The sequence below is a fragment of the Sorex araneus genome, chromosome X (assembly GCF_027595985.1).
Source record: "Sorex araneus isolate mSorAra2 chromosome X, mSorAra2.pri, whole genome shotgun sequence".
Lineage (NCBI taxonomy): Eukaryota > Metazoa > Chordata > Mammalia > Eulipotyphla > Soricidae > Sorex > Sorex araneus.
The window spans coordinates 123,259,947-123,316,121 of NC_073313.1; the positions used below are offsets into that span (position 1 = coordinate 123,259,947).

The 56,175-nt window shown below is 38.8% G+C and overlaps 1 protein-coding gene across 1 annotated transcript; it reads left to right on the top strand.

The window, feature by feature from the left end:
• Positions 1 to 21,042: 21,042 nt before the first annotated feature.
• Positions 21,043 to 50,260, top strand: SYTL4 (synaptotagmin like 4). The gene is made up of 16 exons (XM_055122443.1): positions 21,043 to 21,163; positions 21,414 to 21,629; positions 21,764 to 21,873; positions 22,098 to 22,200; positions 33,722 to 33,829; positions 34,294 to 34,375; positions 34,683 to 34,773; positions 34,877 to 34,980; positions 35,860 to 35,961; positions 37,270 to 37,448; positions 37,737 to 37,839; positions 38,391 to 38,552; positions 43,299 to 43,407; positions 45,568 to 45,667; positions 46,450 to 46,658; positions 49,508 to 50,260. Exons 1-16 carry the CDS (start codon positions 21,054 to 21,056, stop codon positions 49,654 to 49,656), a joined length of 2,037 nt encoding a protein of 678 aa, XP_054978418.1. The 5' UTR covers positions 21,043 to 21,053; the 3' UTR covers positions 49,657 to 50,260.
• The last annotated feature ends 5,915 nt before the right edge of the window (positions 50,261 to 56,175 follow it).

A 56,175-nucleotide genomic window follows, 5' to 3' on the forward strand; every position in this document is an offset into this window, starting at 1 on the left:
CTTGCCAGGTTCTCCCAGAGGGAGAACTAGGCTATAAGATGTTGCAGCCGCATGCTTCCGGGAGCTTGGTTTTATAGTTTCTGGATGTTGGCCGTTGGTGGGATTATATGGGATTATATGGTGGGTCATATGGAAGCTCAATTTCTAGGGTTTTTTTAAAAAATGAATACCTGTATTGCTTTCCAAAAAGGCTGGACAAGTCAGCATTCCCACCAACAATGAAAGAGAGTCCCTTTCTCCCTACATCAGTGTCAGCACTGGTTGTTTTTATACTTTTTGATGTGTGCCAGTCTCTGTGGTGTGAGATGATATCTCATTGTTGTTTTGATTTGCATCACCCTGATGATTAGCGATGTAGAGCATTTTTTCATGTGTGTTTTGGCCATTTGTATTTATTTTTTAAGGAAACTTCTGTTCATTTCTTCTCCCCATTTTTTGATGAGTTTGGAGGTTTTTTTCCTTGTACAATTCTACTAGTATCTTGTATATTCTGAATATTAACCCCTTATCATATGGGTATTAGGTAAATATTCTTTCCCATTCTGTGGGCTCTCTCTGTATTTAGGTCCCTGTTCTTTTGAGGTGCAGAAGCTTCTTAGTTTAATGTAGTCCCTTGTTTATGTTTGTTTCCACTTGATTGGTCAGTGGTGTTTCATCCTTAAAGAAGCTTTTAGCTTCAATGTCATGGGCATTCTGCCTACATTCTCCTCCATATACCTTATGGATTCATGTCTGATATTGAGGTCTTTAATCCACTTTGATGTCTTTTGTGTCTGGTGTTAGATGGAGGTCAGAGTTCATTTTTTGTAGATAGCTATCCAATTTTCCCAGCACCACTTGTTGAAGAGGCTTTTCATGTTCCACTTCACATTTCTTGCTCCTTTGTCAAAGATTAAGTGGTCATATATTTGAGAATCTGTGGCAGAATATTCAACCTCTCCTGCTTCTTTCAAATATTTTCTAACAATTTAATATCCCTCACTACAGCACTTGCTTATACCAAGTTACTTTCTGTCTTCATGCTTTTCTAAATTCTGTATACTCCGCCTTAACAAACTGGCATCTCTTATTTAAATCCACTCACATGCTAGGTCCATTTATCCTTTTTATTCCCTGTTCTCTAGACCAAGGTAGATGCCCTATCTTGGTTATTTGGTAATAACCCATTTGTATATTTCTTTGATTACCATGTACTCCTATGGTTATTGATTTGTAAGACTGTTCTTTGTGGAAAGGGATCTATTCCTTTATCCTTAGCCAACTAGCATAGCACAGCAAATAATTAGCCTTCTTAACTAGTGAGCATTCTGGAAATAGCATAAATTACAAAACTCCAGGCTGGAGAGATTCCACAAGAGTTAAGGTGCTTTTTTTATGTGGGTGACTCTGGTTCAGTCCCTGGCACTGCAAATGGTCTTCCAAGCAATGCCAGGAGTAAGCCCTGAACAGAGAGCCCAGAGTAGCCCATGAGTATTACTGGGTGTGAATCTCAAACCCCCCAAAGTAAAGAAGTGAAAACAATTTCAGGTCACAGAAAACAAGAATTTAGTGTCTAAAGTCAGATATTCAGGGAATCCTACCAGGAAAGCTGAGGGAATGACCACAGAAGAACCTTTGGACCAGATAACTTTGTCTTATATAATATCCAGGAACTAGAAAGAAATTGAGGGTGGGTGGGAGGTGTGGCATGCATTCAAAGAGGACTTCAAATAATCTGAAAAATCATATAGCATCTTGGCAATTTGTATCTACCTTACCAAGGTCTGAATGGCCTTGAATAGATATGTGAGAAAGATACATTTTGTTTCTTTATTTGTTTGTTTATATATTTATTAGTTTCAGGGCCACACCTGGTTGTGTTCAGAAGCTACTCCTGACTTTGCTCAGCCTTCATACTCAGTGATGTTCAGAGACCATGTCGTGCCAGCAGTTGAACTGGTATTGGCTGCATGCAAGGCAAGCACCTTGTGCTGTCTCCCTGATTCAGGCAGATACATTTTAATAAGCACATATACCATTGTTCTCTTCCAATAACATTACACAGAAATTGAAAGAGTTGATACAACAAGAAAATCCCAATGTTAACAATTTATTGATTGAGCAATATTACATACTCACACAATTGTTATCAACTGATATTATCAGTACCTCTGTAGTAGACGTCAGATTTAAAGGAATAGGGAAGGTCTGTTATCCCTAGAAACATGAGAGCTTTTATCAATATTATTTTTAAGTTGATGATAAATTGGTTTACAAGAGTATAAATGTTTATAGGTTTTAGGATCAATGTTACCACACCACACCTATCACTAAAGTGTCAGTATAACCTAACGCTGTGCATATTGCCCTTTCATTCCATTCCTACCCCTTTGATAATTTCAGTTCAATCATCAGAGTCAAAGGGTTTGTTTTTATTGGATACGATTTTCTTGCTTTATGTCTTTATGTGCCATATATAAATGAAATGGTCTGGTATTTGTTTTTATCCTTATGACTTATCATGTTTGTCATGACCCTGACAATTCCATACATTTTTGTAACAAAAGGCAGAATTTGATCTGTTCTTATAGCTAAGTGTTGCTCCATTGTGTATCAGTGCAACCAATTTTTAATCTACTCGTCTGTTAAAGACACTTGTGCTGGCTCAGGTCTTGGCCATAGTTAAGGCAATGTAATGTAGGGTTGCACATACTTTCTGAATTAGTGTTACTGTGTTCTTGGGATAGATTTCTAGGGGTGGAATTGCTAGACTAAATGGTAATTCTGTTTTAAATTTTATTTATTTATGTATTTAAGACCCCATGATTTGGGGCTGGAGCGATAGCACAGCGGGTAGGGCATTTGCCTTGCACGCAGCCGACCTGGGTTTGATTCCCAGCATCCCATATGGTCCCCTGAGCACCGCCAGAGATAATTCCTGAGTGCAGAGCCAGGAGTAACCCTTGGGCAGAGCCAGGTGTGACCCAAAAAGCAAAAAAAAAAAAAGACCCAAAGACCCCATAATTTACAAAGTTGTTCATAATAGTTGTTTCAGGCATACAGTGAACCAACACTAGTCCTACCATCAACGTCCCCAGGTTCCCTCCTACTCCCGGCCACCCCCCCTTGGAAGGCATATAACAAATTTATTTCATATTGCACCAACAAAATTTAAATGGCAAATGGAATTATCATAAAATAAATCAATAAAGGCCAGTTTGTGATTATTGATTGCTAAGTGATTATAACCAAAATAAATAAGATATTAATTCATTACTGAAAATGTATAAAAGCCCTTAGCAAGCTAGGAGTAAACATACCTTTCTTAATCTAGAAGAGGGCAACCATATAAACCATTAATGAGTGACATACTCACTTCCACATCCTGGGATGTTTATCCTTTAGAGAAGTTATTTTAATGCTTCTTGAAAAACTGGTTTCAAGGCTATGAATTCCTTAAGCTGTTACCTGTCTGTGAAGCTCTGTATTGTTCCTTCAAATCTGTACTCTAATCTTGCTGGATAGAGTACTCACAGTGAGATGTTCATTTTATTGAGTTTTTTTTTTTTTTTTTTTTTTTTTGCTTTTTGAGTCATACCCGGTGATGCTCAGGGGTTACTCCTGGCTCTGCACTCAGAAATTACTCCTGGCAGTGCTCAGGGGACCATATGGGATGCTGGGAATCGAACCCGGGTTGACCACGTGCAAGGCAAGTGCCCTACCCGCTGTGCTATCGCTCCAGCCCACATTTTGTTGAGTTTTTATACTATATCCCCCCATACTCTTTTTGCTCACAGAGTTTCATTTGATTTTCTGTACATCTTGTGGACTTTCCTTGTATGTAAGTTCCTTTTTGGTCTTGCTGCTTTCATTATTTCAAAATCCAAAGAAAGATTGTCTCTATCTTTGGATTTTGTCATTGGAGTACAGTGTGTCTTTTAGTTTTCCTAGGTGAGTCTGTTTTTGCAAGGACCCTTCAAGCCTCTTGTGTCATGGTACCTGTAATCATCAACTCTGGACAGTTCTTATCAGTTATTTCTTTGAATATTGTTTCTTCATCACATTTGCCTTTTTGTTCCCCAGAGACTCCAGTGATTCTTACAGCGTTCCTCTTAAGTTCTTCCCATAGTTCTCTGGTATGCTGTAGATTTCTTTCTAGACTCTTTCACCTTCTGCTGTTTCCTAGAAGTTTACTCCTCGTCTTGGAGCTCCTTCACTTTTTGCACAGCTTCTGTTATTCTGATATTCAAAGATTTTTCATTGACTTTTTAAAAAAATATTTTTAACTTAATGCAAAATCCATCATAGAAATTTCTTTCTTTTTTTAATGAATCACTGTGAGAACAGTTACAAAGCTTTCCAGTCTAAGTCTCGGTCATACAATGATCAAACAACCATCCCTCACCAGTGCACACCCTCCACCACCAAGAACCCCAGTATACCCCCATCCCACCCCTCCCACCGCCTATGTGGCAGATTATTTCCACCTTACTTTCTCTCTGCTTTGATCACATTCAATATTTCGACAAAAGATCCACCATTATTATTTGGAATTTTCCCCAACATTCAAACCTGCCAAAAAGGCATCATTAGATAATTTGTTTTCTATTGCTGATATGAAGAACATTTTGGATTTCTGATATTTTAGTAGTAAGTCTGGGGGATTTCTGTCAAAAGTTGCTTAGTTCCGAGATTGTTTTGTGTGCCTCTTGGATCATGGTCATTCAGGAGCCAGAAGCTGTTTGTGAGCGGCAATTTGGGGCCTCGTTGGGGTGGGGAAAGGGGCCGGTTTCACCCCCCTCATGTGAGGTCCTGCATGTCACATCACTGCAATCTCATAGCTGGCTCTGAAAAGGTGGCAGCCACCGCACCACCAGGGAGAAAAGGAGGAAGGGACAAACACCTTTCCCCACCCAGGGTGGCACAGCACTGTAGTGTAGTGCTCAGTCCAGATGCATTTCTGTCAGAAGCTTCTGGGTTCCGAGGTTAGTCTGTGTGCCTCTGGGATCATGGCAGTTCAGGAACCAGGAGCCGTTCATGGGCAGCAACTCGGGGCCTCTTCGGGGTGAGGAGAGGGACCAGTTCCACCCCCCATCATGTGAGGCCCCACATGTTGCTGACCTCTCTCTAATTTGGGGCAAAGGCAGACGCTACATCATTTGTTTTCCATTTCTCACTTTGTATATTAGGAAAGGTCTTATGTGGCCATGCTTTGGAGGAATAGTCCGGTCGTCACATACCGGAGCCATGCTGTAGAAGCCTTGGCCACTGGGATTCCATCCGGAGAAGGTGGGGAGACTGCACCTGCTCCATCTGGGGGTCCCAGAGATATTGGCTTGGTATGGAATCCGGAGAATTCTCCAGTGTTGTGGTGCCTGCCACATCTTTTCACTGCTGAGTGCAACAAGATGGCTTTCATTGACTTTTTGATGATACCCTCCATGTTCTTCATTTCTGTCATTTCTGATGGTGGTAATTTTTTTCATTTCCACTCATACCTTGTTATACTTTGCTGACAATCATTTCTTTGAACTCATTAAACAGCCTCATCATAGTGTTACTTCTCACCATTGCTTTATGATATTATATGTTTTTGCTGTTGTGGTTGAGTTTTGAGTGCTTTATGTATCCTGGATATTAGCTATTTGTCACATTCATGCTATATGAATATTTTCTCCCTTTCAATAGGATGTCTTTTGTGTATATTGATTTTGTAGTCTGCCTCGTCTTTATTCCTAATAATTATTTTTTCAGTTTTTATTTTCTCATGACTTAATAGTTATACAATAGCATCTTGTATAGTCTCCAGATGTTTTGATTTTCCCCAGATTTCTTTTTTTTTCTGGGAAATTTCTACCTCTATAGTATTTTTATCTGAAAAAATTTCTTTATATGGTTACAGTGTTCATGATTTTTGGCACCGTTTTGTGTCCTAGAATGATTATTACATGTACACTGGAGAAGAGTATGTATGTGGCTTTTTTAGTATTGAGAGCACTGTAAATGTCTTTGTCTTTGAATTATTCATTTAAGGCTTTTTTTTTCCTTATTGATTTTCTGTTAGATCTGTCCAGTTATGAGAGTGGGTTGTTAAAGTCTCCTACTGCTATTATACTGCTGTTGATAGGTCTCTTCATTAGCAGTTGCTTTATATTTTTTGAAGTTCTTTCATTTGACACATAAATGTTAATGATCATTATATCTTCTTGATGTATTGATTCCTTAATAATTATATCATGTCCATGCTGTCTCTTACTACCTTTTTTAGTTTGAAATATGTTTTCTCTGATAGAAATTTGGCTTTCTTGCCTTTTCTATGCTATAATTGTATGCTTTTTTTCAACTTTTTACTTTGAGTCTGTACTTATCATTGAAGTTCAAGTGGGTTTCCTGTAAGTAGCAGCAGGTTGAATTTTGTTTCCTGATCGGTCTGCTACTCTTTTTTCATCAGTAAATATAGGCCATTGAAATTAAATGAAATTATTGATATAAAGGAATATATTGTCATATTTCTATTTGAATTCTGAGTGTTTTGCAGTTTGTCTTTGCTTTTTCTTTTATTTTATCCCCTTATGCTTTAGTATCACCTTGTTTTATAATGATTAGGTTCTATTTGTACCATATTGTTTCTTCTAAGTATTTTAATTTTTATGTTCCCATAAAATTTACATCTAGAGTTCTGTGCTTTCATCATATTTAAAACTTTATGAAAATAAATTTCATTCATTCTAAGAGACTCCATGGTTATGATTCTTTCCAAAATTTTATTTTAAGTAATTTGTTATTTCCAAGAGTGGTTTCTTTGCCTTTTGTATGAGATCCTTTAGTAATTTTTACAGAGCTAGTGCAGTAGACTTACATGGTGTTTTACCAGAGTCTAATCTATCAGATTGGCATCTTTGACCTCTGTTCAGCAGGGTCATTCACAAAGAATGAGACAGGTAGACAGATAGATGCTATGACTTGTCCAAGTTGCAAGCTAGCTTTGGCATCAGTGAACAGAAACCCCACTAGGAAGCAACAAGCTAAAGTTCAGAAGAGAACTCTAAGATACACAACCTTCCCTGGGAAGTGCAGGTACATATATAGTGGTGAGGTTGAGTGTTGGAGTAGCAAGTGGCAGTTGAGACTAGACCTCAGCGGTTCCAAACACTCTCCTGGGAAGCATGGGGGTTCCAACGAACCACAGGCATGTAGTTCTGCCAGAGTGGGTACAACAGGTTATAAAATATATACAGGGAATAGAATGAGGACAGCCTTTACCTCTGTGGTCTCTTGAACATTTCTGAGATCTGAACCTTGCTGTATTTCTGATCTTTCTACTTAGAAACAGATCCCAACAGTGAATTCCTGAGATGCGTTCCACGCAACCTGTGCTAAGAGCAGAGCAACTAGGTACTCTTACTTGCTTTAAGAGAAGCTAAATAGACCCAGCCCCTTCAAGGCCACCACTGGCTACTAGCAAGGACACTCCTACAATTATAAAGCACCTCATAAGTCATGGTTAGTTATCAAGGGATCCCCATACCTCCTGTACTCCCATTCAGCAACAGAAAGTAAGCATGGAAAATAAGGCTCAGCTTCCTCTTAGGATAACCTATAGTCACACACAGGCTTTTGTTGTGATCAATTTTAGGGAAACCTGGAGATTAATAGGCAAGAATTTCAACACAGAGTGAAACTATGAAAGAGAGGTTGAGAGAGCACAGAGAATATCATGGACCTAAAGAACAGAGTAGCTAAACGTGAAGTAGAGAGCTTCTGTCCTATCAAGGGAGTCCCCCATCCCCCTCTTCACTTTGTGTAAGATCTCCCCTATGTCCTGTTTGATAGGGCTTTGAGAAAGATTCTTTTTAGGTATAGATTTTTCTGTGCTCATAGGATAATGCTATCACAGGTTCTATTTGGCCAGCATGATCCTGCCTCTGAATACTTAGCAATTAAACAATTCATTTACTTTCCTTTGCTGATGCTTGTTTAGGCTGCTTTTTCTGTTGGTTTTGACCTCCTAGAGTGACTAAAGCTTGACCGTCTCCTTCATTTTGTTAAAAGCTATATAAATTCACTATATAATCTGGATTAGGTGTTGTTTTGTTCTGTACTCTTTTTTTACATTATTTAATATTAATAATGTTAATTTTTTGATGTTAACTTTTTGTTTACTGTATTTTGTTTACTTTAGGGCGATGCTTCACCTAATTGTTGGAAATCCACATACACAATGGTGCTATATTTTGTTATTTATTTATTCATTTTTGCTGATGCCAAGTGTCGAACCCAGATCTTTCACATGCAAGGCATGCACTCTGCCATTGAAATCTCCCTCCCAACTCTCTGGCTCTTCTGATGATGCTTTAGATTGATCTGCTTCAAATATTATAACTGTTTTTCTGACAGTTAATAGAGATAACTTTGGAATGTACCTGTGGCAGCACACATTTGTATTCATTATGCTGCACTATTTTCCCAGGCACAGCCTCATTACAGCCATCAGAATGATTTATTCTTTCTTAGTTAGCATATCAGAACTTTGTGCAAGCAGAATCATGATAGCATATGGTGATTTGTAAGAATGGTTTTCTTTTACTTCCCTATAAGCTAAAGGGATTTCAATATTTTTGATCACTTTATACAAAAATATTTATATACCCTGTTGACATCTATATGTCTTGGAGAAGTGCCTGTTCATCTCTCTTCCCCATTGTTTGGTGGGGTTATTTGTCTTATTGTCAAGTTCTTTTTATGTACTATACATTACCTCAGATATTAGGCCTGTGCTGTGTAAAAGTGTGCTCCTATTTAGTGGGATATATTTTTGGTTTAGTTATAGATTTTTATCAAGAGCAGGAGCTTTTTAGTTTGATGGAGTCACATTGCTTTATTTTTGCTTTTATTTTCCTGCCAATGTAGTTGAATCACTGAATCTGCCTCAAAGCAAATGTCATGGGATGTTTTGCTATGTGTTTTTCAAATGCATTTTATGATTTCAGGTCTCATATCTAGATCTTTAATCCATTTTGTGTTTACTTTGTGTGTGATATGAAACAGTAGTTCAGTTTCATTGTTTTGCATGTGACTAGCTTTCCCAGTGCCATTTTTGAAAAGGTTTCCTTTCCTCCATTTTCTGTAACTAAATTACTGGGTTCCCTTGCTTCCATCTTCTCTCCTCCACTATAGCACCATGGTCAGGAAGCTTTCTCAAGACTGTTAAAGAATGTGGTTCTTAATTGCCTCATGATTAGTGTCATTAAAAAGCCCTTTGTTTCGGGGCTGGAGCGATAGCACAGCGGGTAGGGCGTTTGGCCGACCCGGGTTCTAATCCCAGCATCCCATATGGTCCCCTGAGCACCGCCAGGGGTAATTCCTGAGTGAAGAGCCAGGAGTAACCCCTGTGCATCACCAGGTGTGACCCAAAAACCCAAAAAATAAAGCCCCTTGTTTCATGTATTTTGTGTGTTTGGGGGGTGAGGGGATGCTGGTGTTTATGGAAGGTTTCTGAAAGGGTAGAATTCCATTCTTTGCTAATCTAAATTGTTCAGAAATTTACATAATTGTAAATTTTCATTAATAATTATAATCTGTAGCTCAATTTCAGTTCTAATCTTTCATGAATGTAGATGCCATAACATTTCTTAAGATAGCTGGGTCATATCTAAATATTTTATGTAGAATTTGATAAGCATCAGTATAAATTTCTCACATCACTAACGAGTTTCTGTGTATAACACAGCCTAAAAATGATGCATAGCAATACTAGTTTAATTCTGAGCTTCTTGGTTAAGCTAGTATCCTTTGAAAGACTCTGAACCAATTTAACATGTTCAGTGAAAGATATTCTTTACCAGTTTTTTTTAATCAAAAACCTTTGTCCTTGAGTCAAACAGGAATAGTGATATAATAGTTTTTAGAAAATAATTTTAATATCAGTTTAACCTTTGACACTTTAGTAGGAGTCAATTTTTCTAAAATTTTCTCTCAACTCTAAAGTTATCGTCATAGTTCATTATTCTTTAAAAGTCCCTTGTCAAATAAAATATTTTTGCACTTTGGATTAAAGAACTTTAATTATTCCAATTTTTCAGGGATTTGGGTGGCCCCAATGAAGAAATCAAGAGTGAAACTTTTTAGTTTTAGCGCAGATTTTTATATTTTTGACAAACAGGTTATCTTTAATAGAGAAGAAAATTACATTTGTAGTAAATTAAGAATAGAGACAGAACACAATGGCCACTCAATACCCCTATTGCAAACCACAACACCCAATTGGAGAGAGAGAGAGATCAAAACAGAATACCCTGCCAGAGAGGCAGGGTAGGGTGGGGAGGAGATGGGATTGGGGGGTGGGAGGGATACTGGGTTTATTGGTGATGGAGAACGGGCACTGGTGGAGGGATGTGTTTGTAAACATTGTATGAGGGAAAAACAAGTTCTATCATGTGTGAATCTGTATCTGTTACCCTCATGGTGATTCACTAATTAAAGAATAAAAAAAATAAAGAGATGCATACCATCACAATAGCTTAAAAAAAGAATAGATGAAGTGTCTCATGTCAGGTAATTCCAACATCCTGACTGATCAGAGACTGCATATGTATTTTGGGGGTTTGAGGTAGGATGTACCCTAGTTTTCACCAAAATGCAATCAATCCTTGAGAGAATTTTTCGTTTGTACTGAGAGAGTTAGTACAGTGGGTAAGTTGCTTGCCTTGCACAGTCAACCGTGTTACATCCCTGAGCTTAAGAGCCCTTGAACATTGGTTAGTGTAGCCCCTCCCCGCCAAGAAATATCTTTTACTTTCACAAATATATTAAGAAATGCCAGTTTTCAGGGTCTAGTTAAAGACCTTATTTATCAAAAGAGACTAGAATTGTAAATTAAAAGGGTTATTTAGCTCTTCCTTGCTCAGGGGAAAAGATTTCTCCTTGAAGAAAGCTTTTAGGAGAATTCACTCTTGGCCCTCAAAAGATGTTTTTCTCTTACACTTTAAGCTTTAAATGATGTCTAGATATAGCTTACTTACAATTAATCTATATTTAAAAGAAAATAAATGTCATTTTGAAAGACCCATTTGAATCCCTAAGGCAGTTTTTTATAAAACTGACAAAATAAAAATAGCTGGAAAGCATTGTCTTTGTTCATATTACTTTAAGTACTTTACATAATTTTACAGCTCATTTAATATTTCTACATGCCCAAGAGCATAAGTATAGTTAGTTATTGTATTCACTTTGAAAACGAGGATATTAAGGATGTGAGAGGTTTGGTAACTTGCCCAAGGTCACATAGTAAATGGTGAAGTTGGGATTCAAATATGAACAGTCCAGTTTCAGAGTCATTGCTCTTAATCAGGATTCTGTATTTGTCTCCGTATAAGAGAAAAAACTTTTCTCTTAGTTCCATTACTGTTTCAGTTTTTGTGAGCTCTAAGTGTTTTTTTTTATTAATTTGCTATTGGGTTAGTCCCAGAAGTGCTCTAGGATCACTCCTGGTAGGCTCAGTGGGGACCATATGGTGTGCTAGGAATCCAACCCCAGTGAGTTGGGTGTAAGACAAGGGCCTTACCTGCTGTACTATCTCTGGCTTCTATGGGGTTTAAGTTTAAACATATATACACAGATTTTAGGGTGGGGGCACTCAACAAACAGTTATTGAATTCATACTGTTTCAGACACTATGCTAAGTGATCTCCCTGTGGCATGAGATCCAGGTCCAGTGCTTCCCTCAAAGAGGTCACGTTGGCTATAAGTTTCCAATTTGAACCCAACTACCACTACATTCCTGTTTATATGTATGCTACATATTTGAGAGGGGATCAACATGCCGAGAAAATTGGATACAGCAAAACACTATTTTGTGATTTAGTGTAGGGATGGTACTTATTGTTTTTCTAATTCACATCAGTTTCTATTTTGAAAACACCAACAATGATTTTTCATATAAGTAGTGTATTACAAGGAAATATATATATATATATATACATATACATATGTGTGTGTATATCTACATATACATGGCCCTGCGTGGCCCATGGTACTGGTGACTACTATCTTGACTCTGTTTTAGGGCATTGCTCCTGTTAGCACAAATACAGACTTATTCCCAAGCTCAGGAATTTTTGAGAACTGTATGAAAGAAACCAGGTGTGAAGGACCCGGGGCTGAGATCTCCAAGCTGCTCAGATCAGGACTGGGCCTCCTCCACCCAGATCCCCCATTTTCCAGTAGCTTGGCAGTCACACCCACAAACTGCCCCGGGTGCCATATAATCCCATCAACAGCCAAGATCCAGAGACTATAAAAGCAAGCTCCTGGAAGCAACCTCTTATAGTTTAGTTCTCCCTCTTGGAGAACCTGGCAAGGTACCGAGAGCATCCTGACCACACGGCAGAGCCTGGCAAGCTCTCCGTGGCATATTCGATATGCCAAATACAGTAACAATGATGGATCTCATTCCCCTTGCCCTGAAAGAGCCTCCAATGTGGCACCGCTGGGAAGAACAAGTAAAGAGAGGCTGCTAAAATCTCAGGGATAGGATGAATGGAGACGTTACTGGTGCCCGCTCAAGCAAATCGATGATCAATGGGATGACAGTGATACAGTGATGAAAGATTTTCCTATAAAACTCAGATGCTTAAGAACTTGAAGTTTTTGGTAAAGTTTGAGTAGATCGGTCTGTGTTCCTGAACAATGTCCAGGCTTCTCCTTTTTCCTGTGTACAGTGTCAATCTGCTGTCCCTCCATGCCTGCTCCCAATTATTATGTCCATGTCCTATACCTCTCTCTGCTCAGCTCAACTCTATAATGGCCTGGTTTGTCCCTACCCCATTTTCTTTCCAGTTTATGAAGTCCTGGTCTGAAATGCCCAGCATGGACCTGGTGACTTATTTTCTTTCCCCTGCTGGTGTTTGCTGCTCTGTAACCTGTTACTGGGCCTCTCTAGAAATGTACTCTAGTGACTTCCTGTTCCCTTGAATTTCCTTAGACTATGGCCATGGCCACATGCACGTGGGTGAGAACCTCTGCTGTCTATCTGGGGGTAGGTGAAAGGGAAAAGACAGAGTTGCCTGACAGGGGGCTTCCTTTTATCTCCTGCTATATCCCATCTCCAGTAAGTACTTTGACCGGATACATTTTAAGCAGGTGAAATTTAAATGATTAAGTGATATAGTTCATCTCCTTTCTACTCCCACATAACACCCAAATTCCTGACAGTGCTTCCATTGTGTGGGCATTGAAGCAGAATCAGCTGCATGAAAAGTGTGCCTTAACCACTATACTCTCTGGATGAAATTTTACCTTTCTATTTTTATTTTAAACATATTCTAGACCCCTACCTAAGACCATATCACTAATAGTGGGGCTAAGATTTGAACTGAAGTCTATCTTATACAACTGTATTTATTTTTCTGTGCTCACTGTCAGTTTGACAGTTTTTCGTTTATAAAACCAGCAGTGTTAATAATCATTAATTATAATGTTTGTTATCAAATAATCATCAAAATTAATTAATTATTAACCCCAAACTACAATTATTAATTAGTATTAATTATCAATGATCATAAATCATATTAATTATTTATTACTGTTTATCATTAATAACATCCAACTACATCCAACTATGACAAAGAAGAAATTGAGAAGTTCTACATAGGGCTGGAGAAGTTCTATAAAGATTGTCAGTGATTTTAATACCAAGATAGGACTGAGAAGGTTGCTTGCAGAACTCCACATCAAGACCCATGGCCTAGAATGGAATTAACAGGGTAATAGACTGTCTGAGTTCATCAGGTCGACCAAGACCATCCATGGTTAACTCGCAGTTCCAGAAGGCCAAATCTAAAGGTTGAACATGTACAATTCCACAACGAACATGTACAATTCCACAACGAAATTGACCACATCATATTCAATAGATGGTTTTGCCTAACTGATGTTGCTGTTGTCCCAGAATTCCAAATGGGATCAGATCACCACCTCCTTCATGTGAAATTCTACTTCACAGAGTGGGGAGAAAGGGCTACAAAGTTTAAGAGGAGACCTCCCAGAATGACCACCAACTGGGAGCTCTTTGACACTATTGCAGCAACATGGGAAGATGCCATCGTTGACAACATTAGTGAGGAATATGATCAACTGGTTCAGCACCTCCATGATTTCGAGAAAAATTCCGAGAGTGGGAAAGACATAAACAGACTCCTGTCTTTGAAAACTCTCGAGCTCAAGCAACCACAAGCTAACGTCTGAGCTCTCAAAGCTATGCAGAGAAGTGATAAAGGAAGACCTCAAAGAGAGAAGAGCAGCAGTGATGGCCAATGCAGCAGAAGCAGGGAAAAGTATTCACACAAAGCTCACCTGTCCTTCGCCAACTAGAAGACCAAGATGATTGCCCTCTGACGACCTCATGGATCTATCACATCTTCCAGAAAGGCAATGGAGAGGATTATTCACGACTTCTACTCGGACCTCTTCAACAGCCACGTCCACCTGCCCACATACCAAATTCTGCAGGATGGATATGTCGTTCCCATTTTCCTCCCTTCCATTTTGTCAGTAAATACGCGTACAGCACTCGGTCCAGACAAGATCAAACCCAAACACCTGAAGAATCTGCCGCCAGTACTCGTTAATACACTGGCTCGGCTCTTCACACACTACCTGTCTGAATGCAAGATTCCATCTCAGTGGAAAACCAGTAGGGCTGTTCTGTTGTACAAGAAGGGAGACATCCACGACATTGGCAATTATCGCCCAATTTGCCTGTTATCCATCTGTTATCCATTGTCTACAAATTGTTCACTTGAGTCATCCTGAATAGAATAGGCAGAACACTAGACGAAGGACAACCGAGCGAACAAGCCAGGTTCCAAAAAGGATTCAGCAGGATCGACCATATCCACACCACCGTGACCATACTCATCGAAGTTTTGCGAGAGTTCAAGATGCCGCTCTGTCTAATGGTCATCGATTTAAAGAAGGCCTTTGATTCTGTTGAGACTGAATCGATCATCAAAGACATAGTAAACAGGGTGTTCAAACTCAGTACATCAAGATCCTCCGCGAGCTGTTTTATGGATTCATCACCAGGATCTCCCCATTCTACAAGGAAGTGATCGTTGTCGTAAAGAGAGGGGTTCAGCAGTGTGATACCATTTCATTGAAACTCTTCAGTACCACCCTTGAGAATGTCATGCAACGACTTGGAATGGGAAGGAATGGGAGTGAAGATAGACGGTCGGCAACTACACCACCTCTACTTCGCTGATGACATCGTTCTCATAACACCAAACATTAGCCAAGTGGCACAAATGCTGGCTGACTTCCACCGTGAGTGTGGAAAGGTCAGACTACAGCGGAAACTCACCAAAACAATGTTCATAAAAAATGAACTAGTACCTGATGTTCCGTTTGCTCTCAATGGAACGAACATCTCCAAATACAGCAGCTATGTGTACCTGGGTCGAGAACTCAACATGAGGAACGACTTGGCATCAGAACTGCACCGGAGGAAGAGAGCAGCGTGGAACGTCTTCAAGAGCATTGAAGAAGTGGTTAGGAAGAGGAAGAACCTCCGACTCTGGGCACATGTTTTCGACTCCACCATTCTTCCTGCACTAACATATGCCTCAGAGACCTGAGCCCTACGAAAACAGGATGACAACGCTATTTGGTTATCCCAAAGAGGAATCAAAAGAGCCATGCTAAGAGTATCACTTTTCACACAAGTGAGAGAAGGAATCTGGAGTTCCGACCTCCATTGATGGTCAAGATTCAGGGACGCTGTCTCATTTGCCACGGCGTAAAAAATCAGATGGGCTGGACATGTAATGCGATTCAGAGAAGACTGCTGGCTTAGAGCTGTTATTGACTGAATTTCACGGGAGGTCAAAAGACCGCGTGGCCGCCCACCAACGAGATGGTCAGACTTCTTCGTCAAAACCCTGAATGAATGATTTGTAGCTCTTCCTGTTCCCTGAGCGAGCAGATATCATTGAGCAACAGTAGCTCGCAACAGGGACAAATGGAGACATTACTGGTGCCCGCTCGAGCAAATCGAGGATCAACAAGATGACAAGTGATACAAGTGAATATTTGTAAGTGACAAAAAATGTCCAACTGAGACTGGATAGTAGGAATTATATAGTACCTGGATATAGGAGCAGACAAGGCAGGATATAGTATACGTAATGGGTTTGGAACTTTTTTCTTTTTGGGTCACACCCAGCAATGCACAAAGATCAGGGGTCACTCTGGCTCTGCACTCAGGAATTACCCTGGCAGTGCTCAGGGGACCATATGGGATGCTGAGAATCAAACCCAGGTTGGCCTTGTTCAAGGCAAACACCCTACCCGCTGTGCTATTGCTCCAGATTCCTGGGTTTGGAACTTGGATGGGCAGTTGTGGATGAAGGTACATGATATGGAAGATACTGAAGAGGACAGTGGTTCAGGAGTCCAGGATAGAGAGTAAGAAAGCAGATTAGCGGTAGGCAAGTAGGTCAAGAGGAAATGGAGGTCCCAAGAGACTCTAATCATGATGAGATTAAGAAAAGGTATGATGTCAGTGAGTTGTAGTTTGGAGAGTGGAGATGCAGGAATTTAAGGCTCACAGTTTCTGTTGGTTAGGATAACAAGTGAAAAATAAGTGGAAGATGTATAGTATAAACAGTTCTGTTTTATTAGGGTGCTGTTAGCTTCCCTCCATGATCTTATTTTCCTTTGTTTTAATATAATTTGATTTATTATTGTGTCCATATTATTGTGTCTTACAGAATTCTGGTATCTCACCACAAGTACCAGTTTTTTTTAATAACTTTGAATTAGCTCTCATTTACTCTGTGTGTGCATGCGTGTGCGTGTGTGTATTTTTGCTGTCTTTCATCTTTAGTTTTTTGGGAAATAGTGATATTATTTTTTTACAAGAATGACTGGTATATTGGCCAGTACTTCAACCATAATCACACATATGGGAATCTATTTCTAAATATTTTTGTTGCTCTGTTCAGTGTTATATATAATTCCTTTGGTCATGATTCTGCCTGGATGGAGCCTTTGTTTAGAATCAGATTGCCTAGGCTTTAATCCTAGCATTCACTTACTTGATGCTTACTTTTGAGCAAATTAATTTTCTGAATTCTCATTTATAAACTGGGTATACTATGTTACTCTCAGGATTGTCATATGGATAAACTTATTTAATATATGTAAAGTTTGGGTTGCCTGGCTGTATAGTGAGTTCTTAAGAAATACAGTTATTGGCAGAATCTGGAAAAAACCCGAGTGCCCTAGAACAGATGACTGGTTGAAGAAACTCTGGTACATCTATACAATGGAATACTATGCAGCTGTTAGAAAAAATGAGGTCATGACGTTTGCATATAAGTGGATCAACATGGAAAGTATCATGCTAAGTGAAATGAGTCAGAAAGAGAGAGACAGACATAGAAAGATTGCACTCATCTGTGGAATATAGAATAATAGACTATAAGACGAACACCCAAGAATAGTAGAAATAAGTACCAGGAGGTTGTCACCATGGCTTGGAGGCTGTTCTCTCATTCTGGGCAACTCAGAGAAGGGAACAGCAAGTAAAATGTGGTTGTTGGTCATGTGGGGGAAAGATGATGTGGGCCAAATATAGAGACTGAACACAATGGCCACTCAACACCTTTATTGCAAACCACAACACCTAATCAGAGAGAGAGAACAAAAGGGAATACCCTGCCATAGTGGCAGTGTGGGATGGGGGGAGACGGGACTGGGAAGGGGGGGTGGGATGTTGGGTTTACTGGTGGTGGAGAATGGGCACTGGTGAAGGGATGGGTTATCAAACTTTGTAAGGGAGAAACATGAGCACAAAAATGTATAAATCTGTAACTGTACCCTCACGTTGACTCACTAATTAAAAATAAACTATAAAAAAAATAAAAGAACACTAACATACAAAAAAAACAAAAAAAAAGAAATACAGTTATTGGAATGACAATGACAGGGATGATTCTTAATAATAGTGCTGGGGCATATGGAATATTGATAAATATTGTGTTAGAGGTTGGACTGAATACATAGAATATCTAAAACTTCTATGTTTCATTGGAGAGCATATATTAATATGATTCTTGGGATAAGAACTAAGACAACTTTGAAATGGACCTGTCAAAGAGTCTTAGCTATTATCTTCTAATAAATACCAAATAGCCAAATTGAGAACATTTTAAGGTTTAAGAAACCTTTATAAGTTTTTGTGTTATTTATTTTCATTAGTATTAGGTAGGTAATTAGTAAAAATGTGAATAGACTGGAAAAGGCCTATAGACTAATTTCAGAGGGAAGTGAGAAGGTAAGTATTCTTTCTCACTGTTTTGTACTCTTAGATTCCAATGGCTATCAAATCTTTGTTTTATATACAGTCATAGCTTCCTGAGGTCTAGCTCAGTGTCTCCAACTACTTCTTGAGCCTAATTACCTGGATATTCTACATGCAGCACAAACTCAATATGGATGAAATGAAACTTCCTAACTCATTTCCAAACCTGTTGTTTATCTTCTAATTTCTATTTTTGGCAGAATTGTCACTAGCTAGTTAGCTCTTTAACCTAGACATTTGAGTAGGTATCTTTGACTTTACCTTCTGCATTCTATCCACTTGGTTGGTCTTTCTAGTTTTAAATTGGGGTGACAGGAATAAAATGGATTTGCTTAGACTCAGTAAACCTAGGTTCTCATTTGTTTGTACAGTAACAATAATCCTCCTATATTCCCTTAAATTGTCTTTATTTTTTATATTTAATGGTAAGATATTTATGCACAAGACAAAAATACATAAATAAAAGAGTGAAAGTTGCTTTTGTAAATTCTACTCTGCAAAAGAAACAAATGATAGTGCTTTTAGTTCTAGACCTTTATTGTCTTTGCAAAAAATATATAAATACCTCACCAAGAGATCATTCATTATAGTTCTGCAGTCACTTTTGTTTTACAGTCAGGATTGTATTTCCATATGGATATGTAACATTTTTACATGGATACATAGTATTTCACTATATAAAAGTATGATTTAATTATTCCTCTGTTAAAGCACCCTTTTTGCACTTACAAATAATATTGCGATAACAATTGTGTATCTCTGTGAAATTTCTTGTAGCTGGTTCTTGTTTATTTATTTATTTATTTATTCATTCATTATTTTAATGAATCACTCTGAGATACAGTTACAGACTTACAAACTTTCATGATTGCATTTCAGTCAAACAATGTTCGAGTACCCATCCCTCCACCATGGCTGTTCTCTACCACCAGTGTTCCCAGTATCCCTCCCCCACCCCCACCCCTTCACATCCCCTTCCCTTGTGGCAGGCACATTCCCTCTTACTCTCTGTCCTTTCCGGTGTTATGGTTTGGACTACAGGTATCAAGCAGCCATCATGTTTGGTCCATAGTCTATTTTCAGCATGCATCTACTATCCGGAGTGACCTCTCCAACTCTAGTAGCTGGTTCTTAGAAGTGTTATTTCTTGGATAAGGAGAATGAATTTTTCACACTGTTAATTATATCAATTGCACTTCAATTTGTTGAACTAATTTTTTTATAGTGTAGAGTGATCTTTGTAAATGAACTTTGATCATGTGATGTCAAACATAAAAAACCAAGGCAAAATAAAAATATATGATTTGTTTCTACTCTCTGTGTAATACATTAAAAAATCTCTAAATTTTAAGGTGTTTGAGAGGTAGAACGATGACTTTGTTCTATATTTCTTACATGCTTCCCCACCAACAAATATATGTACATATATATAAGGAAAATCCACCTGTTCTCTAAAACCTTTTATATGTATAACTCTCTCTCATCTTATGTAAGGCAGAATTATTTTATTTCTTTCTTTCTAAGTTGCCATAATCCTTAATTTATTATTAATCTCTATCACTGTATTATACTATATTTATGTATATTTCTTTCCCCTATTACTCTTGAACTTAAAGATAGAAACTGTGTCATTCTTACTCATCTCTGTATCATCTTCAGCAATTTACACAATGCCTGGCAGAGTTAGTGCTTAACAGAACTGTGTAAAATGGCTGGAGATACTTTGGTTTCTTCTTGGGCCACACCTGGCAGTGCTCAGGACTTACTCCAGGCTTTGTGCTTGCTCATGGATAATTCCTGGCAGGGCTTGGGGGATCATATGTGGTTTCAGGGATCAAACCTTGTTTGGCAGCCTGTAAAGCAAGCACCTTACACATTGTACTATCTCTTGGTCCAAGTGAAGATAATATTGAAGTAGTCATAGTAATCAGAATTTTGGGAGATAAAGTAAGTAATGGAGAGTTTTAAGTGCATCAGTAATCTGATGAATTCTGAGAATGTGCAAACTGGTCAGGAAAGGAGAAACAGGCTTAAACTGACAGGAATTCCCATGTGGTCTGCTCCTATGTTACAAAGACCTCTGTCTAATTCTTTGACTTAATATCTTGACTTAGAAAGTGAAAAAACTTAGTCTTATTGAAAATTGGATGATTAAAAACCCACTTGGTGGGGAATAAAACACTCAGCTGTTCTGTAATTTATCCAGATTAAGATGTTTATCCTGAAAAACCCAACCTTCCCCCAGAGTTTTTTCTTTATATATATTTTTAAATCAAAATTTTAAATTTTTATAAAAATATAAAAAAGTTTTCTTTAAACTCAAATTTTCTTCAGGATTCAGATGGGAGTGGGAATTGGTCGGCTACCTATATTTGTCTCTTGGTTTACCAAAAGGCTCTAGGGAAGGAGTGGGGAAACTTTTTATTCCAAAGGTCACGTGGATATTTATAGCATCACTCTCCGTCTATATAACACAGGCAGATGGGCCAGAGAAGCTGACGGGAAGCATATTTGTCTGGCCCATCATGTTCTGAGGCTAATTCGTCCCCACCCTTGCTCTCAGGTGGTTCTGGAGTAAATGTTTTGTGCATCCTGTTCTGGAGTAGATTATTTGTGCAAATGAGATCTTGTTTTATTTCAGGTAGCACCAGTAGCTCCCCTGGTCTAGTAATTTGAAGAAAAAGTAGAAGAAAAATACATCCAGTCAGTCATGTCGGAGATACTTGACCTTTCTTTTCTGTCTGAGATGGAAAGGGATTTGATCCTCAGTGTTCTACAACGAGATGAAGAGCTCCGGAAAGCAGATGAGAAAAGGATTAGGTAAGCATCCCTGAAGAAATCATGAGCTCCTACACATTTTAACCACTGATGTCCAGACTTGTCATGATATCCAACACCTGGTTTTTAGAGCAGTTGATGCATGATGCTTATAAATTGTTGGGTCAGGTTTGGCTCTAAGATTGTTTCTATCGTAGAACCAATTAGTCTTACAGCGTCGGCCCCTCAACCACACGTCATTGACCTCTGCAAATTTTGATTCCATTTGTGCTTTTCTTTTGGGTCCTCTCAGGCGACTGAAGAATGAGTTACTGGAGATAAAAAGGAAAGGGGCCAAAAGAGGCAGCCAACACTATAGTGATCGCACCTGTGCCCGGTGCCAGGAGAGCCTGGGTCGGTTTATTCCGAAAACCAACACTTGCCGAGGTTGTAATCACTTTGTGTGTCGGGACTGCCGCATCCAGGAGAGCAATGGTACCTGGAGGTGCAAGGTGTGCGCCAAGGAAATGTGAGTGTCACCTGTGGTGATTGGAGAGAGGGGAATGAGGTTCTGGCTGTGTAGATTTCTCTCCTTAGCCTTTGCTGGTTGAATGACAAGAGCCATTCTTTATCCTTCTGATATCTTCTTTTATTCCTTCCTAGAGAATTGAAGATGGCGACTGGAGACTGGTTTTATGACCAGAAGGTGAATCGCTTCGCTTACCACACAGGAAGTGAGATCATCAGGATGTCCCTGCGCCGCAAACCCGCAGGTAGGGTAGACCTGTTTGGGGATAGTTCCCTGCAGTACATGATCTCAGTGATGTTTTCTAGTATGGAATTCTCTGTTCTTACTGGGTGTTCTTACTGCTTCGGGGGCTCAGCCTATCTGTGAGGAATATAGAAGATTATAGTACTAGAATTTCTATAGATGTGATGTGTTTCCCTTTTTTTTTTTCCTCATCACCATTCTGCCATGCTTTCGTTTTCCTTGAAGTGAGTAAAAGAGAGACCATGCCACAGTCTCTCCTTCACCAGTCACAAGTGGGCAGTATCTGGCCGGGGAGAAAGAGCATCCAGGAGCAACATAAAGATTCCAGGTAAGAACCAAGCTAATAATGCTATCCATCCTTTTTATTCTTTTATTTTACTTTCTTCTAGCTATAAAATAATAGATGTTCAAAATATAGGACTATTTAGAAAGAGAAAAAAGTTGCAGTTCTGCAACTCACATGTAAGCATTGACATTTTGCCATACTTTGTTTTTTAGAAGAATAATTTGGAGACATATAAAAATAATTCATTTTTAAATGAAAATTTAACCTGTATCACGATCATGAAATCCCGTTAATCATCGATTTCTCGAGCGGGCTCAGTATCCTCTCATTTCTTCCTTTCCCTGAGATCTTAGAAGTCTCTCTCGACTCTGCCCTCCTAATGATGTCTCACTGGGGGCTCTTTCAGGGTCAGAGGAATGAGATCCAGCTTGTTACTGGATTTAGCATATGAATACACCATGGGAAGCTTGCAAAGCTTGCCAGTTTCTCCCACAGGGAGAAGTAAACTACAGGATATCTTCTGAGAGCTTGCTTTTAAGTCTCTGGATGTTGGCCGTTGATGGGATTACACACACCTGGGTTCCTCTGCCGGTACCTTCATGCATGAGGCCTGTCTGAACGTGTGGAGAGGGGCCTCTAGCATGGCTGTAGCTAGGTTCCGGTGGTCTTTGGCCGCCAGGAGCTCTGCTCGGGGTGGGGAGGGAAGCTGGAACCCATCCCCTCTGAGGGACCCCGGGGAAGACAGCCAGGCATGCGGGCAAGAGACTCTCTTAAAGTTAAAGTTAAAGTTAAACTTTGAACTTTAACCTCTATAGGAAACAAAAAATAAAACAGTAGATCATCCAAATTGGACCGATACAGCATACACATAATGCAAAAATGATCTTTTATGTATATGTATATAGACTAAAAAGCTTTAGAATATATCAAATATTAAAAACTAAATATATAATATATTTAATACTGAATTTAAAGTGTTCTATTTAATTTACTGGAATTTAACAGAATAAAACTCAGATAAAATGGAAGAATAGCTATTCTTCAGACAAATGTTCTTGACCACAAAAGGTATTAGTCATTAACATCTTCTATTTTTAAGGGAAACAATATGAAAACCATAGAGTGGTCTTTTTTTTGTCAATGTCATTATGACTACACTTTTATCAGGATTTAATTCACATGCTATAAAACTCCCCCATATAGAGTGTACATTGAAATGGTTATTATATTCACAGAATTATGCCATCATCACCTCAAACAATTTGTTTTTTGGTTTGTCGATCACAGTGAGTTGTGCCTGGGGGTTGCTCTTGGAGTGCTCAGAGCACTGAACTGAGGCCAGTCACATGCACCTGTGCTATCTCTTTGGCTCCCTCAATCAAATTTTAGAACAGTTTTATCACCATAAAATGTACCTTTTACCTTTTCCTACCCTCAAGTCCTGTTATCCTTCTGTCCCTAAGCAATAGCTAATCTGTTTTCTGTCTCTGTGAATTTTATGCATTTTAATTAAATGGAATCATGCAATATGTAATTCTTTGGATTGCCTCTTGTCGGAGATCATGTTTTCAAGATTCATCTGTGTTGCAGCATGCATCAGTACATCTCTGTTTTTGTTGCAAAATAATATTCTTTTTTTTTCTTTTTGGGTCATACCTGGCAATGCACAGGGGTCACTCCTGGCTCTGCACTCAGGAATTACCCCTGGTGGTGCTCAGGGAACCATATGGGATGCTGGGAATCGAACCCAGGTTTGCTGCGTGCAAGAAAAATGCCCTACCTGCTATGCTGTCTTTCCAGCCCCTCTTATTTTTTACTTTGAGCACTATATTCTTAATGTTCTATGTATGTGCTTCAAATTATTTATCTCTTATCTGTTGATAAACATTTAAATTGTTTCTATTTTTCATTATTAAGAGTAATGATGCTTGGAACATTAATTGTAAGCTTTTATAAGGACATATACTTTTATAAGTTTTTATTTTTATTATAACACTTATTTACTGTTCATAATTTAATTGTTTATAATATGGTTGTTTTAGGCATTTAATGTTCCAATACCAATACCACACCAATATGACCTCTTCTCTACTAATGGACATACATTTTTAAATTTTTGTGGGGTATCACAATAGTGTTAGTGTTCATGGTTTTGGCGTGCAATGATTCTTCACCTCCACCAACATTGAAATGAGAGAGACACTCCGCTAATGTTCTGGCCCTTCTAGTTCATTTCTTTCTTCTTTACCTCATCCCTCCAAGTTGGTAACCTCAATTACATAATCGAGGACCAAGGGTTTGTTTTCACTGGATACTATCCATTCCTTTGCTTTGTTTCTTTATATGGCACATATAATGAAGATCATCTGACAGTTGTCCTCTGTCTTCCTTATTTCACTTCACATGACATCATTTAGTTCCATTCAAGTCGTAACAAAAAGCAAGATCTCATCTTTTCTTATAACTGAGTAGTTAGTATTCCACACATTCTTTATCCATTCACCTGTCTTTGTGCATTTTTGTTGTTTCTAGATGTTGGCTATTATAAATAATGTTGCAGTGAGCATAAGTGCATATATTTCTTAATGTTTTTATAATCTTGGGTGGAATTGCTTGGTAATATGGAAGTTCTGTTTTTAATCTTTTGAGAATTAATCTGTTTCTGTTAGTAGAAACTTAATAGTATTTGTTATATAAACCTTTAATCTCTGTTGTTAAACTTATTTCTAAATAGCTGACTTTTTTTCTTTGGGTACCTCATCTGGCGGTGCTCGGGGCTTACTCCTGGTGGTGCTCAGCGGACCATATGTGGTGCTGGGGGTCCATGATTAACCAGCGTCAGTTGTATGTAAGGCAAGGGCCTAACCGACTGTACTATAGCTCTGGGCCCAAGTATTTTTTGGGCAAAATGTTAAATGATTTTTAAAAAGTTTCTTTCTCTCCTGTTTTAATAGTTACATATAGAAATGCAAAAGATTCTTGGTTTTGGTTTCTGGTTTTTGGACCATACCCGGCCGTGCTAAGAGCTTACTCCTGAGTCTGAGCTCAGGTAAACTCAGGTATCACTCCTGGCTGACTTAGGGGATCATATATGGTGTTGGGGTTTGAACTGGAGTCAGCTGCGTGCAAAGCAAATACTTTACCTGCTGTACTTTCTCTCACACCCTTCAACTGGTTTTTGTGTGTTGATATTCATTTATTGTTTCTAACCTTGCCATGTTCATTTATTGTTTCTAACAGTTAATGGAATTTTTAGGATTTTCTATGTGTATCTTTATGTCTTATGCAAGTAATGATAGTGGTGTGCTGAGACAATGCCCAGAGGCAGATTGTGGGTGTGACAGCCAGGACCCCAAGCAGGTGTGGTGATGGGGAGGGACAACCCTATTCCTCTGCTGCTACTGTAAGGCCTGGAGTCTTAGTTCTGGAACCCGCATACCTGGGCCTTGCTTCTCAGAGCTCTTGGTCTCCAGGGTTTCATCTGGAGTGGGCGGAGAGGGCACACATGCTCCATCTGAGGTGCCCCAGTGAAATTGGTTGGATACAGGGTCCGGTGAGATCTCTGGCACTCTGCTGTCTTCCGGGACTCACTGCTGCTTCTCTCAATAGTGTAACTTCTTTTCCAGTTTGAACCCCTTTAGTTTTCTTAGCTAATCTTGAGTCTAGAATTTGTTAAGATAGAGTGTAGTGACTTGGTCAAGTTGTAAGTTATCCATTCTTTCTTCAGTGTTAAGCATTATCAGTAGACTCTGCACGAAATTAACTTTCACTATATGTATATATATGTTATATATGTATATATATACATGTACATGTATATATATTCATGTATATATGTATATGAGTGTATAAAAGCCATGATTCAAGGCTTGATTATAAGCATGCAATCTTTTAAAATATTAGCTCTAACTAAACAAAAATATGGTTGCGAAATAGAATATATAATTGTTATAAATCCTGACAAGGTAAAAAAATAATCTGAGCAATCTAAAAGTTATAATAGACAGAAATATACATTAATGGCCATCCTGTATCACTTCCTCCTGATATGTAGTGTACTTGTGTGTTCTTTTTGCATTTTTTATACAAAAGGAAATTTTTTTAATGAAAGGAAAATTTTTCATTATTGTGCCCTCCAAATTCTTTTCTTCATTTGATTACTTAAGTATTATATCTCATTGATATTGGGTCTCCTCATCCTTTCTTTTCTGTTCTTTTTTAAATTCTGGATTGTGATAGAAAAAAAGAGAAAGATTAAAACAATGAACCATGATTCTCTCAACTCTTTCCTCTATATTGTTACTTTGGCTTTCAATGATTTTCTCCCATTTTCTTCCTCCTTTTTCTTTCATTTTGTAGTGTCTAGTTTACTCGTTTGAATTATGGGTGGTTTGTTATTTCTTCTCAACCTTGTATTTAGTATTTAGTAATTTTGTTGTTTTTATCTTGTATTTGAGCTCTTGTGTTTTTTCAAATCTATATTCTATTAAGCTCCTCTGTAGTGTAAAGCACTCACTAAAATCCACTTCTGCCCCAGTTTTATATTCTGTTCCAGAATGGATTCTTCTTTTATCTCACAAGTTTCCCCTAACACCATGGCTTATTTATATATATTTCCAGACCATATATTTTCATTTTACTTAAGTTTAGTATGGGAAGCTTGACCTACATGTTTTGTTTATTCTGATAAGTGTGAGTGACTTCTTATAGGATCTCTCGCCTAAACTGAAATCTTTCCCCCATAACATCTTATACGTTCATTCAAGAATACATACATTATTGCTGTCTATATGCTTTATTCTTGTAACCATCCTATGTTTTAGTCTTTTGAAACTCTGTATGCTGGCAACAAGACTCACTCAATTCAGCCCTAAACTAAGTGGATCCTTTAGCTCATACTAGTTCCCTGGAAGATACAAACACTTGAAGTTTCATCTGCCTCTATTGTGGTGCCCTAGTGATTCCTGATATCTTGAGCTTTTTAATTTTTCTTGACTTATGCCAGAACTACCTAGTGTCTACTCATTTACTTATTATCCATATATCCACATTGGTAGTTTTGCTTCTATTTTCTTAGCTATGACTTTTATACTTTATGACTTTGCTTCTGACCTCATGTGATTGATGCTGGTGCATTGTTGGCTTTTTATGTTTCTAATTTTCCCTCAGCCAAAGAGACATGACTTTATTATATTTAATATGACTACTAAAAAGCATTATATAAAGCAAGTCCCCAGTAAAGCAATATATAAAGCCAGTCCTCACTGCCTGTGTCCCAGACAATTACTGTTAGTAATTAATAGTCTTGGTGCATGAACTACCATACTGTTTAATATACATACATGGTTTCTTACATTTTTATTTTCTTACATTTGAAAAGTAGTGTTACACCTCATACATGTTAAGTGAAAAAAATGAAAGAAAAAAGAACTTAAATGTCAGTAATATAAGCCAGGGATATAGTTGTGAAAATTTCATTGTTTATCTTTGTGGGGCTCTAAATTTGTCTCTGACACTTACACACATGTATTTTTATGCATACATATTGGCACACACAAAAAAACATAAATAATTCTCAGTGCTTCAGATAATACACTGTATGTTGGGACCAAATTTGAAAGGGCATCTCATAAAAGTCAATATACAGCATCACATAATTATATGAAAAGGTTCTTTACATCATTAGTCTTTAGGGATATACAGTTAAAATCATAATAAGAAACTAAGGTATACCCACATGTGACTAAAGTTAAAATGTCTGAATATAGAAATGATTAATGATGATGAAGAACAACTAGAATTCTCATAAACTCTTGAAGGAAATATACAGTGGTGCAGTCGTTTTGAGAACAGTTTACCAGTGCTTTTTCAAGTTCAGTTACACCTGTCTTGATTCCCATTCCATTCTTAGTATTTATTCAAGTGAAATTAAGTTAGGTTCATGCAAAAACTTGCATACGAATGTTTATAAAAGGCTTATTAGTCATAGTAAAAAGTGGAAGATGGCCCAAATGTTCATCAGCGGGTGAATGGATAAAGTTTGTTGATACAATAAAGTAGTACTCAGCAATGGAAAGGAATTAACTATTGATATATGCAAAACAAAGATGCATCTAAAAATAATCATGCCGGTAAAAGGAGTCAAAACAAAACCAAGGATATATTGTATGATTGTATTTATATAAAATTCTAAAAAATTTAAGATATATATTAGTGAAATAAAGCACATCAGTCTGTGCATATGGCAGGGATGGAGAGGAGATTTATGAAAGAACAAAAGGAAACTTTGGGGAGTAAATGATGTGTTGATTTACTTAAATGTGATATTTCCCGGGACGTATACATATGTTAAAACTTAAAATCATAGGCCCAGAGAGACTACAGCAAGTAAAGCTCTTTCCATGCACATAAGTGACCTGGGATTTTTACCCGGCACTGCATTCCCTAAACCCTACCAGGAACGACCCCTGAGCTCAGAGCCAAGAGTAAACCCTGAGAATAATCAAGTGTGGCCACAAACCTCCAATCAAGAAAAACCCTTTAAAATCTTATTACATACTCAAATATGTGCATTTTATGTCAGGGACTATGTCAAGATGCACAAGGGAAAAATATAACACTAACATTTTTCCATGTCAAAAGGTCTATCTCATTTTATTTGCCACCTCCACAGTATATAATTATATGTATATATGCACACATACATACATACTATAATTTTATTCACCCTGCTTTGCATAGGTGACTAATCTCTTCTAGGTGATGGGGCGCACTTTTTCCTTGTGGATAAGAATTAGAATGACTTTTATTTCCTGAGCCTGATTAACACATCTGACATCATTGACTAGAATGTATTTTATAAAACCTGCTTCTGTGCTTCTGGCTGCCTGTGACCTCTTGTCTCATTAGACCCAGAAGACTTTTATTTATCCTAAACATGGGAACAGATTAAGTGGCCATAAAATATCTTTTCCATAAAATGATGTGGCCCTCAGACATAATCTAATTCAACCCCTTTATTTTTTACAGAAAAGAAAGATAAGTGATTTACCTGAGATCATAAAGATCATTAGAGCCCAGAACTCCCATCTCTTAGTCTATTTTTCACTGCACAGATGTCAAATAATTGCCTGTTTGCCCTAGAGTGGTTTATATCAGTCCTGCATCAGTATATATTAATCTTTAGGGGAAAAATACAAGCAGAAAACACTTTCCATGGGTCCTTGTCAAACTACCTCTTTAGCGGAATGGTTCACTTTGGGCTCTTTATTCATTGGAGCAAAGGAGTAAAATAATTATTCTAAAATTTTTATTATATAAAAATGAAATACATTCATTGTTATGTCTTGAACTATAAAACTAAAAAGTCTTGAAAGAATAGACCTATTTTACCTCTCACACGCCCTAAGATTTCAACCCCCACTGTATTTTCTCATAGAACTATCTCCAACAGCATGTGATAACTTGAAAAGTTTACTCTTTACTGCCTAAGGAATTATAGGTTTTGATTACTTTGTTCTTTTTTAGTTTATTTATGAATATATATGCGTGCCAGTTATTTTATAGACATAGTTTTAGTGGTGGGATATACCACCAGTGGATACAATAAAGTCCCATGCTTGTTGAGTTTAGATTGGGGCATGAGGCATAGACAATAAATAGTCAAATATATATAAATATATGCCACTTGTTGACTTGATAAGTGTTTTGGAAAAAGTGAAGTAGACTGCAGAGATAGGGGGTTCCAGAAAAGCATGTGTATGCATTTATTGTTCTATTTAGGATAGCCAGGAAAAAGCCTAAATATTCAGGTGACATTTTAGTGAAGACAAATAAGGAGGAAAATCCTGAGAGTGCCTGAGGGAAAATTATTTTAGGCAGAGGAGCCAATAGGGATCGAGTCTCTATGTTGAGGAGTTTGTGCTTGACACAAAGTACTCTTTAACTGAGTGAGCTAAGAGGATGTGGCTCTGGAGTGGGAGGAAATAAGGACAGAGATGGAATACGGAGCAAATTACGTAAACTTTTTGGCACTTGTATGAACTTCAAGTAAGAAGGATTTGAATAACATTTTGAGAAATTCACTTAACATGGAAATTACTATCTATTTTGTTCTGAAGAGTATCATGCTGAGTAAAATTAGAAGGAGAAGGGCAGATATAGAATGTCCTGTCATATGTGGGATTATAAAGAAACAAAGGGAATAAATAACAAATGGCCAAAAGCCAATAAACCGAGAATTAAACAAAGAATTAAAACCCTAGAATTAAAATGATCACCCTATGTGCACGGACTGCCTCAGAGTTCACAGAACTGTCTTTCACCAGAGGCGCTGGAGTCTGTGCTCAAACACTTAGTGAGAAAGAAAATGAAAGCCTTAGAGAAGGCTATGTTGGTCATTAATTTTTACAGTATTTTTTGGGGGAAGGGTGGGGAGCTCCCAAGCAGTTTTAGGGGGCCCTGGGATCACTCCAGGAGAAGGGTCCAATGCTTAGAGCCCAGTGAAGACCCAGACTAAGGGTCCTGCAGTGGTAAAGACCAGCAGGACCAACCCCAAAACACTTAGGGGTGTGAGGGCCTCACACTGGGGAACCTCCAGAACTCTCAGTGGTATTTAAGGAACCTCACAGTCCCCAGGGTCAAACCAGGGTCTCATCCATGCAAAGCACATATCATTATTACTACATTATTGCCCAGGCTCCTTTAGACAGAATCTTAACTAAAATTTTAAGGTACAACATTGTAAACTTTAAAATATGATTTATTGAATGTGTATAATAAGATTCACCATTACATTATTACAAATATTTTACAATAAAAATTTTTTAAATAAAAAATAAATAGAATTATCACCCTAGAACTGGTTTGTATAATTGAGCATACCACAGCAGGAGGTGGCAATTGAATGGGGTAAGGAGACACTTTTGTGGTGTGTATGTTTTTGGAATATTGCATGCATGAAACCAAAAATTGTATGCATCATTAACAGTATTGTAAATTAAGGGACAGAAATTTTAAATATTAAAAATTTATCTTTCATAACAATTTTAAAGTGAACAATTTGTGAACTTTTAATGCTTTTAAAATGTATAACCATTACAATATTGAAGCATTTCAGCACTGTAAGAAGAACACCCATACCTAGTAAGCTATACTCACTTCTCCCAGTTTTTAATATGCTTTCTGTCTGTATGAATTTATCTATTATAAACAGTTACTATAAATGGAATTATACTGCTTATATGTGACTATTTGTTTCTGGCTTCTTTCCTTAATGTAATATTTTCAAGTTTCATTCATGTTGTATTATATAATATAACTTCATGCTTTTTTTATTTCATTGTATGAATATATCCCCTTTCATTCATTCAATCATCTGATGATACACATTTGGACTGTTTCCACATTTTGGCGTTGAATAATACTATGAATATTCAAGTTTTTATGTGGACTTTTTCATTCTTTTAGGCAGATAGTTAAGAATGAAATTACAGAATCACATGATAATTCTATGTGGAATTTGTATTTTGAAGACTCATTTTGACTGTTGTATTGAGGAAAGATTCTATGGGGATAAAGGTGTAAGCAATGAGATCAGCTAGGAGACTAATACAACCATCCAGGAGGTAGAGATGGTCGTGGTTAAGATCAAGTAATAGTAGTGGAGTGGAAAGAACTAGTCAGATTGTACATCTACATAGAAAACAGAGGCAAGAGGATTTTCAAATAGATTGGATTTGTACTATGAGAGAATAAGAGAAGTCAAGGGCGATTTTGTTTTGTCTTGTTTTGTTTTGGGACCATACCTGGCGATGCATACTCCTGGCTCAGCACTCAAGAATCACTCATTGGTGCTCAGAACATATGGGAGGCCAGGGATTGAACCCAGGTTGGCGCTATACAAGGCAAGCACCCAACCCACTGTACTATCTCTTGGTCAGTCAAGAGTGATTCTTAAGATTTTTTTTGCCTGATGGGCCAAAGATGGTACAGTAGGTAAGGTGCTTGACTGGTATGTAGCTAACCTGGGTTCAAAACCTGGCATCCCATATGGTCCCCCTATCCCATCCAGGAGTTATTCCAGAGCATAGAACCAGGAGTAAGCCCTGAGCATAGCCTGGTATGGCCCACCACCTCAAAGATGTTTGACCTGAGAAATGAAAATACAGATTTATCACTTCATAAAATGGAAAGAGGGGCAGGTTTGAGGAGGAAGGTCAGGACTTTCGACTTTCTGTGTGAGACATCCAAGTGGAGATGGCAAGTAGGCCATTGGTATTATAAATCTAGCATTTGAGTGACATAAACTTAGCAGTTTTTGTATTTCAGAGGATAGTTAAAGCTGTGATATTAGATTACATGATTTGGTAATAATCTTCTACAGAGATGAGAAGCTTTCCAGAGAATCAGTTTAGAGATTTGGAGATGAGGAGGGACCAGGAAAGAAGTATGAGAAAGAGCAGTCAGTGAAGTAAGAGGAGAAAGCCAAGAAAGTATGATACAGGTCTGGAACAATAGCATAGCAGGCAGGACATTTGCCTTGTATGTGGCCAACCCAGGTTCGATTCTCAGCATTCCATATGGTCCCCCGAGCACTGCCAGGAGTAATTCCTGAGTGCATGGGCCAGGAGTAACCCCTGAGCATTGCTGGGTGTGATCCAGAAAAAAAAAGTATGATATATTGTCAGTCAAGTGAAATCACTTCAAATATTTGAGGCAGACTTCATTTTCCATTTTGGCTTGCTCTCTCACAGTTTTGAGCTAAGGAACCCAAGCATCGTGTATATCCCTATAGGTTTTATAAAGCTGAAAAAGAATTTTTGTTGTCAGAATACATAATTCAAAACATACTGCTTATTTTATATATACCTTAGCCTCACTGAAGGCATTAAATCCAGAATTCAGTCAGCAAATATGTCGATGCCAACTATATGCTAATTTCTTTTCTAGTCATTGGGGATACTACAATGAACAAGATATATGGTCACGGATCTCAGGAAATTTAGTCTAATGGAGAAGAAGTACATTAAATCATGTATCCAAATTAGTGAATAAATTAGATTATTTGTTAAAAAGATATACATAATTAAATCTGTGATACTGCAACCAAAAAATTAGGGTTCTTTAGGAGCATATGGCAAAGTCACTAAACCACTCTGGATATGGTCACAGCATTTTGGAGGAATAGACATATAAGAAGAGATCAAAAAGAGCAGATTTAGGCAGGCAAGGAAAAGTAGTCGCTGTGAAAAGAACATCTCAGGAATAGAAAAGCGGGAATAGGTAGAAATCTGGTATAGTCAGAGAACCAAAAGAAGTTCATCATTCTGGAATATAAAGTGCAAGGAGAAATGGTGAGTATAGGATGAATTTCTTGCCATGCTAAGGAGTTTGAACTCAGCCCTAACAGCAGTAGAGACTGACAGTATTCTGAATTTGACCTTAGAATGATATAAATTTAAAACTGTACTCAGAATTTTATCTTAGGAAGATCACTAAGGCTTCTATGTTGAATGGGCTGGAAGGCTTCCCATTTTCTTGAAACTTTGGCTCTTGATTTTAGTTCCAGTGTGCCATTTGAAGTGCCTAAGCTAAAAAGTGGAAAGAGTGCACTGGAGGCTGAGAGTGAGAGTCTGGATAGCTACACTGCTGACTCCGATAGCACATCCAGGTGAGAACCCCGCATTGTTCTTGACACCCAATCAACCTGTGTTTGCATTTTGTTCCCCAGCATCGGAATACTGGTTCCCTTTCAGTCTTCCTTACTTCAGTGCTAAGGAATTTGAATACATTATTTTCTCTGAAATCCCTACAAGTCCTTCAGTAGAACTGCTACAGCTTTAACTCTGAGCACAGCCTTCGAGAGCATGCTAACTTCAACAGTCTGCTACCTTGGAAGAGTCTTCCTAGACCAGTAGCCACTATGCTATTTCCCTTAGGAATGGGGCTGTGAGTGACTGTGTAGTGTTGCTTATGTGATCATCTGCATTCTTCCAAGGTAAATCAGAAATCAGATTACTTTGTGGATTTGGTTCTTACAAGACCTTAGGTTAACTTTCATAGACCTTGGATCCCCAGATAGAAAGGGAAGGGAGGAAGTGCTTTTTAAAAAATAACTCCAGTATCTACCACCAGGAGAGACTCTCTGGATAAATCTGGCCTCTTTCCAGAGTGGAAGAAGATGTCTGCCCCCAAATCTCAAGTACCTTTGGTAATGGTAAGCTGTGGTTTATGGTCTACGCCCCCCCTCCTCTCCTCCTTTATTTTTTCTCTCCCTCCATTCTCTTTCTCTCCTTCATTCTCTCTCTTAGTCCCTCTGGTTTGTTTTCTCAGGAAGAACTTAAATAAATTTTCTCAACTTTGGAAGTTTTGTACTACCTAGGAATTGAATATTTGCTTAACTATGTCATACTTGAGCTTCCTTGAAAAAAATCTGAGCCCCCTTCTTAGTAAGGTCCCCTTCTTCACTCCATAGTTTTACCTAATCAAGTGTCCTTTTCCACTTCTTTTTCCTTCATTCCTAGGAAATTAATCCTGAGGGTCAAAATGTAGTATCTGTTGATGAGAGTGAAATGATTTTCAAGAAGAACACCAAAATGATCCTCAGACCTTCAGGTAGCTGGTTTCCTTTGAGATGAAAATTACTAGTATCCTAGGTAGGCTATTGGTATGGAAAAGGGTAGGTCTCTTTTGACTTGGGTTTTGGGTTTCTATTTAGAATATACTAAATCTGTGATTGATCTTCGCCTGGATGATATGGAACCTGAAAGTGCTTCTTTGGGAGACAGAAGCAAATCTGTCCCAGGCCTCAATGTGGATATGGTAAGTATCTTTGTATTTACCCTGTAGAGTATATGAAATTTTATGTATCTAAATATGGTTTATATTAAACCAACATGTTTAATTACTTAGGGTATGGCTACATGAGTCTTGATTCTCCATTTTTCTTTCTTTCTTTCTTTCTTTCTTTATTTTTCTTTTTGGGTCACACCCAGCGATGCACAGATGTTATTCCTGGCACTTAAGAATTACTCCTCGAGGTGCTCGGGGGACCATATGGGATGCTGGGAATAGAACCTGGGTCGGACGAGTGCAAGGCAAATGCCCTGCCCACTGTGCTATTGCTCCATCCCCTCTCCATTTTTCTAAACTAAGTCTGATTGTTGATTTGCTTAAAAGAAAAGAGTTGTCTTCATTGTCTCTTTGTCTTCTAACACATTGCTGAATATAAAGTTGAGGAGTCTGATAAATACATATTTTGATTAAAATGAAAAAAGATGGGTAGGTTGGAAGATTCTAATGTGAAAGAGATAACCTTATCTATTTCTTTTCACATTTGAGAAAGATGGTTGGAACATAAATTGGACGCCTAAAATAGGGAGATATTAAAATAAGGAAATGTGTGCTCAAGTGCTCTTTTTTTTTCTTTTTGGGTCACACCCGGCAATGCACAAGGGTCACTCCTGGCTCATGCACTCAGGAATTACTCCTGGTGGTGCTCAGGGGACCATATAGGATGCTGGTAATTGAACCCAGGTCGGCTGCATGCAAGGCAAATGCCCTACCCGCTGTGCTATCACTCCAGTCCCTCAAGTGCTCATCACACCTTGGAGCTTAGCAGCAATTGTGGTTTCTACAAAAGGGAAACTTTTGTTCCTTGAACTTATTATTTTTTATTAACTCTGAATAAATATTTCCCAGGAAGAGGAAGAAGAAGCAGAAGAAGAAGAGGATATTGACCACCTGGTGAAGTTGCATCGCCAGAAGCTAGCCAGAAGCAGCATGCGAAGTGGCTCTTCCATGGTAAATTCTATAAGTTCTATAGATATAAACATGTTGGGGTATCAGGAAGAAAGCAAGGGTCTCCATAGAGCAGAACAACAACTAGGGTGATTATCAGTTATTTTTTCCAGGTAAGTCAGATGTGTTATTGTTTCTATCTTCAATTTGGACCATAGTTGCTTAGTGCATATTTAGGTGAATTTCTTTGCCTCTCCCTTGGAAATTTTTCGTATCAGATAGTTATAACAGCTTGAAACAGTCTTCATCACAGGCTTATGAAAAGTAAGCCAGACCTCCTCTCTTAGGGGTACACATGCCGTGAAGTAAGATCAGATTTCTTTTATTTTTAATTTTATAAAGTAGTTGACAATATTTGATTACACTTAATATTCAAACACCAATCCCACCATCATTATACCTTCCCAACACCATATTTCAGATGTTTCCATCCTGAACCCCAGTCCCTGCGCCAAAGAAGAACCAAAATAATATATGTTTTGTTGTTTGTTATGAAAATCCACTGAAAATGCTACAAAAAGTATCCTTAGAGGAAGGAGTGTGAAGATTTCTTTATCTTTTTCTACAACCAATCTCATGTTAAGGGCCGTGAGTGTCTTAAGGGCTCTGGCCAGGATAGCTGACATCAGCCTATTATTCAAGAGCAACAATATGATCAGAAGCATAAATTTAAAGTGACATGTTACAATGAAGGTCTAGTTCTGTTGTAAGTTTGAAGATTAGATGGTTAGGGGAAATACAGAAGGAACCAGGGTGATTAGAGTTTTTCCCTGCTCATATACTGGAAAATAATGATGGTCTTGCAGAGTTAATTTCTACCCAAGGTGAAAATATATTCCCAGTTCAATCACTTCTATCTATAGGTCTTGATAAGGGTCAGGTAGGTTAAAGAAAACCCCAGATAGTTAAAGCACCTTTTTAAAATTAGCAATTTGACTCTTCTAGCCGACATTTTAGTATATAAAATATGCATAAGAAATGGACTTAGCTATGCTTGTACCTCTCGCTACCCCTTGCCAACTTTCTGAACCAGGCAAAAGTCAACAGTAAAATGTATAAAAAGAGAGTAAGGAGAAATTAAATTCCTAGGTGAACAATCAGCTAATTTATCCATTTGAACAATTGTGAGTGTGCTACTTATTACTTTCTTATACCCTGGTACAAGATTACAAGACTACTGGTTGTATCGGATTATTATAGAGGATTCTGCAGCTTGTGTTTTGTGACTGTGACTTATCATGAGGGAAGATCTGAGCAGAGTGGAAGGGTGAGTATGCCTTCCCCAGATGTTTGTGGGTGCTTTATCTTCAGAGTACAATCGGCAGCATGATGAGCATCTATAGTGAAGCTGGTGATTTTGGGAACATCTTTGTGACTGGCAAGATTTCCTTTTCTCTGAAGTATGAACAGAAAACACAGACTCTGGTCATCCACGTGAAGGAGTGCCACCAGCTGGCCTATGCTGATGCAGCCAAGAAGCACTCTAACCCGTGAGTGCTTCTGGAACCTGACTGATATCTGAGATGAAAGCTCTATCCAGGCACACTTGAACTGAGGCTATCACTTCTTGGAGGGGCAGGGAGGTATGATGGATGGCAGTTAGAGGAGAGAGGAGAAAGGAACCAGAACTGGGAAATCACTGGAAGGATGGCATGTCTGTGAGAGCTTTATGCAACGTGTTCATTTGGTCATGGCATAAGTATAGAGAGAACAGGGATGTGACGAGTAGGTTGGAAAAAAAAGATGTCGAGTTACTCAGTGCTCTCTTTGGTTTCTAGATATGTGAAGACTTATCTTCTGCCTGATAAGTCCCGCCAAGGTAAAAGAAAAACCAGCATTAAGCGGGACACTATCAATCCACTATATGAGGAGATCCTCAGAGTAAGTATCTACATCACAAGGGTAGAAGACTTTGCTTTGTCTTGTGCTGTAAGATTTATTTATTCCTCTGCAGTTATCTTGGGCTATCCTGGGTTTCAGTAATTCTGCCTCTGTGTTTAAGGATATACTCAGGGCATATGGTCCACATCCTGGCTACTCAAAGATAAGAAAAAGATGGTGGTGGTGGTGATGGTGGTGGTGGTATGTGTGTATGTGTGTGTAAAGTTGTAGATTCATTTTAAAAATCTCTCATTTAAAAAAGTCATTTGGGTTAATAAATCTCATGGCATATCCTTTTGAGGTTTTTATGTTTTCTCATTCACTCTAAGAAAAATAAATGAATTTTCCAGATCCTCCCATGGAATATGGTAGATTTTTGTGAAATGGGATAGACTGAGGCTTTGAATAAGACAACGTAAAGTTGTTAGGGGTTCAGGAATTTAATATATTCAGGACGATGAGCTTAGGTATGGCTACTCAGATTCTACAAAAAAAGTTTCTAAGAAATTACCACCAACTGACCATCTTGAACTTCTTCTTTTCCTTTACAGTATGAGATCCCAGAATCTCTCCTGACCCAGCGGACTTTGCAATTCTCTGTTTGGCATCATGGTCGCTTTGGCAGAAACACTTTCCTTGGAGAGGCAGAGGTCCATTTGGATTCCTGGATGCTTGATAAGAAACTGGATCATTGCCTCCCTTTACATGGAAAGGTAGTCTAACTTTAAAAGTTACACAATTTGGGTCTGAGGTATTATTGTCTGTAGTGACATCTGCTGGTTCATACTGGGAGTGTCTCTGAATGTCGTCTGTCTCGGAATGTCTCAAATTTTGGCGCACCAGCTGAGGCTTCTGAATTTGACAGTAATTTCGGATGTCATCTGTGAGTCATTTCTTCTGTGCAGGCTAGCCGAAGGATGAAGCCATGGCTTTTCTTTAAAAAGTCTTTCCTATCTGTGTCATGCTATACCTCCTAACATCCTGGAGTCTTGGTCTATCCTAATAATTTAACTTGCACCTCCTGTCCAAGCTAACCTTTCAGATGTATTCTAATCGTTTTACGAGCTAACCTTTTCACTGAAGAAGTGGAAACTTAATTCGTGGAGTTTCAACTGCTGTGGCTTTTGGTCATAAAATCCAGGGACAATTTTACTTTGGAGATGGCATCTCAGGTGAGAGTGTAGCCGACTGCACAGTGGTCTCTGGAATATAAATGCCAACCTGGATTTTAATATAGTACTGTTACTTGCCAGCTCCCTCCAGAAAGGGAGACTGAGGTAGGAAATTGATTTTGTGTTCTATGTGTGGTCTACCCTTTCACAACAGAGCTTTGAAATCCATGGATTCACTAATATGTGTGTTTTTTTTTTAGCCCAGAGTTACACATTTACGGATTCAGCCAACCACAGATAATAGTTGAATCCATGGATGTGGAACCCTCAGATACAGGGGGGAGGCTGGCCATAGGGGCCTCGAGCATTTATGGATTTGGTATCACAGGGAAGTCCTGAAACCATTGCCCTAAAGATAGCAAGGGATGATTGTAGTTAAGTTTGGGAGAAGTCAACATAGATTTGTAACTACATAAGGACTGGAGGGCCGGTACCCTGTATGTTGTTCAAGGATCATCTGTATGCCTTTCTATAATGTTTGAACTACTCACAATGCCTATATATATACATATATATATATAGCTTACTCAGAAAAATAAGAATAAAACACTTATATGTGAATGGTTTAAAATCAAAACAACATGCACATATAAAAATGAAAATTGGATTCTATTCCCTGGGCAAAGCCACTGTTGTCAACCACATGATTATCCTTATATAAATGTTATATTAAGTGGCATGGATGAACATATTATGAATTTATGTATATATTTACTTTTTAAACTTATATGCTCATATAATCTTTATTGTACATAATTTTTTTTATTTTTATTGATTCACCAAGGAGTTATAAAGTTCTTCATTTATTTTAATTTAATGATTTATCATTTATCTGAATATTTATCTTATGCTGTCACTTACAGATCAATCTTATTTAATCTTATTTTTACATAGTATTCTTTCATTTACCTTTATTATCATTTATTTACCATTCCCCCACTGATAGGCATTTAAATTATGTCTTTGTTGTTTTGCTCTTAAAACTATGCTATAATATATCTTGCCTTCTTTTCTGAATGTAATCTTAGGAGAATTTTTTTTTTTTTGCTTTTTGGGTCACACCCACAATGCCCAGGGATTACTCCTGGCTCTGCACTCAGGAATTACTCCTGGCAGTGCCTGGGGCACCATATGGGATGCTGGGAATCGAACCCGGGTCAGCCACATGCAAGGCAAATGCTCTACCCTCTGTGCTATCGCTCCAGCCCCATAGGAGAAAGTTCTGGTGGTGGAATTTATTAGTCAAGAATATGTACGCTCAGAATTTAGATTGCTACTATCAATAGAAATATAGGAATGACACTAAATATGACCCCTTAAGTACTAATAAGAACAGAAAAACAATTATCACCAAAATATAACATATTATTAGGCATTTAGACGTTTTTAAGCATTTGATATTTATCTCAGGGGCCCATGGGGGACTATATACTTGATATAATTACATTAAAAATTCACTGTAACAATTATAAGCACTTGCCTTGAAGAATATTTCACACTGAAATTAAAAAATACTCTGGAATGATTAATAAACTGTATAGATATTTTGTAAACAAAAAAGGCCCACGATAGTATTGCATACCTATTTTTATTTAAAATATTGCACATTTTGAAAACCCTAATGATAAGTTTCTTAACATTTAGTCTTCTCTCCCAGATGTCCACCTCCCTCCCTGTTATTTTGTATTCCTCCATACTCTAAACTGTGCATTCTAGGTATGTGTTAATTTTTTCCAAACTGAGTGGATTATGCCTTCCTGGCATCAGTATACTCAGTGTGATGATGAAGGCTGGAGGAAGCCCAGTGAAAGTGAACATAGACAAGTGAGGAAAGGGCAACTCCAGCCTATGCTCACTTATGCTCTGGATACCAAAACTAAAGAGCAAGTCTATGCCTGAGAGAAACAATAGAATAAAGCAATTGTTACCCACAGTCAAGGATAATAGGCTACTTGTTATACATCCCAGACATTCATTTATTCATTCATTCTTTTTTTTGGTTTTTTGGGTCACACCCGGCGATGCACAGGGGTTACTCCTGACTCTGCACTCAGCAATTACCCCTGGGATGCTGGGAATCGAACCTGGGTTGGTTGCGTGCAAGGCAAACGCCCTACCCGCTGTGCTATCGCTCCAGCCCCCATTCATTCATTCTTATAGTCATTCAGCAAATATTTTCAGATCATCTTTTATGTGCCAGGCTAAATATCGGGCATACTAGGATGAACCAAAGTAGGCTTATTTCTGTCACTGTGGCACTTAGATTCAAGTGACAAAAGCAGACATTAATCAAAAGTAATGAGTAATTACAACATGAAAATATGTCATATTTAAATCCTTGAGGCAGAATTCTAATATTCCCTCAGAGCTTTGTAATTGCCCTTTTTGTGGGGGAGGAGGCACATGCTGCGCCTCTCAGGGGCTACTCCCCTTTCTTTCCGTGGGATCACTTCTGTGACAGTGCTCTGGGGACTGCAAGCTCTCCTTTATTATTTTTCGTTTGTTTGTTTTATGGACCACACTCTGTGGGTGCTCAGGGCTTACTCCTGGCTCTGTGTCCAAGGATCACTCCTGTTGGTGCTCAGGGGCCATATGCAATGTTTGGCATTGAAACTGGGTTAGCACTATGCAAGGCAGGCACCCTAACCTCTGTACTTTCTTTCCAATCCCTGCATGCTCTCTTTAAAAAAATTTATTTGGGCCAGAGAGATACTCCAGGGGTTATGATGCTTGCCTTGCATACAGCTAACCCTGGTTTGATTCCTAGCACCACATATGGTCCCCTAACCACCACTAGAAGTAACTGCTTAGCACAGAGCCAGGCAGGAATAAGCTCTAAGTACCATCAGATGTGGCTTACTCCCCAGGTTAATTTTTATAAAACCAAACATCCAGAAATTTTAATCCTTAGAAATAAGATAAATTATCCATGTGATTTTTATATTTTAAAAAACATAATATACATGTATACAGAACTGAAACTGAAATTCCTCTTTTCTTTCTTTTTCCGCTCCCCTCTTGTTCAAAGAAATGACTGTTAAATTTGTATCCTTCTGGGTTTCTCCATGTAGCGTTTCTAAAATTAATTTTTAAATTTAATTTATTTTTGTTTTGTGGCCACATGCAGCAGTTCTCCGGGCTTACTCCTTGTTATGAACTCAGAATTTACTCCTGGCGGTGCTCAGGGGACCATATTGGAATGTCAGGATGGAACGGAGGTTGCAAGGCAAGCGCCTTATCCGCTGTACAATTTCTCCAGTTACTTTTTTTCTTTTGTTTTGTTTTTGGGCCACACCTAGCCATGCTTAGGCGTTACTCCTGACTGTGCTGGGGATCAAATCCAAGTGGGCTGCAATCAAAGCAAGCACCCTGCCTGCTTTAGCCCTGTCTGTGTAATATTGTATGATGGTTAAAAGCATGGACTCTGAAATCAGAGTCTGAACTTGAATCCTGTTGTTGTCAATCTCAAACTCTGAGTCTTTGGGAAATATACTTATCCTCTCTGTTCTTCTGTTTCATAACCTGTAAAATGGGAATAATGATACTATATAATTTTGATATAATGGAAATAATATATCTATATCATTTCTTAGAGACTGCCTTGAAGACTAAACAAGATGATATATTTAAAATACTTAGAACAGTGCCTGGCACACAGTTGGTACTATATAAGTGAAAATTATAATCATTGCTTGTATAAATTTATTCATATGTGTAAATATGAATATTTACTAATATAAATGGGATATATTTTTTCTGCATCTTGCCTTGCTATCCTAACAGTATAACTTGGATACATCTCCATGTCAGCATGAACAATTAATTCCCTGCATTCTTTTTGATGATTGTATGTCATATGCCATATGAACATATTAAAATCACCCAATTAACCTGTCATATATTGATTAGGATTTAGAATTTTTACACTTTCTGGCTCTTACTAATCATGCTAGTAATCAGATTCTTGCTTTTGATGTCAGTTCCCTGAGTCTGTGGCAACCTTGCTAGAATACCTTTTGTGGTGTTAAAAATCTAGTAACTATCTTCCCAATGTAACAATATAGTGGGCAATGCAGAATGTCCTTTGCTGGTTCTTCTGCAGTTTGTTCAGAAGAGAATGCCCTAGAAATTATGCCTGCTATGTCCGATGGACTCTGAATTGTATTTATGAGAAGGACCCTTTTGTTCCATGAAGCTGTTTTTGGTGGTAATTTTAGAATTCCTTACGGAGTTTCTAGAAATTCCTGAGAAGCCCAGCTTGACCTGTTGGGTTTCCCTGTGTTTCAGATCAGTGCTGAGTCCCTGACTGGCTTGCCATCACACAAAGGCGAGTTGGTGGTTTCATTGAAATACATCCCAGCCTCCAAACTCCCCATTGGAGGTGACCGGAAAAAGAGTGAGTTTTCTCTGGGGCCCTGGATTTAGCACTTAGTTTTCTGCACAGGATCTGTGTGAGCAGTGCTTGCCAATAGCTTATACTGTTGGAGAGATCAGATTGAGATACACCCTGGATCAGCTTCAAGGGAAAAATTCTTTACTAAGTAGTCCTTAAATGCAGTTTTAACCAGAAGTCAATGCCTTGGGGTTGGCATTCTTTTTTTCTCCTCAGGTCATCAAACTGACTTGATATTTGTCTAGTTGTGGCAAGCTACTAACAGCGCAGAGTAGAACAAAAATTGGGGGGCTGAGAAAGGTGGTTAGAAAGGTGATAAATTATAGTGGGCAGGAAATTGAAGACTGAGAAAGATTAAACAAACATGGCAGGTACTTTGCTATTGACTGTGAATAGCAAATGCATATTATGACTTCTCTCTTGAGGACCTTAGTTTAGTAAGAAAGAAAGTCATGAGCTAAAGAATCACAGATAGAGAATGATGAATTATTTTTGGTTACATTTTTGGGAGAGCTAAAAGAGGAAGAAATGGTGAAATTGTACCAGACAAATAATGGAACAGGATGGGGTGAGAAAGGCTTTTCCAGAAGAGGAGATAAGCATGAGTGAAGGTTTTTGAGTGACGTGGTAAATATGGGGTTGTATGTAACTGAAAGGGAGTAAATTCCCAATTTCATTGAGGCTGGAGTATATGTGAACAGGGCTAGATTTGGAGATAAGATTGGACTCCTTCTGAAGGGGCATTGAACGTAATGGTAAGTAGTTATCTCAATCATCTCAATCAATTGGCAATGGGAAAACTCAAACTCTGAAAAAGATATCATCAGCAAAGTTGAATCTCTAGGCTGGGGTGGAATTGATGAGATCCTAAAGGAGAGCGTGCAATATTACTAGAGAAAGAATTGGCAAGGATTGAACCAAAAGAAATAGCAACATTTTCAAGGATGAAGAAAGAAAGAAAAGCTGGTGAGGTATGGAGGGATTTCAGGAGAGAGCAATGCCAGGGAGAGAACTTGAAGAAGGGAGCTATACTGTCAACAGTCTAAATACTTTCAGAAGGTCAGGCCTATGAAGAACTGAGAAGATATGGCTCACTGAGTGAGGACCCAATTTTTTTTTTTTTGCTTTTTGGGTCACACCCGGCGATGCACAGGGGTCAGTCCTGGCTCTACACTCAGGAATTACCCCCGGCGGTGCTCAGGGGACCATATGGGATGCTGGGAATCGAACCCAGGTCAGCCACGTGCAAGGCAAACACCCTACCCGCTGGGCTATCACTCCAGCCCCAGGACCCAATTTTTTTTAAAGGATAATTGTTGGTGAAAGAAAAAAGATAAAGAATAGTTTGGTGAAGAGATATGGTTGAAAGATTTTCTTTTAAATGGATCTTTTTTTGCTTTTTTTAGGGGTCACACCCAGTGATGCACAGGGATTACTCCTGGCTCTGCACTCAGGAATTTCTCCTGGTGGTGCTCAGGGACCATATGGGATGCTGGGGATAGAATCTGGGTCTGCCACATGCAAGGCAAACGCCCTGCCTGCTGTACTATCACCCCAGCCCCTTAAAGAGATATTTTTAGAGAAGAGATGATATTAGCATATGTTTAGAAAGAGGGGATAGGACCAGTGGAGAGAGATATTCCTAGTTTTTATGATTTAGTTAAGTTGTTTGAGGTTTCTGGGAATCTGATTTTTTCTATATAAATTAATGGCAATAACATTCCACTGCTATTAGGAAAAATTGCATGAGGAAGTAGAAGTTGTAATTGATGACTCTTGATGAATCATTTGAAGTGGGGATTAGATCAAGTACATGAGTGAGTTCCCTCTTTTTAAATAATTCAACAAATATCAGTCAACTTTATTCCTCTCACCCACAACTTTATCATTAATAAAATAAGATCAATAAAAAATTTTATAGGTCTAGAGGGAAGATTTTCTGTGAATTAGCATAAATCCTGTCACATAGCTAGATTTCAATAAGCATTTATTACTGTTGTTAATTGAGTGTGTTGATGGATACTTAGAATATGAGTCAGATGTGGTCCAGTTTTCATGGGGCTTTCTGCTTTCAGGAACAAGGAGAGGACGTGCTATGTAGGTAAAGCTTGATAGAAATCTGGATGTTAAGGGCTTACTTGTTATGGCTGACATCCCTTACAGGTAAAGGTGGGGAAGGGGGAGAACTCCAGGTGTGGATCAAAGAAGCCAAGAACCTGACTGCTGCCAAATCAGGAGGGACTTCAGACAGCTTTGTCAAGGGGTGAGTCCCTGGATTAGCACCAAACTAGTTAGTTTCAGGACCAGAGAGCTAAGAGAGGGTTCAATTTACCTTTCTCTGTGGCTATTACCCTAGGGTGCTCTGCTACCTACTTTAAGCAGCCAAGCTTGTTCTTAAAATTAGATAATGGTAAAAAAAATCCACTATTCGCTTTGCCCTGGTCTGAACTCAGTTTAACTGGGCTATAGTGTTGCTTTTCACAGAGGAGGGTGGTAGACAGATGTATCTAATTTTTTTCTTTGTTGTAGATTAATGCTCCTTATTAATCCTGAATAAAATTCTGTCTCCTGACCATCAAAATGTGGGAACTTGGAAGTTTTTTTTTTTACCCCATGTATTTATGCAGTGCCCAATATTATAGTATTCTTCAAATTGTAGATCACCCTCATTAATTTAAACTCTTTAATAAATCACGTGGGCAGTTTCTTGTTTTGCTTAAAGAAAATCTCATCAGTTTTATTTAAAGAAAACTTTACATAATAGAAGTAGAATCAAATATATAAAATCCATTTTTGGTGGACATCCTCAACAGTACACTAATAATATGATTTTCTTTCTCTAGGTTTAAAGGAATTGAGTTAGATGGATGGTCTAGTAGAGGCAGTAGGAACTCTGTTTCATCAGATTCAGAGAAAGGAGTAGGCATACTAGGATCTGCACATTGACTCATTTTCCTGAGATAGGCTGTGGTAGGTGAAAGAGGAATGTAGTTAGCGATGACCAGCTTTGAATAGGTTGTTGATTAATCCCCCACCCTCTGCCAGATACCTCCTTCCCATGAGGAGCAAGTCCAGTAAGCGTAAAACTCCTGTGATGAAGAAGACCCTGAACCCCCACTACAACCATACATTTGTCTACAATGGTGTGAGACTGGAAGATCTACAGCACATGTGCCTGGAACTGACTGTGTGGGACCGGGAGCCTCTGTCCAGCAATGACTTCCTGGGAGGGGTCAGGCTGGGTGTTGGCACTGGTGAGCGCCTCTCCCTCAAACTTCACTGTCTTAAAGACCTCTTGTATATTTCACTTCCAACATGTCTAGTTCCCCTACCTATCTATCCTCTCCTCAAGCTTTTTTTATGACAAGGTAGTCTTCTTTCTTTTCAGTTAATGTTCAGAAAGTATTCTCGAGTGCCTGCTGTGTTCCTTAGGAAGAGGCTGCACTCATATGCTCTTATGTGTATATATAAATATGACCCTGATTGCTAGGAATATCATCATCTTCCAACACCATAGAAATCTACACACCTACTTCTGTCTGTAGCTATGTTTCTATCTTCCATCCTGTTACAATGAAAGAAGGATCTTAACCAAGGCCAAACTCTTCCCTACTATATTGGAAATATTCATCTTTTCAGTGAACTGACTTCTGGCATTCACTCCTTCTGTTAACTTTATTCTCTCTACTGTCCTACTGGAGTTGATTACAGTTTTGAGCCAGTATTTCAAACATGAAGAAACAAACGAGCCTTTCTTGGATACTTCATCCCTTCTCTATATTTTTCAAAAAAGAATTATTACCTCTCCTTTTGTCCTCAGTGCACTATGATCTAACTTTTGTTCTACCACTCTATTAAGACATTTCTAATAGAAAAGCTTTATCTTAATATTACCTAGAATTTTTAATTCCATCTAACATTGCTGATTACTCCCCTTTTCATGAAAAGCTTAAATTCTATTAACTCTGTACCTTTCTTTGTGTTGTGTATTCCTCATTCTCTACCCAAACTCTTAAAATTGGCACTACTTAAAGCTTAGTTTTGAATCCTCTTATTTTTCTAAAGTCTCTATATTCAAAGCATTTAACACAAAGCATCTAGACCTATATTTTCACAGTTGTAAGCCAGTTCATGTCAGTGTCCTATTTATTTGTTTGTTTGTTTGTTTGTTTGTTTCACAAACCCAGCTGTTCTCAGGGCTTAATCCTGGCTCTGTGCATACAGACCACTACTTTTAGGGCTCAGGGGACCACATGGGGTGCCAATTATTGAATCCAGGTTGGCAGTGTGCAAGGCAAGTACCTGAAGTGCTATACTATTGCTCCAGACCCCTAGTTTCCTTTTCAAAAACCCCTCAGTGGCTTCCTATTACACTTAGAAAATAATCCAGAATTCTCATTGCAATTGCAGACTATTAGATGATTAGACCCTCTGTTCCTTTTTTTTTAAAAGATAACATATTTGAGTAATTTTTAATTCAATTCCCATACTGTTTTTATACCCTCCATCCACCTCCTTCCCTTCATTGTTGTTTTTGATTTTGTGGTGGTAGTTGTGATGATGGGTGGTTACATATATGCCTAGCATCACATTTTCAGTTGTGGTGTTCACCTGGAGTTGCATATTGGGTTCAGGTACTTGCACACTTAAACACACTTAGTGTTTATCAAGCTTTGCACTCATTTAGTTCTGGTGCTTACGCTGAGAATTGCATTATTGGTTGAGGCACACAAGTTCTGGTTGTGGGGGGTTCCTGCAAGACTCACGAATGTGTCCGTCAGGGGTGTACTTCCTACATGTGACACTGGCCATATTGAGATTTTTAGTTGTTTTTATGCCAAAGGTCGAACCTCTTTTCTGGAGTTTATACCTGTGGTTGGCCAGAAATTGCTTACAACACCAGGGATTATAGAAATAAGAGCTTTCAGATTGTGCTCAGCACATGTGGAAGATAGGATTTGAACACATGCCATATGCTTGCAAGATAGGAACTTTATACCTCTGTGCTGTTCCTCTGAGCCACCATCTGCTCCTCTCTAATCCATCCTATGCCCATATCCTGCTTGTTCACTAGGCTACAATAGCACTGTCGCACTGTCATCCCGTTGCTCATCAATTTGCTCGAGCGGGCACCAGTAATGTCTCCATTGTGAGACTTGTTACTGTTTTTGGCATATCGAATACGCCACGGGGAGCTTGCCAGGCTCTGCCATGCAGGTGGGATACTCTTGGTAGCTTGCCAGGCTCTCTGAGAGGGACAGAGGAATTGAACCCGGGTTGGCTACATGCAAGGCAAACGCCCTACCCGCTGTGCTATCACTCCAGTCCAAGCTCAATAACGACTGTATATATGCTCTCCAAAAATTCCATGCTTGTTCCCACACCTTTGCAATTAGTGCTCCCTCTGGAAAGACTGAATTCTTCCAATCCTTCATATTTTTGACTCAAATCATTCCATCTCAGAAAGGCCCTTAGATGACTATCTAAAGAAGGCTTTTAGATAGAAGGTCTGTAGGCACAAAATCATCCTGTATTATTTGCTCCATGTCATTTGCCTCACCTTCTGAAATACTCTCATTGATTGATTTGTATATATTCTTTCTCCTTGATTCAAATATAAGCTGCATGGCAATAAGACTTTCATGTTTTGTTCACACTATAAATTCAGAGTTGATTGCCTGGTAGGTACACAGAAGGCATTAAATGGAGAAATAATAATTTTTTTTGAATGAAGGAGCATACAAGGGAATAGGAATGAGGTGACATACAATCTGAACTTCAGGCCTGAGTATGCAACTAGACAACTTGGCTGTAAGAGAAGGCACGGTCACTGGCATGAGTGGCAGGCACTCGAGCTCTATAACAGCCTCAGTCACAGGTAGCTGCAATGTACCTTTGCGAGTTCTATTTTATCAACCTGAACTCTCTGTAGAGTCTTAGGAACATAGAAATAGCTACACAAAATCAACAAGCAGCAGGCCCCAGGCTGCTCTCCCCCACCGGTTCATCTTTCCATCTTTGTCTCTTATGCTTTATATCCCATCATTTCTGGTGGGCTGAGGAGTGGGGTCCCTGTTCAGTCTCCTCTGGTGTTTTTCTTCAGGGATCAGTAAAGGGGAAGTGGTGGACTGGATGGACTCGACTGGGGAAGAAGTGAGCCTGTGGCAGAAGATGCAACAGTATCCAGGGTCTTGGGCAGAAGGGACTCTGCAGCTCCGTTCCTCGATGGCCAAACAGAAGCTGGGCTCATGAGCCCCTGTCTTTCTCTGAAGGTCCAGCCCTGTTCAGGGCAAGACAGAGGAAGTGAAGAAACCAAGAGCAAACATTTATAATTTAATGTGTGTATAAACTTGTATTTCTACAAATCTCCATACAGAGTGATACAGACTTTTCTTTTTATAGAAGGTTCAAGAATAAGCGCCTCTTCTAAATGTTTTTATTTATGTATACAATCCAGTATTTTCAGAGTCTCTTTTTCTTGCATCTTTATAAAGTTTAATGACATCTTTAAAAAAAACATTGTTTTAATTGCTCATCTTTCTGTCCTGTTTCGAGTTTCCGGGGAATACCCCAGTTCCCTTTCATATTCATACTGGCCTGTATTTCAAGGTGTGCCTGATCTGAGGTCAAGAATCTGGGAAGCAGGGTTGGGTTCTTAAATACAGGAGAATTTGGGAGAAAGGTGAGTAAGTACTCTCCCTCATCTCCAATCCATGCTTTCAACTAATTTTCTGCTTTGATACATTTTCTGAAACTTGGCTTTTAACTCTTCTCATTTGAAAGCAGTTTTCACCTTCCTTGAACTCCTAGTGGTTTTCTCTGAAATGCTTTAAAAGTTCTTCTGTTCTTTCTGGTTCTGGACACTTTCTCTAGACCTTTGGGAGACCCTTAAGATGGATATAGTTTAGAAAAGCACTTTAATGAGATAATACATTTTGACTGAGTCATGAACATACCTAGCAAGAATATCTTAGAGGTCCTATAGGACCAGAGTGAGTAAGGGTAAAGTTGTCTTGCGGCTTGTGCTGAATTCTTTGCATTTTTAATAAAAGTGTTTAAAAAAACTCTTCATTTCTCTAATTAAAGATAAGATATCTTCACTCACATGAACCACATCTTTCTTAGAGTCTTTGAGCAGTGGGTTACCATATAGAATGCTGTGGGGTCTTAGGGGGTGGGGGAGCAGCGGACACACCCAGCTGTGCTCAGGACTTACTCTGGCTCTGCATGCAGGGATTACTCCTGGAAGGGCTTGGGGGGACATACGTGATGCTGGTAATCAAACCCAATTCAGCTGCATACAAGATAAACACCTGATCTGCTATATTATATCTCTGGTTCCAAATATATATTCTTGTATATATAACATTCTGTTGGTCAAAATAGCCAAGAGCTATCTAATTTCACATAGTGTTTCTCCATGTTGAGCATTGTTAGTGCTCCATGCGAATGTGTTAACCTAGTTATTCAGATTTCTGTATTGAAATTATTTCACTTCTTATTTTTCTTTCTTTTTTATTGAGCACCGTGGAATACAGTTACTAAACTTTCATTATCAGGTTTCAGTCATACAGTGTTCCACCACCCTTCCCTCCATCAGTGTGTATTTCCTACCGCCAATGTCCCCAGTATCCCTCCTACCACCCCGTACTCTACCTGCCACTCCTCCGTAGCCTGCCTCTATGGCAGGTGCTCTCTCTCTCTCTCTCTCTCTCTCTCTCTCTCTCTCTCTCTCTGCTCTCTCTCTCTCTCTCCCTGCCTCCCCTTTTGGGCATTATGGTTTGCAATACAGACACTGAGACACTGAGAGGCCATACTGTTGGCTCTTTACCCACTTTTAGCACACATCTCCCATCCAGAGCTATCCCTTCCAACCGTCATTGTCATAGTGATCACTTCTCTCTCACCTCCCTCTCCCCCAGCTTGAGGAAGGGTTCCAACCATGACCAATCCTCCTGGCCCTTGTTTCTACTGTCCTTGCGTGTTAGACTCATACTATGTATTTTTATATCCCACAAATGAGTGCAGTCATTTTATGTCTGCCCTCTCCTTCTGACTCATTTCACTCAGCATGATACTCCTCAGTCCATCCATTTTTAAGTGAATTTCATGACTTCATTTTTTCTAACAGCTGTATAGTATCCCATTGTGTAGATGTATCATAGTTTCTTGAACCAGTTTTGTGTTCTCAAGCACTCAGGTTGTTTTCAGATTCTGGCTATTGTGAATAGTGCTACAATTAACATACAAGTGCAGATGTCATGTCTACTGTGTGTTTTTTGCAACCTGGGGGTATATCCCAGAAATGGTAGTGCTGGGTCATATGGAAGCTCAATTTCTATTTTTTTGAGGAATGCCCATATTGTTTTCCAAAAATGGTGGACCTGTTGGAATTCCCACCAACAACGAATGAAGAGTCCCTTTGACCCTGCATCCTCGCCAGCACTGATTGTTCTTGTTCTTTTTGATGTTTGCCAGTCTCTGTAGTGTAAGATGATATCTCATTGTTGTTTTGATTTGCACCTTCCTGATGTGTAGTGATGTAGAGCATTTTTTCATGTGTCTTTTGCCCATTTGGTTTTCTTTTTTTTTTTTTTTTGAGGAAGTTTCTGTTCATTTCTCCCCATTTTTTGATGTGGTTGGATGTTTTTTCTTGTAAAGTTCTACTAGTGCCTTATATATCTTGGATATTAACCTCTTGGATATGGGTATTGGGTAAATAATTTTTCCCATTCTGTGGGCTGTCTCTGCATCTCGGTTATTTCCTTTTTTATTTTTTCTAAATTAAAAATTATTTTTATTGCGTCACCATGAGATACAGTTAAAAACTTTCATGATTAGGGGCTGGAGCAATAGCATAGCGGGTAGGGCATTTGCCTTGCATGCGGCCAACCCGGGTTCTAATCCCAGCATCCCATATGGTCCCCTGAGCACCGCCAGGGGTAATTCCTGAGTGAAGACCCAGGAGTAACCCCTGTGCATGGCCGGGTGTGAGCCAAAAACAAAAAAAAAACACCTTTCATGATTAAGTTTCAGTCACTTTCTTTTAAGGTGTAGACACTTCTTAAATTAATGTAGTCTCCTATGTTTATTTTTACGTCCACTTGCATGGTCAGTGGTGTTTCATCTTTAAAGATGCCTTTAGCTTCAGTGTCATGGATGGTTCTGCCTATGTTTTCCTCCATGTACCTTATATATTCAGATCTGATATTGAGGTATTTTATCCATTTTGATCTGTGTTTTGTGACTGGTGTTAGAGAGAAGTCTGAGTTCACTTTTTTTGCAGGGAGCTGTCCACTTTTTCCAGCACCACTTGTTGAAGAAGCTTTTCTTGCTCCACTTCACATTTCTTGCTCCTTTATCAAATATTAAGTGATCATATATTTGAGGGTCTCTGTCAGGATATTCAACTCTATTACATTGGTCTGCAGATATGTCTCTTTTCTAATACCATGCTGTTTTAATTACTACCACTTTTAGTACAGTTTGAAATTAAGGAAGATGATGCTTCCCATCTTTCCCCCACCAAGGATCACTTTAGATATTCATGGGGTCTTACTGTTCCATATGTAATTCCAAGTTTTCTATTGTTTCTTAAACTTGACCTGTATATATAGTCTACTAGTTTGAGGGTAACATACACTGGTCCCTAATATATGAGTGAACTGAATGGGATGAACATTTTAAAAGGTTCACTTAGAGTAGATTAATACTGTAATGAGAAGTACAACTTTTGATTCTTTGTTCTCTACCCCTTCCCCAAATGTACGTGCACTGCAATAAAACTTTTTCATTTATCAGATGTTTGTTTTTCTTAGTTCTATAGATGCTTTTGTTTCTGATGTCCTGACTTAGTGTTTTTGCTTGTTGTTTGACTTAAATAATAAGAAAAAATATGACAAGTACTCTTTCTTAAAAGTACCCTGTGCTGATTTAATTTAATTTTGTTTTATTTTATTAAAGCATCGTGATTTACAAAGTTACTCATAGTTGAGTTTCAGACATCAGTATTGCAACAATATTGTCAACCTCCCTCCACCAGTGTTCCCAGGTCTCCAACCCACCCTCCACCCTGCATATCCCCTGCCCCCTCCAACCTGCCCTCTTAATAGGGACCTTTCTATGTTTGGGTGCTAAAGTTTGGGTCTCTTGATTTAAGTGTTGTTAACTCTGTGGTTTGGATATTTGACTTTGTCATTTCTTTTTTTTAAAAAAGAGATTTATTGGGTCACCGTGAGATACAGTTACAAACTTGCATTATTACATTTCAGTCATGCAATGCTTGAGCACCCATCCCTCCACCAGTGAACACTTTCCACCACCATTGTTCCCAGTGTCCCACCCGCCACCCCCACCCCATCCCACTACTTGCCCCTGTGGCAAGTACAATGCTTTTTACTCTCTCTTTAATTTGGGGCATCATGGTTTGCAATAGAGATACTAAGAGGCCATCATATTTGGTCCTTGGTCTGCTTTCAGCACACATCTCCCATCTCGGGCAATCCCTCCAATCATCATTTACTTAGTGGTTCCTTCTCCATCCCAACTGCCTTTTCCCCCTAACACATGGGGCCAGCTTCCAAACCATTGCGTGATCCTCCTGGCCCTTATGTCTACTGTCCTTATGTGCTAGTCTCATATTATGCTACTTTATATTCCACAAATGAGTGCAGTTATTCTATGTCTGTCTCTCTCTTTCTGATTCATTTCACTTAGCATGATACTCTCCATGTCCATACACTTATATGCAAATTTCATGATTTCATCTCTTCTAACAGCTCCATAATATTCCACTGTGTAGATAAACCAGAGTTTCTTTAACTAGTCATCTCTTCTCTGGCACTTGTTTTTTCCCAGATTCTGGCTATAGTGAACAGTGCAGCAATAAACATACAAGGGCAGATGTCATTTCTGCTGCCATTTATCGCATCTCTGGAATATATTCCTGGAAGTGGTATTGCTGGGTCATATGGAAGCTCATTTTTAGTTTTTGGAGAAATGTCCATATTGTTTTCCAAAAATTCTGTCATTTCTCAATACTACCTTTGTACCTGAATCCCCTGGCCCAGCCCCCACTGGTTCTTATCTGTCTCTCCCCCCCCCCATCCCCTCCACTCTTTATTTCCATCTCCTTCCTGTACTCTGGGTCCAAGATTAATCTGGGCATTTCCCCACCCCTTTAAACATTGCATTCCCTATTCAGTTATTCTAAATACCACATCAGTTAGATCATTCTATGTTTATCTTTCTTCTGGCTTACTTCATGATGTCTTCCAGTTCCTCCCATGTTGCTTCAAATTGCATGATTTCATCATTCCTTAAAGGCATGTAGTATTCCATTTTGAATATGTACCACATATTCATGATCTACTTATCTGTCATTGGACATCTAGGTAGATTCCAGCTCTTAGCTATTAAACTCAGTGCTGTAATGAATAATGCTATGCATATGTTTTTTGATGAGTGTTTTTCTGTCCTGGTGATAGGTCCAAAAGTGGAGTTGCTAGGTCATATGGTAGCTCTGAGTTTACTGAGTGCCCTCCACACTGTTTCCTATAAGGTATGGACCAGACAACACTCCCACCAGCAATGGATGAGGGTTCTTTTCACCACATCCCCATCAACAGAGAATGTTTCCAGTGTTTTTGATCTGAACCATTCTCACTGCTCATTTTTAAGAAAATGCTTTTTCTTCCACATTGCTAACTGATATCTCCGCTGAACTCTGATTCCCTGTCCTTTATGTTTATTCGTGTTTGATATCTGGGATACAGGACCTTCACTTCTGTCTCTCATTCCCCTCCTTCTCTATTCTCTCAGTTGCACACACACACACACACACACACACACACACTCACACACTCTCAGTCTCTCCTCTCTCCTCCCTCTCCACTTTTATCTATCTGAAGGAAAGAGATATGTGCATAGGAAAATAGGGAAGGGAAAACATCGCTTGATATGTTTCTTTCTGGATCCTATTGTTTTTTTGTGGGAGATAAGACCTCTTTTATCCTTTTACTCCCACTACTATTATTTAGTTTTGAGAGATAACAATGCTGCTAACTAACCCGTCTCAGAAACAAAGCTCCCATTTCCTAGGTGGAACCCCAGTGATTCTTGACCCCTTAGGCAAAATGACACTAAAATGTATTGACTACTTTTTGTGCATAGGCTTTATGACAGGCATATTATATAGTTTCCTTAATTTCCTAAAACACATTGTTTCCTCTTTGGAAAATGGGAAAAATCATCTACGAAATAGAAAATGAGGAAAATCAAGGCCATTGTCTTGTGGCAGATTTGGGATTGGACTCAAGGTCTGACTCTACTGTACAAAGTAGGACAGTTAGAATGCTACATTATGGGAGCAGGAGTGAAGAGGAGGGGAGAGAGGAGGTTGTGGTGGAGGGGCTGGGGAAGTCTAAGGGGAAGAGAGATGGGAAGATAGGAAAGGAGGAGAGGGGAGGGAGTTTGGGAGCAGAGAAAATGGACCTGATTTGGCTGCTCCCTTTCTCCCCTACTTTATTTTTCTTGTTGTTTGTGGTGGTGGTGGGGCAGGGACCCTGGCTATGCTTAGGGGTTACTCCTGACTCTGCACTCAGGATTGGTGGTGCTCAATGGACTGTATGGGATGTTAGGGATCAGACCCGGACTGGCTGCATGCAAGGCAAGCACCTTACCCACTGGAATATTTCTCTGGTCCAGCCCTCTTTAGCCATTAGCTACAGAGGAAGTTATAGCAAAAGTTTACCTAACCAAGATATAACAACA

What these genes read in the sequence shown, in the direction of transcription:
- SYTL4 (XM_055122443.1), top strand. Translation starts at nt 21,054, where the DNA reads ATGTCGGAGATACTTGACCTTTCTTTTCTGTCTGAGATGGAAAGGGAT. An exon ending in CCTGCGCCGCAAACCCGCAG is followed by an intron (nt 21,874 to 22,097) that starts GTAGGGTAGACC and finishes TTTTCCTTGAAG; the next exon opens with TGAGTAAAAGAGAGACCATG. An exon ending in GACTCCGATAGCACATCCAG is followed by an intron (nt 33,830 to 34,293) that starts GTGAGAACCCCG and finishes ATCTACCACCAG; the next exon opens with GAGAGACTCTCTGGATAAAT.